This window comes from Ovis aries, chromosome 2 (genome assembly GCF_016772045.2).
Source record: "Ovis aries strain OAR_USU_Benz2616 breed Rambouillet chromosome 2, ARS-UI_Ramb_v3.0, whole genome shotgun sequence".
Lineage (NCBI taxonomy): Eukaryota > Metazoa > Chordata > Mammalia > Artiodactyla > Bovidae > Ovis > Ovis aries.
Genome location: NC_056055.1, coordinates 36,044,531 through 36,115,138, shown reverse-complemented (window position 1 = coordinate 36,115,138; position 70,608 = coordinate 36,044,531). Strand labels below are relative to the sequence as shown.

General features: G+C 37.7%; 1 protein-coding gene across 2 annotated transcripts; it reads right to left on the bottom strand.

The window, feature by feature from the left end:
- Window positions 1-9,865: 9,865 nt before the first annotated feature.
- On the bottom strand, window positions 9,866-63,576 carry UBQLN1 (ubiquilin 1). 2 transcript variants are annotated; one of them, NM_001161886.1, is given in 11 exon segments: window positions 11,712-11,864; window positions 13,254-13,422; window positions 13,672-13,787; window positions 15,001-15,084; window positions 18,012-18,154; window positions 24,793-25,027; window positions 25,197-25,355; window positions 25,939-26,201; window positions 31,354-31,469; window positions 33,055-33,206; window positions 63,123-63,302. In NM_001161886.1, coding segments are annotated over 11 exon segments (1,770 nt in total).
- Between the last annotated feature and the right edge of the window lie 7,032 nt (window positions 63,577-70,608).

Sequence of the window (70,608 nt, the reverse complement as noted above, 5' to 3'; positions counted from 1 at the left end):
ATTCCACTTGTTTGACTTAGTATGAACAGAATGCCAGATTCCTAATTCATATTCACTCAGAATTTTTATATTTTCATGTATTTTGGCATCTAGTATTACTGCCAAAGTCTAGAAAGTATTATCTTTGTGATTAAAAAAATTTAAATGAGGCTTGAAACTTCTAATCCAGTTGTGAGAATATAAAGAAATGTTGTTGTTAAAAAAAAAAACACAGGAAATTATGTGACAGTATTAACTAAAGTACAGATTTTCTTCAAATCTCACAAAATTTTATGCTAGTGTCATTTGTCTTCATACATTCAAGACTCCAATTTGTATTTAATTGAGCAGTTTCAGCTGCATGCAACAAATTCTGGTAAATTCTCTTTTCATTTTTATTCTATTACAAATATTTTCTTAATTTTCCTTGTAATGGCTTCTTAGATATACTCATTCAAAACCTGACATTTAATTTCCAAGTACATGAGCTTTTTTAAGGTATCCATGATATTAATTTCTCATTTAAATGCTTTCTTCTCTGTAACCATCCTCTGTTCTTTGTCTTCTGAATTTACTGAAACGTTTGATGGCTAAGCCTAAAATCTCCCTTGTTAAATGTCACACTGCACTGAAAATATGGGGTTATTTTCAAGTATCTTTTTTTTGGGGGGGGGGGGGTAATTTTAATTTTTTAGAAAAATTTTATTGAAGGATAATTGCTTTATAGGATTTTGTTGTTTTCTGTCAAACCTCAACATGAATCAGCCCTAGGTATATATATATCCCCTGTCAAGTATCTTTTGATATTGATCTCTAACATAATTTCACAGAAATAAGAGAACAGACTCTGTATGATTTCAATACCTTTGGACCATGAGATTTCTGCACCTGGTCTAATGTCTCTGTATATATTCCAGTGCCTCTTATAGTTTTTGGGAACTTGAACAGAATTTGTATCTTCTTCTTGTGTGAAAACTGTATAAATCTTAACTATGTTAAATTGGTTCGTAATGCTTTTCAGGTCTACTATATTCTTCTACTTCCTGTACATTCATTCTATTCATTTCTGAGAGTCTGATATTGAAATTTCAACTAAAAATCTTAATTTATCTACTTAACTGTAATAGACAATGCAACTATATGTAACTTCTGTATTTTCCAAGTCTCCTGTAAATGTATCATATTTTCATAATTTAAAAGATAGAAAAGGAAGAAAAATAAATATAAAATAAAAATTACATTTGAGCCTTATACATATGACAATTCCACTTAGTCTAGGGCAGGTTTATTTTTCAGTCTTCTTAGCTGACTCCAATGTGAAGCCAAGGCTGAGAATTACCACCTCCTCTTTGAAGATTAACATGTTCTACAGCTCCTTAATTATCTCCTAAAATTGTTGAGGATTTCCACAAAGCTATCCCCATCCACATGCCTCGCAGTCTAATCAATATTTCAAGTCTTTGTCACTTGAAAAGGAATCCTTAACAAAACACATGTGCTCTGACATTCAGTTGTATCCAACTCTTTGGACTGTAGTCCACCAGGGGGCTGTGGGGGTGGGAAAAGGGGATATTCCCCATCTAGGGATCAAACCAGTGTCTCCTGCATTGCAGGCAGATTCTTTACCTGCTATCAGGAAACCCTATCAGAAACATACTTTCTACTATAGATTTCACCCATATGCCATCTCCAGGCTGGTCTGCACCCACTGCCTGCTTAGTATTTTATGCTAGGCTTACAACAGTGCCACATTATGGCTGGGATCAGTGCTCACAGTTTGTACACGAGACTCTAAGTTTAGTGCCTGAGTATGAAACATATCACACTTTGATCCAGAAACTAGAAGATGGGAGGTCATATTGGGTAGTACTGGAAACAGGAATGAGAAGAGGAAAATGAAGAACTTGAAGACCGTTTTGGGAAAAACAAGACTGGCCAAGAGCATGGTCTACAACCAGCTACATTTTAATACCTATCATGTTCTCTTTGAGGCATACTTCTCTTTTTCTTAAAAGAGAGGGACTGAAATGGGGGGAGGGAACCCCACCTCCTGTGTACTGTTTGCAAATCCAGAACAATGGGACCAATTCAAATGGATCAATGAATGACCTGTACATAATAGCTAAATCCATAAAACTCTTGGAAGAAAATATAGAGGAAAACCTCCATGACCTTGGATCGGGAATGAATTCTTATATATGGCACCAAAATCAGGAGCAACAAAAGAAGAACAAAGGAAAAACTTGACTTTAAAAATTTAAAACTTTTGTACAAAGGGCATTATCAAGAAGTGAAAAGACAATCTGTAACTGAAAGGGTTTAATATCCAGAATATATTTTAAAAACTCCCACAACTCAACAACAAATATTTTCAAAAGGCAAAGGACTTGAAAAGACCTTTCTCTGAAGAAGATGTACAGACAATAAAGCACAAGAAAAGATGCTCATCATCATTAACTCATTAGCGAGATACAAACCAAACCACAATGAGATAATCATCCAACACTCAGTAGAATGGGTGAAGTCTGAAACAAAACCAAGAAAAACAGAAAATGGTAAGTGTTGCCAAGGAGGCAGAGAAAATCGGGAAACACACCTTGCTGATGGGAATGTAAAATGGTACAGCTGCTGTGGAAAATAGGAAGTTCCTCAAAAAGTTAAACAGACCCAACAATTCCACTCGAGGTAGATATCCAAATGAATTAAGACGACTCAAACAAATACTAGTGTTATAACAGCATTATTCATAATATCTAAGTGATGTGTCCATCAACAGACGAATGAATAAATGTGGTATGTCCATAAAATAGAGTATTATTCAGCCATTCAAGGGAATGAAGTGCTGACACATGCTATATGAATGAACCTTGAAAACTAAGAAACCTGACATAAAAGACCACAGAAAGGCACACCTCGTTTTACTGTATTTTACTTTATTGTCCTTTGAAAATACTTTTTTTAAAACAAAATGAAAATTTGTGGCAACTCTGTGTCAAGCAAGCCTTCCAGTGCCATTTTTCCAACAGCATTTGTTCATGTCTCTGTGTCACATTTTGGTAATTCTTGAAATGTTTCAATTTCTTCTGTTATTACTGTATTTGCTATGGTGATCTGTGATCAGTGGCCTTGGTAACTGCAGATGTGGTGGAAATGGCAAGAAAACTAGAACCGAAGCCTAAAGATGTGACCAAATGTCTGCTATCTCCCCATAAAACTTTAATGAATAAGTAGTTGCTTTTGATGGAGGAACAAAGAAAATGATTTTTTGAAATGAGACCTATGTAGTAGTCCTGGTGAAGAAACGGAGAAGATTGTTGAAATGACAACAAAGTGTTCAGTATATCATATATTAGTTGATAAAGCTGTGGCAGGATTTGAGAGGACTGATTCCAATTCTGAAAGAAGTTCAACTGTGAAAGGAAGTTCATCACTTGTGAAAGGGAGAGTCAATGCGTCAAACCTCATTGCTGCCTTGTTTTAAGAAATTTCCACAGCCACCCCACAACCTTCAGCAGCCACCACCCTAACCAATCAGCAGCCCCAACATCGAGAGAAGACCCTCCACCAGAAAAACGATTACGATTCACTGAAGGCACAGATAGTTAGCATTTTTAGCATATTTTAATTAAGGTATATACACTGTTTTTTAGACATTAACACTAGTGTGCATTTAATAGACTACAGTATAGTGTAAGCATGACTTTTATATGCATTGGAAAAACACACACTTTGTGTGACTCACTTTACTGTTATTAGTTTTATGAAGGTGGTCTGGAACTGAACCCATATAATCTCTGAGGTATTGCCTGTATTATATAATTACATTTCTATGAAACATCCAAAATAGGTAAATGCATAGAAGACAGAAAACAGACAAGTGGTTGCCAGGGGCTGGGCTAAGAGGGGAATACTGAGTGATTTCTTAATGGCTTTGGGGTTTCCTCTTAGGGTGATGAAGTTTTGGATGATTATGATGGTTGCACAACACTGTGAATGTACTTAAATACCATTGAACTATAGATTTTTAAATGGTTACAATAGTAAAATTTGTTTTATTTATATATATATTTATATATATATATATTTTTTTTTTTTAAAGGCAAAAATGAAAACCACAGGCATTCCCCACAAGAGCTTTCTCACTAACCTTACTACCACATGCTAAGACAGCCAATTACAATGCACGCTTCCTTTAGGAAGACTGCTTCCCAAAGAACAGGGGCTCAGTCAAGTGTATCCTGCTCCTTGTACAATATTCAGTAAGCAGTCAAGTCACCACTTCTCCTTTGGGAAACAGTGAATACTGAGAAACAAAAACGTGCTCCTCCAACATTTTCCCCCTTCTGGCATGATGGTGTGCTGCAGATTAAGATGATCACAAATTCTGTGATATTATACTTATCAAGCAGTTTGGGGCCTATGACCCTTAAATCTGGGCAAGTTAAGCTTGACCAGTAGAATACAAGAGAAATGACACTGGGCCAGTTTGGGGGCCGGGGGCGCACATCTTAAAAAACTGACCGCTTTCATTTTTCCTTGAAATACATGCCCTTGAAACCTAGCCACCATTTTGTGAGGAAGCACAAGTAGCTCTTGTAGGAAGGCCCAGGTGGAGAGGAACTGAGACCCCCAATTGCACTCCCAGATGAAAGTACATAGTAATTAAGACAGCTAAGGAATAAGTTCTCTTGAAAGTAAATTCTCCAGACCCAGTCAAGTTGCTCCAGCAGTATTCACCAATCCTTGCCAAAGTGCTCAATCATGAATAAAATTAATGACTGATTTTTGTTCTAAGCCCCTGTGCTGTGGGATAGTTTGTTATGAAGCATTAAATAACCATAACACACTGGAAATGTTCTTCCCTCTCTAGAAATTAGGAGTGGAGAATGGGTCTGAATAGCTTTAAGAAAAAGAAAAAATTAGTTTGAATATACAGCTACTATATATCTCATGAAAGAATTAGCCCCCACATTCAGCTTTGGCCTTCTGAGGGAAAATATACTGGGAACTCCCATAAATGCCTAGTTTATAGAGTCATAAGCAAGACAGATTGGATTGTGGCTCTGGGAGAGGTTACATCATAACTAAGGAGTTTGAGGCACAAATGTTAACAGCTTATAAACTGGAATTACAAACTGAGATGAGAATGTGCTTCATTACTACCTCAGCTCTGGAAAAAATCTCCACCTTATTCTATTCAATCTCATCAACACAAAGGTGTTGGAAAGAGATGCTTTTCCTCCATTTCCAAAAGGGCTGACCATAAATAGCAGTTCAGATGGGCTGGGAAGGTAGCACTCCTACTGACAAGGAAAGGCTGCTAGCTACCTAGCTAAGGAAAATGATGGTTTGAAGGACACAGAAGTCCTCTCCTTCGCACTTTAGCCCATGCAACAATTGTGTCTGGGTGCTTATCTAGAGCTATAGTCAAATTTATTCTAGGGATCAAAGGTGATGGTTAACTCCTTTTTCTTTATAGTTTTTAGTAGAAAACAATTACTCCATATTCTCCTCCAAAATAGAGTCCCCGTACACACACACACACACACACACACACACACACACACACCCCTTCCCATCTTAACAGAACACAAAAGGCAAACTTCCTCTACACTGCCACCACCTCCCTCACCACAGCTGCTGCTGCTGCCAAGTTGCTTCAGTCGTGTCCGACCCTGTGCAACCCCATAGACGGCAGCCCACCAGGCTCCCCAGTCCCTGGGATTCTCCAGGCAAGAACACTGAGTGGGTTGCCATTTCCCTCTCCAATGCATGAAAGTGAAAAGTGAAAGTGAAGTCGCCCAGTGGTGTCCAACTCTTAGCGATCCCAGCTACTGTTCCCCATTTCTCTTGGTTCTCTTTACTTCAAAATTCTGTGTATCCTGATATTTTCCAGGTTCATTCTAATCAGAATTTTACCCTAATCACACTTTAAAACCCCTATTATAGTCATAGAGGTTCTTCCCTTTACTAAATCCATAGGTTAATAGTCAATCCATGATGAGTACTTAATGGCAACAGCATTCAACACACTTCTTTACCATCTTTCTCCTTGTGAAAAAATTTTCCACGTGCTTTCAGCCTACCTGCCTGTTCATGTCCTTTGCTGGTTTACTCTCATCTCTCTAAGCTGAAGTTAACAGCAAACCAGGACTCAAATCTTCCCAAAGTGTGTTTATCAACACACTCTAAAATTCTTCTAGTCAGGATTTCTCAACCTTGGCACTATTCACATTTTGAGACCAGGTATCTTTGCTGTGGGAGGCTGCTCTGTGCATCAGAGAACATTCAGTGGCATCCTTAACCTCTACTCATTGCATGCCAACAGTAGCCTTAACTATGATATCAAAAAGGTCTCTCTTAGACATTGTCAAAAGCCCCCCTTTGTCGTTTCTGGTTGAGAACCACAGACCTCATCCTTGGCTTTAAATACTATCTATATACACTGGCGGCTGTATAACTTATCTGTAGCCTGAACCTCTCCTCATGCTGCCTTCTCATTATCTCCAATTATATATCTAATCAAGTACATCTCACTTAACACATCAAAACTAGACTTCTGACATACACCCCAAGCCATATGTACCCTGCTCACCCTGCTTGGCATCTCTCTTGTTCTCAACTCTCACACTTGTATTCATCAGCAAAATCTACTGGCTCTGCCTTCAAAAATACCCCAATTTCTTACTACATTTTTTTTAAATTAAATTTTTATTTTTACTTTATTTTACTTTATAATACTGCATTGGTTTTGCCATACATTGACATGAATCCACCACGGGTGTACATGCGATCCCAAACATGAACCCCCCTCCCACCTCCCTCCCCACAACATCCCTCTGGGTCATCCCCGTGCACCAGCCCCAAGCATGCTGTATCCTGCATCGGACATAGACTGCTGATTCGATTCTTACGTGATAGTATACATGTTTCAATGCCATTCTCCCAAATCATCCCACCCTCTCCCTCTCCCTCTGAATCCAAAAGTCCACTATACACACATGCTGTCTTGCATACAGGGTCATCATTGCCATCTTCCTAAATTCCATATATATGTGTTAGTATACTGTATTGGTGTTTTTCTTTCTGGCTTACTTCACTCTGTATATAATCAGCTCCAGTTTCATCCATCTCAGCAGAACTGATTCAAATGTATTCTTTTTAACGGCTGAGTAATACTCCATTGTGTATATGTACCACAGTTTTCTTATCCATTCATCTGCTGATGGACGTCTAGGTTGTTTCCATGTCCTGGCTATTATAAACAGTGCTGCGATGAACATTGGGGTACATGTGTCTCTTTCAATTCTGGTTTTCTCGGTGTGTATGCCCAGCAGTGGGATTGCTGGGTCATAAGGCAGTTCTATTTGCAATTTTTTAAGGAATCTCCACACTGTTTTCCATAGTGGCTGTACTAGTTTGCATTCTCACCAACAGTGTAGGAGGGTTCCCTTTTCTCCACACCCTCTCCAGCATTTATTGCTTGCAGGTTTTTGGATCGCAGCCATTCTGACTGGTGTGAAGTGGTACCTCATTGTGGTTTTGATTTGCATTTATCTAATAATAAGTGATGTTGAGCATCTTCTCATGTGTTTGTTAGCCATTCGTATGTCTTCCTTGGAGAAATGTCTATTTAGTTCTTTGGCCCATTTTTTGATTGGGTCATTTATTTTTCTGGAATTGAGCTGCATAAGTTGCTTGTATATTTTTGAGATTAGTTGTTTGTCGGTTGTTTCATTTGCTATTATTTTCTCCCATTCAGAAGGCTGTCTTTTCACCTTGCTTATATTTTCCTTTGTTGTGCAGAAGCTTTTAATTTTAATTAGATCCCATTTGTTTATTTTTGCTTTTATTTCCAGAATTCTGGGAGGTGGATCATAGAGGATCCTCTTACTACATTTTGGCTACAATTTCTTACTACCGCCATTGCTACCAGTCCAACCCAAGCTGGTATTAACTCTGAAATCCTAACAGTCTCTCTGCTTCCACCCTGGTTCAGTGGTTCTTACTTACCTGGGAACTTGTTAGAAATGAACATTCTCCTGCAAGCCTAGAACTAGCAAATCAGAAACTCTAGGGGTGGGCCATAAAAATTTTAGGGCATTAAGCTCTGCACATCAAACAGCTGCACCACTTACCTGTCCCCATCTCTCCAATCAATCTCTACACCACTTTCTCTGTAGCTCACTTTGACAGTCACACTGAACTGCCTGGGTTCTAGAAACACACTCAGAACATTCACATTACATCACATTTTCATTAGCTGCCTCTCTTCCTGAAAAGCTATTCACCCTTCCAGATATTCCTCAAGTCTCTAGTTAAATGTCATTTTTTCAGTGAGGCCTTTTCTGACTACCCTATATTAAATAAAATACCTTTTTCCTGAACTAGTCTCCTTAATCTTAGTTTTTCACCAGAGCACTTATCACTACCTAACTGGCCATATATGTGTTTTGTTTACTGTTTCCCTACGTTCCACTATGTAAACCCCATATGGACGGAACTTTATTTACTCCTATGCTTTGAGCAACTAGAAAAGAACCTGTTACTCAACAGATGTTCAATAAATGTTCACTTTCTGAAGCAAAATGGTTGCATATGGTTGACTAGAGGAAAGATAAAAAGAAGTTGAGGAGAACCACTTCATGTTACTTAAGTAACTGCCAAGAAGATTTCAAGAGCAGAAAAACAAACAAAAATCCTCCAAACTGTAAGTGAATGAGAGAAGCAGAATGCAGCAGTTAACATTGCAGAGTATATCAACTGGTTAGCCAAGTTTAGAAAACCTACAAAACTGACCCCAGAGGCGCACTAGGCTTTATATAAGCCAAAGACGACAGATGAAATTCCAAAGGAGAGAATACCATGTGCAATACTAGAGAAGCAGACATTTGCTAAGTATAATTTTCCCCAAGTGTGTTTTCTTTCACTGGATCTACCAAGAACAGTTAAGTGAAAAGGACAGTAGAGAATAGGACAAAGCTGTATTATAAAGGTTTCCTTAATGCAGGACTTACTGACTTAATTAACATGTTTAATGTTAAGAGAGGAAGTATAATATGCATGTTATTTCTCTGCCTTAACAATATAAATTTGTTTTGCACAAGGACACAGACACGTGCTCCAGCTTCACTTTTATCACTAATGATAGTAACATTTTTATCGGTCCTATTTTGTTGTAATTTGTCTACTAAATTAACATGGCAATAATGTTTCTCAAACAAAAAACTCCTTTCATGACTACATTTAGGCCAAGTCTGAAACACTAATTCTGAATACACAGAGGCCAGTTGTCATTTATCTCATTTGCTAAAATTTGTGTAGGATCACAAGTATTCCACTTGGGAAATAAAATCCTGAAATGTTATTTTCACCACTCAACCCAATATGAGAACAATTTAAGTCTACAGTATTTTAGGAGGGTTTTTTGGTTTGTTTTTAAGGCTTTGGAGAATTTTAAGTATCTTAAACTCCTTAAAAGATATTTCAATCTAAGATGAATGTATCAGAAACAAACAGCAACAAAAAAAATCACACCAGGGCGACAACTAAAATGTTCTTTAGAATCACCTAGGTGGGTGTGTCAAACAGGCCTCACCACTACTTTCAGTCATGATGCCCTGACTCCAAATAACTAGTCAAGAACCAAAAAGAGCAAGCAAAAGCCCAAGTTACCTGATGTCCCAGTTGGTTCTCTTTCTAACACACAATATAGTATATACACACAGAATTTAACTGAGGAAACAAAAAAGTTAATGAAAAATAATCTCAAGTGTAGGAAAATCTGGGGGGTCAATCAATTCCAGTAGTCTTTAAAAGACATGATTACCGAAAGTAAATTGAAGACATCTTTTTCTTTCTACAAAAAAGGCAAGACAAACAAGTGTAAAAGCTAGAGATTTATTGTTATTTTGTGATTAATAAATTGTCAAACTGGTTATGACACTACCCCACACTGTATACCACCAATTGCCAGTACAGAAGTTTTAAAACCATACTGAGGCATAAGGCAGAGAGAGCAGAGACGCACAAATATCATCCTTAACGAGTTCCTTTTAGTCATGCCTCCATCTTCATTAACCTTTGTACCTGTTTTATTCCAGGGGTCAGTGTCAAAACAGTGCACGAAATGGTGGGCAACCTGCCTCTTCACCTTTTTTAATAGCAAGCAACTTACAGAAGTAATGGAATTCAACTTGTATTTCCCTTGATTTTACTGGTCTGAATTAATTTTAGTTACTTTAACATTTTAATTTCCCTTAACTGTACATGAGAGAATATAATGACCTAAGAGAATACTGAACCAGAGTCAACCAAATATATTACTGACCCCAAAGTTAGGTTTTAATTGGTCCTAAAGGAATGTACCACCCCAATAGTTTGAGTTAGGCAAACAGAATTTCCTTGGGGAGGGAACAAAAAAGCTGTAGAACAGCCAAATGTACTCAACATTGTTAAAACGGCTCTTTGTTTTCACCCCTGAATGATACTTCTTTACTACACTATATGCACAGAAATCCTAACAGAATCTTGGTTGCCAGTATTATTTAGGCTGGCCCAATCCAGGACAGAACCCCACCCCACCCCCAAAATTCCCCTTCTCTCAGGCTCTGAAAAGCACAATATTTAACTATTTCTTAATAGAACTACCAAAACACTTCAGAAACAAGTGGCTCACAAATCATTTTAAATTCGTGTATTGCCTGTGCATGAGAAAACTGATAAACCCCGAAGATAGTTCTATTTTTATATGGTGATTAAAAATAACTGAAACATCAAGACACTTTCAGTGAAAGCAACATTTCAATTACAAATTGTAATGCCTGTTAAAACTACCTATGGGAGAAGCTGAAAGTCCTAGGCAAATGCACTTTGGGGTTATACTACAGTGCTCCTTCAGTCTGCACAAAGATTAAGGTAATTTACAGTCAATCTGTGAATGCTGAGACAATGTTACATCATCTTGTCTGTACAATTAATACGTCCTTAAAGAGACAACCAGAATCAGTTTTTCTACTGTATTTTCAACAAGCCTCACTAACCAGTACTTTTGCTGAGATGTTCATCAAAGATGCTGTAAGATTCTACACAATTAAGAAATACTCTGCTTTGAAGTATTTTCTTATCTTTATTTTTTCCATTACAGATGTTTTGCTCAGATGATCTACTGTAGTATGTTTCTAGAGATGCTGTCCCAAATGTGCATACATACGTTGTATACAAATAAAGCAAAAACTGTCAGTAGTATAAATCTTACAGCATTTTTGTTTGCAAAAATACATGCCAAAGTCACAATAAGCAATGTTGTATCACAAATTATAAAGCGCAAATGATTTGCTTCTTTTTAATGCTTTTATTCTACATAAATTACTACCAGAGACTAATGTTTAAAAAGCAAATAAACTGGACAGATGCAGGACAAAAATCTGTTCACCCAACTATAAAAGGTGATATGTTTTTTAAAAATTACAATAAATGCAGAAGTGTTTGACGCATGCAGTAGCCTTAAATGAAAAAGCATTGATTCCCACTGTTCCAGGAAAACAAAAAACAAACAAACACAGTGAAACCCACACATCTTACTGCACTCCACCTTAAAATGTATCATATATTGGGTTTGTTTATAACAGCACAGAATTCCAAGAGTCAAAATGAAATAAAGCAGGTATTTTAAAGATTTAAGAGCCGTTATCAAAAATAAATTACATTTTTTTCAAGATACAGAAATGCTGCTATGATGGCTGAGAGCCCAGTAACCTTTCAATAGCCGCATTGATATCACCTCCTGTGGCTATTAGCGCTTGCAAGTTTGCTTCACGGTTCAAAAATCCCATTGCACTGAGCTGTTCCAGTTGCTGCTGAAATCTAACTTCTGGATTCTGTAGCTATTAAACAAAAACAAACAAACCAAAGCTCTAAGGAAAATCAGTCCATGTCACACCTAAATAATCTTTTAAAATTTTAATTGCTTTTCAACATTTGCTAATCTATCAAGCGATATAAAACCACTGGCCTCTCTTGAAACATATTCAACATATTTAAAAGTCTAATCAGTACTTTATTTACAGAGGGAACCCAGCCTGGTGCTCTGTTACAACTTAAGACAGGTGGGAGGCAGGCTCAAGAGAGGGGATACACATACAATTATCACTGGTTCGTATTGTTATACAACAGAAACCAACACAACACTGTAAAGCAATTATCATCTGATTAAAAAATTCAAGAAACTAAAAATATATAAATAATGGAAAAATAAAATACTCTTATTATTAAAAAAATAATTTTTTAAAAAGTTTTGGAGCTATCAACCAGTTGGGTAATTGTAAAAGCCAGTGTTCTCATGTACAAAATTCTAAAGTTCTAATCTAATGAGGCTTAGAATGTCTTTAATTTCTGTATCAGCCAGTAAAGTCTTCAGAAAAAAGTTCCAGTTTCAGATGTACATACTATACTCCTCATTTTTTCAGCTGCATCTCCTTTTCAGAAATGATGTACTACAGAAATACATAAATGATCACTCAATTCTGGGCAACATGATAATGGTGAAGTCTATAGATTGTTTAACTTAGATAACAATTCTGCCCAATACCTGAAATTGCTTTTTCGTATTAATTCGAAGAACATTTACTGAGCCAGCAAGCCATGCTAGTTATCAGGAATACAAATCCTCATGTAAGATAAAACTCTGACCTGTTTATTGTATTGAATAAGGCTTAAAATAAAAAACTATGCTGTATTTTCACCATGTAGTAGTTTGAGCACAATCTACTGTAACAGGTTTGAATTTGCAATCATCTGTAAAAATGGCATATTCTTAGTAAATAAATGATTCTAGATGCAAGAACATTAGTAGTTCACATTTTTTAGCCATATTTGTGAGGTGTATATATGTAACACAAGTTACCATAGGAAGCAGTAGCAGGTGGGGTGAAGTACTTACAACTTTTAAGCCAAAATACAAAGAGCAGATAGAATATAGTTGTTGGAATAATCAGTTTCTATTCCTCCCTGACAAACTTTTATAAAATATAATCTATTTCAGTTTTCTAACACGGACTCCAAAAAAGAATGCATTTTAAAAAGCAGTTTACAACTATAACAACATTTCCTTTAATGTCTAATATAGTACTAAGGTTAATCATTATAATGCCTATTTTTTAGAATCAATATAATTAAGAACAAACTTTTCATTACAAGCTAAGCCCCTAAAGATGACCACTTTCTTTACTTTTTTGAAATTTCTACCATTAAGAAGAGCAGAAAAGAATCATTACCTGAGGATTCACTCCAGCAAGAGCCTGCAGCATTTGCTGAATAAACTGCTGGTGTCCAGGTTCGGTGGTTCCTACTGTGGGACTTGGGTTTTCGCTAGATGTAGAAGTAGAGCCATTGGTTCCTGAAGAGCCTCCAGTACTTCCTAATGCCCCCAGGCCAGGAGTAAACCTAGAGAAAGCACCAACTGTTGGTAAATCTAAACTCCTAAAAATAAGAGGCCAGACCAGGCTGGCTAATAGCAAATCAGTTATAATTTAATATAATGTTAGCTAAGTTATTTTCTTAAAAGAAGCATTTTTAACTTTGAAAACTCTCTTACCAACAATCTAAACCCAAAAAAAGAATGGCCATTAAATCTGAAATTCTCAGAGAAAGTAACCACTGTGCACTTTCACAATCTTTTCCAAATAAGCCTACCCTGGGATGAGGCCGGGGGCTTCAGTTGCTAAGGTCTGTAAACCCTGCTGAATCTGTAATAAGGCCTGCATTGCTCTAGGGTTTGACATTGCAGATAACGTATCAGGATTCTGCATCTAAGGAAGAAAGAAAACCAGGGGTTACAAGGGAATTAAAATTAGTGAAGGTAAAATGGAAATGTTTTCTTTGCTATGCTTCTTGAGAAAATCTAAAACCTTACTCCTAGACACTGGTAATCTGTAATTTCTTTCCCAATATAAACACAAGCACCTCCCTTTTGACAGCAATCTCATGTGCGAATCATCACTTGACCTCCCAAGTCCATTGTGAAAACCATTTTTCATAATGAAACACAATCAGGAGCTCCTCTGGAAGCCATAGTTGTTCCTCGTTTTCCAACAGATAAAAATTGTTGTTTCTAAGAGACGACCTCCAAATGCACAGTTTATATCACATAGTAATATGGTGAAAGTCACATATTCCTCCTTGACCAAGTGTTAATCTGTTGCTGATGGAACAATTTTACCAATCAGATACACTCTAAGACAATAGTTCCAAAATTGAAGTAACACATGCGGTGGTTCAGCTTCGCTACTTCCAAATATACACCACCTGACTAACCAAAAAAGATAGGCCTACATCATTACAATAAACCAAAGACACTGACTAACCTTAGACAATGGTTTATAGGTCAGAGGATCATTTGGATAATATTTAAAAGCCCTCCCTAGAACTACCAGTTTCAAAACACCAAGACTGACTCTTCTTTTCTTTTTAAATAGTAACATACCATGGCAATCTCAAGTACTTTTTAATTAAAATAACTTCCTTATTATGACAAGACTGACAATTTTAATCTTGCTAATTCCAAGTCTGAGGAATGAGATCTACCCCTTGGAAAACAGGCATTCTATTAATTTGGAGGAATTAAAACATTACAGAGAAACCAAACAAGTAAAGGGTAGCTCTCTTCCTGTTACTCGAGATTAGTTAAACCATAAAGCATAACATGACACAATGAAGCACTTCAAAGTTAGTAAAGTGAAAGGAAATGGTTTATGATATTAACAAAGCATTCTAAATCCTCAAAATCCTCAAAAGCAAAAACCAAATGGTCCTTTCCTCAGAATTTATATTTTTAAAAATAGAAGCAAAAGGTCAGCAGTGAAATGGGGCTCAGTTAAAAATCAAGCTGAATTCTCTGCAAATTGACAGCAGACTCTATTCTACATTTTGCTATCAGCCAGAGAAAAAGCAAGGAAAATGTTTACCATCAAACTTTTTCAAGCAAATCATTACCGAAGACAGCTAGCATCTTTTCTTACTCACTTGTTGAAGGAAAGTTGGGAGCTGTTGTCTCATTTGTTCTTGAAGCTGAGGATTTCCAGCAAATAGGGGATTATTCAGCATCATCTATGGGGCAAGTGTTCAAACAATTTTAACTGGAAATATCTGAAACAAGTAATGTACCTTGTTTAATAGTCTATCTTCCCCTCCAGTGCCTAAACTGGCACTTAACAGGGAGGAAGGTAGAACATGAATAAAAAAGGGAAGATATTGTCCATAAGAGGGATCTCCAGAAAAAACAAAAATGAGGCATCTTCTCTCTCAATGAGTATGGTGATTATGATAATGTCATGTGATATCCTAAAAAATAAAAGCAATCATTTTCTTAGGCTTTTCCTTGAGTAAAGGTGAATATTTGCCCTTGAAAGAAAAATGGGAGTAACTGAAATTCATGAAGATACATTTTCTGCTACACTCACAGAATAAACGTAAGCGTCAATACATGGAACTATACATGGCTTGCACAGACACCTCAACACCCAAGTGGCAAGCACAGAGAAAATCCAGATCTGGAACAACTTATCTACCTGCCTACTGCAAAAGAGCTAATATTAGGTCCAGAAAAATAACACTGCAGAACAGCAACCAACTTGCCAGAGAAATGGAGCTGCCAGGTGAAAATCAGCCTAGGAATAGAACCGATAGATCTCTGGGGATAAAGTATTAAAATGCTTTAATAAGACCTAAACGATGTAAATCATTTGAGAACACCAAAATTAGCCTCTGTATTTCACCTCACTACTACCAGAGATGGAAAAAATGGCATGGCTAACCTTCAAATGGGTGAGTTAAATGAGTTAAAAAGTCAGAGTCAGGGCCAATATTAATGGGCCAATTAATACTAAAAATAAGATTACAATACACAATAGCATAACCAGAAACTAGTAAATTCTCATAGCTTCAAAAAAGACTAATTTTATATCAGTTTCCCCAAACAGTGAAAAGTCAACTAACAATGATTTACTGATAGCCTATTTACCAGTCCACATCCAAAGTCTGGTGGGGAAGCGGTGTGGAGGATGATCCCTGCCCTCAAGTATTAATAATTAACTACTGTGAGAGTAATTACATGTTAATTGCTAAAAGTAGAGAGAATTCCTCCCTCCCTCCCTCAGTTTATCTACTGTTGCAAAGTAGATTTAGTTAATTTCAACAAAATAAGACAGGAAGAAGTCAGACAAGTTTTATGAATATACAGCATTTATTTTGAAGTGACCAGTAAGTTCACAGTAAATAAAGTAAAATCTACTTGAGACCAACAAACCTGCTTTTTTAATGGCTCCAGTCAATAAAGTTATCACATTTATCTTTTAGGATTCATGTTATTTGAAAAAGTGTGTCAACTTAAGCTGATTCATACTTTTTCAGAAAATTGTTATCACATTTGATTCAGATTTTTCTCCTAACTTACCTGACTGTATAAACAGTTTTTACAATCAGACCTTTTTGAATACCTAAAAATGAAAATTAGAATAGAGAAACTACAAACTTTAATACACTGGTAACCAAAATACATTGTAAATGTTTCTAACAATTATCTATCAATATTGTAAAAGCCAACTCACATCTAGCTTACTTTTGTTTCAACCTTTTGCTTTAAAGTAAAAAAAGCAACATACAAAAGTGCTCAAGTCACTTTACAAATGTAAAATTGTTAGTTTAAATGGCTGGGAATGTGCTTGTTAGAGTCAAAATTTTAAAGCAAGATGCACATTTAATGATTAATAAATAGGCAAATATGTATTTAAAACCATACAAACAGGAACACTCTGATACATATTTTCCACATTTATTTTAAAGTGCTATCATCACAGTAAGCTGAAGCATTTAATACTAATAACTCAATTTTCTAATGAATAAAACAATATTTTATAAAGTATACCTACAATACACAAATTAAAAATATATAAAAATGTACCTAAAAAAATCTTTATTTCCAATTTTACAAATTTTAAGAGAACAGAAGTTATTACTGAGGGTTGTTAACTCAAACATATCTGCTATATACTTGAATCAACCTGGTTCCAGATTTTAGAAATGTAAAAACTAGCTCATTTGATATAATGAAGAAAGTGATTTAACTTTAAGAGCTTTTAAAATCTTGGAAATGGAGAGAGATTACAGGAAACTATTTTAAATTCCCAACATTCCACAGAAACCATTTTTAATAAACAGCAAATATAAATTATAGACGATCAAGGTTTAGTTCATATTCTCTAAGGTTTTTCAAGCCCAATGGTTCTTAACTTATGGGTACATCAGAATCACTTAGGGAACTTGGAAAAAAAAAAAATCCAATACAGTTATATCAAACTGTCTGAGAGTGGGGCTAAAAAACAGTTTTTTTATCTTAAAATTTCTGAAGTTATCCTAAACATTCAGCTAGGGTTGAGATTCACTTATTTTTTTAGTTACGTCTCTTCTGAACAAGTTAGAAAATAATTACTTGATGAAGGACCAGTGTACTAACTTTGGATGGAGATCTATAGTAGAAAGAATGAGAATACTGATCCCACAAATCTCTCTGCCCACACTGAACAATTTCAGGCTATTTTATAACTGCTATTTTGAACATAACTAACACTCAGAATCTGTGTGATCTAATAAATAAAAGTCTTTCAAATGTATTAACACTTCTTAATCACTTTCAAGATCTACATTATGCTAAAGAGTACTAATTCTGAAGCACTATTTTGAAGAATAGGCTTCAAAAGGGAGAGCAATCAGAAACTTTTCTATTCATCTCCTACATGAACGTATGTAGATATAAAGTAAACCTGAACTTCTTTCTACCCAGTGGACAGAGGAAATGAAGCTGTTTTAATTATACTATGAAGTATTAATTTACTGTAAAGAAACAAACTGTCCAAAAAATTGGGAGATGCAATTTGCTTCTCTAGTGTATTAAGGCAGCACACACAAAACAAATGTGCCAAAATCACAATGATTGGTTAGGCCATTTCGATACACAGTGCTCACAATTATAAACTCACCTGTGCAGCAAGGTCAGGGTTCTGGCTTAGTGACTGCATCATGCTTCTCATGTAGGGGGCAGACAACATGTTTTGCATAAGTTGTGGGTTTTCAGTTATTTGCTGCAACAAGCTCTGCATTCCTGGTGTGTTGAACATACTAGCTGGAAGTTTTTTAAAAAAGAAGACATTTTATCAAGGGAAAGATAAATAAACAAAACAAAGTTTTAAAACACAATAATTTTGGCAATTTTAGACAAACATACCTATTAGTTATCAACTGAATTAAAGAATTTTTTAAACTAAGATCTCTAAAACTACGTACTCAAAGTATACCAATTAAGGAGGGTTTACTGACTTTAAAGATTCTAGTTGCATTTACATGAAAATCACATCTTATGGAAAGGCTAAGTTCTAAAAAATCAATTTAAGGCAAAATTTACTACTGAAAAATCTCATTAAGTGAAAATGTCTGAGCCAACTTTTCCTCCAGAATCGCTTAACTAGAATCATATTCAGCACTCAGTATGTTCCCACCTAAAAGAGAAGGGAGCCTTCTCACCCAGGCCTCTATGACATTTTCACTGAATCCTGGCACTCAATGAATTCAACCCCAAATTAAGGGGCCTTCTTCATACTTCAGTTTCCCCATCTGCAAAATGTAGATACTTGCTACTATTATTATTATTTTTTTTTGTAGAGAGCTATAGCTAAATTTATGTGAATTCCATATTCTCTGGAAATTAATCTGTTCAACGTATATCCACTTGCCAACTAGATAAACTCAAATATATCCTCAAACTTTTTCACTCCCCTTGTTCTTATTCTATTCAGTGCAGTTTAACAGGCTCAAAGCATTTGACTCTTCCCACTTAACTTTCTAGTTTTTAATAATTCTGCAGTTTTTCTGTAGTAATTTTTGCTTGTCCTATTCTCTCACATTATTTCAATTTACGTTACTCCCCCACCCCCGCCACATTCCAGAGACTAAGGATATTCTAAGACAGCGGATGAACCTAGTTTGCAGGGCAAACACGGCACATGACCTGTTTTTGTACAGCCCATGAGCTAAAAATGGTTTTTATACTTTTAAATGGTTAAAAAATTTTTTGTGTGTGAAATGTGAAAACTATGAGGTTCAAACTTCAAGTTCCATAAATAACATTTTATTGGGACACAGTCATGCTCCCTTATTTATTATCTATCTATAGCAGACAAAAAGTCTGGACAGAGGCACCATGTGGCACTGTCATACCCTACACAGCTGTTGGATGAACCACAAATCAGTGACTCAGTTATACCTTATGCCCCATGAATTACTATAGCAAAAAAAAAAAAAAAAATTTTTCCACACACACAAATTTTTTTTTTGAAACGTGAAAACCATATGAAATTCAAACTTCAAGTTCCATAAATAACATTTTGTTGGGACACAGTTATGTTCCCTTATTTATTCTTTATAGTAGACGAGAAGTTTGGACAGAGGCCCATGTGGCACTATCATACTCTACTCAGCTGTTGGGTGAACCACTAATCAGTAACTCAGTTATACCTTATGCCCCATGAATCACTGTAGCATACTGCTATTTCTATTCTCATTATCAGTGTATACTATTTATGTCAGAACAAGAAGAAAAGGGGGAGAACCGGGACTATGCGTGCCTCCTTTTAAGGCACAGTAGAAGATGAATTATTTTATCAAATGAGGTGGCAAAACATATTACTATGCAATGATACTAAAATAATAAAATACACTTCAACATTGTTAGACAAAGCACTACCACAGCAAAGCAAGTCAAAAAAATACAATTACTGAGGCTTCCCTGGTGGTCCAATAGTTAAGAGTCCCCTTACAATGCAGGGGACACTGGTTTGATCCTTGATCTGAGAAGACCCCGCATGCTGCAGAGCAACTAAGCCCCTGCACCACAACTGCTGAGCCCACATGCTGCAACTACTGAAGATCATGTACCCTAAAGCCCACACTCTGCAATAAGGGAAGCCACCGCACCACTACTAGAGAGTAGCCCCTACTTGTCGCAATTAGAGGAAGCCTGAGTGCAGCAACAAAGACCCAGCACAGCCAAAAGTAACTAAGTTAAAAAATAAAATATAATTATCTCATCAGAGCCAAATTTCTTCACAAAAATAAAAAATGAAAATAAAGCTGCAACCAAAGTTAGGTTCCTAAATGGTTTACTTGTTAGCCAAGCAAGGAAAACAGCATACTAGTTATGATTAATTAGTATGGTTATTTAAATCTTGACTGCAGCACCCAGGGAAATGTGTGCTGGGAAAATAAACTTGTTTGAGGCTACTCGCCTTTCAAGGAGGACAATTTCTCAAAAGTGAGGGACACTGAGCTGTTAACTGATAATTTAAAAACACAAATTATTTTGAGTAGTATTCCTGTTTCCTAATGAATAGATAGATAAATGTTACTGATACTGCTTAGTTCTTTTGTGGGGCAACAATGTCAAGATGGAAGTAACTAAAATTAGCTTCTATAAATAGTCTGCATGAAATAACAACAAGCAAAACTATTTTCAAAGTTAAGAGAACATTCATTTGGTACAACCTGAAGCAGAATCTGCTAAGATGTGCTACATCTCATGATGATAAAAACACGTTAAGTATTAAAAGGATTAGTGGGACAAAGACATACTGCTTATAAAAATATAAGGTATTTAGACAATAGCTGATCCACTGATTCATCAGCAGGTACTCTGGAAAATATTTTGAACTGTAACATTACTCAATTGATAAAAGTTATCAATAATAAATTTCATTTCACTCTTGTGAACTTAGCTATAGTCAATTTCATGAACTTTTGTCAGAAATATCCTGACTTGCCCAAACACATGGCAGTTTGATGGCTTAAGAGTAGTAGTTTTCTAGTTTTGTTTTTAAAAAGATACCATTTTATTGCAATTTTTTTTTAAGCTCAGAGCTAAGACTGAAATTCTTCTGAACCACACAATCACCATTATCAAACACTAAATGACTTTGGAAATTGTCTTTTGCTAGAACCTGGTAATGTTTCTCAATGAATTCCCTAAATTAGAAAACAAAACAATATTTACATGTCAAACCCATACTGTGAAGTGCATTCAGACAAGTGAAACTGTTTGAATCACAAACAATGAAATGTCAAGCTGCTTTATACATTCTTGTGCTGTCAAGCTAAAATAACTAACAAGATCTCTTTTCACAGACTTGCAGTAAATATAGTTTTGAGCTTATATTATTGTTCCAGCAGCATTTTTTGGACCTTAGTGCAAGTACAAAGAAATTTCCATACTTTAAAATTCATTTCACTGTTTAAGTGAGGCACTATGACCTAATCTTCAACTGGAATTGATTAATCTGCAATGACATGTTAAAAAACCAAGAAGACTCTAACAGAATCCTACAAATGCTTTCCAACTAATGAATATGCTATAGTCATATTTTGGAATCAATACATAATTGAAATGAAAAAGAGTAAAATCTCATTACTTATCAGTATTAATAGATGAACATTTACAAATGATTCACAGCTGACGAAAGGAAACACTGTGAACTGTAATTACGCAAAATGTTATCCCTAAAAAGAATTTCACTCCTATGATTAGGGAATGTGTAAAACAATATAATCCATCACCGATTCAGTGGACCTGAGTTTGAGCAAACCCGAGGAGTTGGTGAAGGACAGGGAAGCTTGGTGTGCTGCAGTCCATGGGGTTTCAAAGAGTCAGACATGCCTGGGTGACTGAACAACAAAAATAGTATTATACCCAATTATTATATTTTTAATTCCATCAATAACAGAACTTGTGGAGATTGGTCTTCTAATACTTTTTTTTTTTTTTTTGGCTATGCCGCATGGCCAGTTTTCTGACCAGGGATCAAACTCGTGCCCTATGCAATGAAAGCAAGGAGTTATAATCACTGGGCTCACCAGGGAATTCCCTTCTCTTCTTAATAAAATAGTCTTGATTTTGTTCTTTTGGTTCTTGGACTGCAAAGCCTAAAGTATTATTATCCCTTTGCAAGAAAAATTTGCTGACTCTTGCAAACAATTTCCTCAGTTTCCAGCGTGAGTGCTTACAGGGCAAAAGAAGAGTAAAGAATTTCACCTTTCGGGTATATGTGTGATTAACTTCAAATAGCTGAGTAAAGGTCCTAATAGTATAAAAATATGCTAATAATGTTAGGCCATCATGGTACAATCACTATTCTGTTTCTTGTTTTGCTTTGATGGAAATATTAACATGAAATCTTCAATAGCATATAAAGCCATTAAATTAAAAAGTTGAGTAAAAAGTTATAAGACCATTTTGTTTGTAAGACAAATTTGTTACTATAGACACCACGCTACAATTAAAAATAATTTGTCTATCAGCTGGGAAACCTTATTAAACCTTTGTCTCTGCTCTTAGACCTCTAAAATGTGAAGGAAGCATCTCTCTCAAAAGTTTATCAGTAAAAATCAAATAAGCATTTGATAAAATCAGAATAGGATAGTATTTTCCTTGTTTTAAACATGGTTTATTTGGATTTTTAGACTTAACTTTGGATAAGTTGACCTGTATGCAGGTCAAGAAGCAACAGTTAGAACTGGACACAGGAGTACATTAAGGCTGTATACTGTCACCCTGCTTATTTAACTTATATGCAGAGTATATTATGCAAAATGCCAGGCTGGATGAAGCACAAGCTGGAATCAACATTGCTGGGAGGAATATCAATAACCTCAGACACACAGATGATACCACCCTTATGGCAGAAAGCAAAGAACTAAAGAACCTCTTGATGAAAGTGAAAGAGGAGAGTGAAAAAGTTGGCTTAAAACTCAACGTTCAGAAAATGAAGATCATGGCATCTGTTCCCAACACTTCATGGCAAATAGATGGGGAAACAATGGAAACAGTGACAGACTTTATTTTGGAGGGCTCCAAAATCACTGCAGATGGTGACTGCAGCCATGAAATTAAAAGACACTTGCTCCTTGGAAGAAAAGCTATGACCAACCTAGACAGCATGTTAAAAAGCAGAGACATTACTTTGCCAACAAAGATCCATTTAGTCAAAGCTATGGTTTTTCCAGCAGTCATGTATGGACGTGAAAGCTGGACTATAAAAAAAGCTGAGTGCCAAAGAACTGATGCTTTTGAACTGTGGTGTTGGAGAAGACTCTTGAGTGCCTTGGACTGCAAGGAGATCCATCCAGTCAATCCTAAAGGAAGTCAGCCCTGAATATTCACTGGAAGAACTGATGCCGAACCTGAAACTCCAATACTTTGGCCACCTGATGCGTAGAACTGACTCACTGGAAAAGACCCTGATGCTGGGAAAGATTGAAGGCAGAAGAAGGGGACAACAGAGGATGAGATGGCTGGATGGCATCACCGACTGGATGGACATGAGTTTGAGCAGGCTTTAGGAACTGGTGATGGACAGGGAAGCCTGGTGTGCTGCAGTCCATGGGGGTCACAAAGAGTCGGACACAACTGAGTGACTGAACTAAGACTTACCCCAGTAGTCATTTTGCAATACAAATACTGTATCATTTCACTTTACACCTGACACCTGAAGCTAATATAATGTTTTATGTCAATAATACCTCAATTTTTAAAAATGGCATTATTTAAATTTTTACAAAACTACTTTGTAGGTAGTTTTGTAAAAATTTGTAGGTAGGGCTACCTAGTGGCTCAGTTGGTAAAGAATCTGTCTACAATGCAGGGGACCCAGGTTTGATCCTTGGATCAGGAAGATCCCCTGGAGGAGGAAATGGCAACCCACTCCAGTATTCCTGCCTGGAGAATTCCATGAACAGAAGAGTCAAGCAAGTTACAGTTGATGGGATCACAAACAGTCAGACACGACTGTGCAACTTTCACTTTCACTTTATATTTTATCAAAAAACGGCATTATACTCACTGTATTCTATAAAAGAATATACACTTCTGGGACCATTCTGATTATTGACTTTCAGTAAAGAATTTTTTTTAATTCCTTATACAGCATCTCATCTTTCCAGTTTCACTGCCAAAACACAGTTATCTTTTAAAATATACCCAATCACTCTCATCTGAGGGAAGGGCCTCATGCTTTCATTTCTTCTCATTTAAATGCTAAGTATTAAGACTAAAATAATCACTCTAGCTACTGATTTTGGACCTAATGCTTAGCATGTAAATATCTGAATAACTGAAAAGGATAGCCACTTATTGAACCTAGTCTACAAAAAAATGACTGAAGGTAAATTCCTAACCTGTTTACAGATCAGAATCTCTAGCATTGTTACACACACACATCTTAAACTCCACTGTGGCAGATTCTGAATCACAGGTCTGAGGTTAAGACTTAGAAAGCTAACTTTTAAAACAAAGCCAGCAGGTGCTCTGATGCTACTAAGTTTAGCCCTGGTGTCAGGACTGGATACCCACTGAGTCCTGTAAGAGAACACAAAACTGGACTAAAGCCAAGGAAAATGTGCCCACTAATTGAGTAATAGCTAACTGTGCTGCCCCTACAGTTCACTTTCCCTAAGCTGTTGAAAGGAGAAGACAATCCACTTCTCCCAAGCCATCTTATGAGAAGACAAAACCACAAAACTGCCTCTGGAAATCTTTGGTAACCTCTTGAACTACAATGCACACAAGTTAATACTCATCATTACATATTTAAAGCATCCTTAAGAAAAAAAAAAAAGCATCTTACAACATGAAAAGGTAGTTCATAAAAGTTGTTCCTCGAACACACACAAAAGCATACAGAATAAGGAGAGAAGAGGCATCAGTTGTTGCGAGCATACCTCCTACTCCAGGCCCCGAGCTTGGCGCAGCAGAACTCGGCCCCGCAGTACCACTGGCAGCACTGCCACTAGTGCCCCCCACTGTGCTGCTGGTGCCACTGGAACCTGATGAACTCTGAGCAGCCTGGGGAGCCCAAGGATTGGGTAATGGATCTCTATTTTCTGTACGGGAAGGCTGACTACCTTCACCTGACGATGTATTGCTCACTAATGAAGCAAATGGATTACCACCAAACTGTAATAAAAGACAAAAAATCATAAAGAACAAGTTTTTGTCTTAAATAACAGATTAGAAATCTTTGTTAATGAAAACTGCATTTTTGTATACAAAAACAACACTCAATCATAGATGTATTTGTGTTAAAACAGGAGCCTTGCCCTGAAGCACAGAGCAGTGGCATTACCTGTTCTTGTGCAGCACTCAGCATGGGTTCCTGAATATCTGTGTACATGCGCCGCAAAGCATTATATCCCCCTGGGATGCTTTCCAGGTTGCTCAAGGCTCGGTCCTGGTTTCTCATCATTTCCTGCATCATTGCTGGATTTCTAGCAAGTTCCAATGTCTAAGAAAAAGATTTCCAGAGGGAGGTAAAAGATGCTGAGATTAACTGTCAGAGCTAATTTTCTAAGTTTTCTAATTCTCTGAATTAGCAATCTTCAATACTTAAATCAGAAAAGTACTGTGAATTGGGGAAAAGGGATATACGTATATGTATGGCTGAGTCCTTTTGCTGTTCACCTAAAACCATCACAACATTGTAAATTAACTATACTCCAAAACAAAATGTTTTTGGTGTTAAAAAAATTAAAATTTTTTTTTTAAAAAAGAAAATGATTGTGAATAGTTCCTGCTGAAAAGCACCTCAAACACCAAGCTAACATTCAAATAACATGAAGACAGAAACACTGTGCTCTGCAGGAATGTCCATCTCTTGAACTGGACTCTTTGTTCCTTAGACCTGCAAAATAACTATTTATAAAAAAAATCTTTAAAATACAGCTCAAAATTCAAAGTTCAGTTGTGTTTTCCTGAACAAGGATTAGGGTTTATTTTTTTTAGCTTATGTATTTGGCAAGCTCTTTAAATACAGAAAATAAGAAAAAATAAGTATATAATTTCTTAACTAAATGAAACTATTCACATACTTGTCTCATAATATCTGGATTATTCAGCATATGGCTAATTTCTGGATTTCTCTGTATCAACTGTTGCATTTGTGGATTGGCCATAATTAACTGCCTCATCAGGTCAGGATTTGAAAGCATGCTCTGGACAAAGGGATTCTCCATGATCTGGACCATCATTTCAGGATTGGACATAAGTTGCCGCTGCATCTGGCTCTGTAGTTCAGAGAAGTTGGTAGTATTCAAACCCAAGCTACTCAGACCTGCAAGTCCTCCAAGTCCACCTAAGAGGATAAAGGGAAAAAACACAAATGAAATTTTATCATTAATATGACTGTGCTAAAATATGAAGATGAAGCAAAAATATTAACTGAATCAATAGCCTATTAACAGAAAACCATTCAGCTTAAGGCAAAATTAGATTTCCTATTACTTTCGTAAGTACATGTTTAATTTCTATAATTGAGACTAGTAATAAACGTGTTCACTATGATATTTAAATAATAAAACCAAATAAACATATATTTCCTATGCACAGTATAATACAAAAACATTATTTGGTTGTTTGTTGCACCTGGTTCCAGGCACAAAGCTCTTAAAACCCTTAGAATTTCCTGACAGAAGGGAATGTCTTTTGTTATCTGTAACAAATCCCTCTAGATCATACCTCATTTATGTTAATGATATTACTTAGGATGGGGCCCCCAGATAGCCTCAGAATGTGGTGGTCGCCAGAAAGATCATGTGATTTTTTTGAGAGTTGGAACATTCAGCCCATTCACCAACTTCCAGGGCTAGAATAGGATCTAGAGATGGAATTCTGTGAAACTCTTGTGCAAAGAGATTCACAAACTTCTGAGTTGGTGAACAAATTTACATTGTATGAGGGTGACATGCCCAGAGAGGGCAAAGAAGCTCTAAACTCTCCCCCCACACCCATACCTTGCCCTACGCTTCTCTCCCTCTTTCACTTATCTATTTCTGAGGTCTATCCTTTATAAAAAACTGGTAAATTTACGTGCAGTGTTTTCCTGAGTTCAGTGAGTCATCTGAGTAAATCATCAAACCTGATAAGGGGTTGTGGAAACCCCCAATTTACCACCTGTCAGTCAGAAGTACAGGTAGCCTGGGACTAGACTGGTATCTGAAGTAGGGGCAGTCACAGGGGACCAAGTCCTTTAACTTGCAAGATCTAACACTAACTCCAGGTGTTAGTGTCAGAACTGAACTACTGGATAGCCACCCAGGCAGTGTTTGGAGAACGGGCTGGTATCAGAAAGAAAAAAAATCCCAGAATATGCCCACTAAAAGAAATGAAAAATATACAGTAGACTATATTTCTAATAATCTCTTTCCAGAAGACCAGTGACTAGTTTAACAAGTAGAATTCACCGATGACTGGTTGGAACAGAGCTGCTGCCCATCATGGAAACAGATGTCTCTCTGAAGGAATTAAATCATAGAGAAACCTAACAGATTCAGGAGGGTGACTGTTTATTATAAAACTTTGTATATAACCAACCAAATGCATTCATTTCTCACTTACTGAGTACTGTGCTATATGTTGGGAATAAGGCGACAAGAAAGACAAGCATACCCTCAGAACTCAATCTGGTAGGAAAGACAAAATAAATGCAGAATAAGTATTTCAACAGAGACTGTCACAGAATATCATGATAATATATTAACAGTACCTTAATATATTAATAGATAATATATTAAAAGCAAAATGGCTACTTTTCCACAAAACGCCATTTAACGAATTTGGAAAATGAGTAAGTTGGCAAGAAGTAGGGAGAGCTGGGAGGATGATTTAATACTAGGCACAACAGACATTATCTATAAAAGCACAGATATCAATGTGAGAACTGATGCATTCTTAAACCACAAAAAATTCACTATGACCAAAAGAGCAGACAACAGTGCTCACCAAACATCTCCTGTGCAGTCTCCTTTCCTTTTGGCAGTTGGACAGACTGCCATGTGACTAGTTAAGGCCAGAAGACTGTAAGAAATCGTTATGTGGCACTTCTGGCCCAAGTTTAGAACATAAGGCTCAGCTTAAAACACTTTAGCTCTATCTTCTGCCATATTCCAAATGGTACAGCTTCAAGATAGTAGAATTCCATTAGTTTGAGTCCCTGAGGACTATGTAGATGGAGGCCTCACTGACCACTGACACGAAGCATGAGCAAACTACTACATTTAGAATGGATAAACAAGGTCCTAATGTACAGCAGAGGAAACTATATTGAACATCTTGTGGAAAATCATAATGCAAAAGGATTTTCTTGAAATGTATATATGTGTATAACTGAGTCACTTTGCGGTACAGCAGATTGTCACACTGTAAAATCAACTATACTTCAGTAAAAAAAAAAAAGTCATGAAGAAAAGGCAACCCACTCCAGTATATTCTTGCCTGGAGAAGTCCCATGGACAAAGGAGCCTGGTAGCCTACAGGCCATGGGGTCACAAAGAGGCGGATATGACTGAGCAACTAAGCAGACACATTACCACAGGACAGCCTATCCTAGTGTAACTTGTACAGAATGTTAAATGAAAATGGAGAGGCTACATCACAAAATCTTGATATATTTCAAATGCAAGATAGTCACTTAAGATATTTATAGTAACAGTGTGGAAATGACAGAGTAATAAACATTTTTAAAAGTTGAGGAGCTACATCAAGGAAGTAGCAACAGAATAGAATCATTACATGGGGTGGGAGAGGAAAGATGTTTATGGACCAAGAGACTTGGCTAGAGAGAGGTTGTAGTCTGAGACAAGATGATGAATTTATTTATTTGTTTTGTTCTTTGCTTTCTAAGAAGGAACATACAGGCTAAGTACTCTTTAAGTACTCTAAGTACTTTAAGAGTAACATCAGGTAATATCATAGAGCTGAATACAAGGCATGGAGTTCAGAATTGATGTGGGTTTAGGTAAAGATTCGAGAGTCAACAATTTACAGTTAGGATATTGTCACTGGGGAAAACAGAATAAAAGAACAGAAAAAGAGAAGGCAGATGGCGGAACAATACTAATTAAAGGAATAGGAAGAAGAGACCCACAAATGAGAGAGGAAAAAACTGGTCAGAAAATTAACCAGGGAAAAAGCATATCAAGAATTAAAGAAAAAAATTTTCAAGGAAAGACTGATAAGCATTAGAAGACAGCAATTTAGATTTTAAAACACTTTCAATCTAAGTATCTAAAAATCTAAAAAGGTGTCCATTAAATTTGGCAAGCTAAGAGGTCAATGGTGACTTTATCAAGGGAACTGATGGGGGCAAGAAATAGAGCACAGCAAACTTAAGTGAAAGAGAAATACAGACAGAAAACAGAATACATCTTTTCCAAAAATAGCTGAGAAAGAAAAAGAAAGGTGGTAGTGGGATTCTGTTGCTTTTAAACATGCTGCAGATGCTGCTGCTACTGCTACTGCTGCTAAGTCGCTTCAATTATGTCCGATTCTGTGCGACCCCATAGACGGCAGGCCACCAGGCTCTCCCGTCTCTGGGATTCTCCAGGCAAGAACACTGGAGTGGGTTGCCATTTCCTTCTCCAATGCATGAAAGTGAAAAGTGAAAGTGAAGTCGCTCAGTCGTGTCTGACTCTTAGCGACCCCATGGACTGCAGCCTACCAGGCTCCTCCATCCATGGGATTTTCCAGGCAAGAGTACTGGAGTGGGCTGCCACTGCCTTCTTCATTTAAACATGGGACAGACCTTAAGGAAAACACACAGCAAAAAAAAAAGCCAAATAGACAGGGTAAACTGAGTAACTGATGCAGAAAAGTAACTAAGATAGGAGGGGATGGGAATGAAATAAGCAGCAAAGGGACAAATTAACTAAAGGCTTCTGCGGGTTTTAATTTCTTTGCCTATAAAATGAGAGAAGAGGGACTTCCCTAGTGGTCCAGTGGTTAAAACTCCATGTTTCCAATGCAGGGGCCCCAGGTTCACTCCCTGGTCAGGGAACTAGATCCCACATGTCCCAACTACCAGTTAACATGCCACATCTAAGACCCAGCACAGCCAAATAAATAATATTTAAAAAAAAAAAAAAATTGAGGGAAGAGACTTACCTCAATAATACACTAAATAATTTCATCCTAATCTTTCTAGATTGTTCCTATTAATCAATTTTCCATCTAAAACTCAAATTTAGCCCAAGATGTGTTTAAATCAAACATTTAAAAAAGAGAGAGAGAGAATGTGAATCAATGCCATGCCCTAAATGTTGTTTCCAACATAACTGGTATCAATAAATTATTAAAAAACTTTTCTGGAAGTGAAAGAAAATATGAGCCTCGATACATGAAAACTGTATAAGGATTCATTACACAACTTATGATGTCATTATTCACATTTTGCTCTGTCAAGTTTTTATTCCAACCTCGTGTATATTACAGACTCACATTTATTATCGTAAAATTTTTTAACGACGCATCATGAAATTCTGAGTGAAGAATTAATAGCTGAATTTTACACAGATACTTTCTCTGAATGTCCAAGTGATATACATGCTACCGTCTCAGATGATGACAGTTCTTTAGAATACAGTTCTGATTCAGAAGATGTGAATATTAGACCAACAAAAAGAAAACTTTAGTGACTGGTTCTGATACAGAAAGTGAAAATAAAACTCACGGTGCTAGAAAAGGCTTCACAGGTGTGTCAGGTGTAACTACTCAATGCAATAAACTGCAAAGTATTAGTAAAATAACAGAACTAAGTTTTGGCTACCCAAAATAAAAATTGCTGGTCACAGGTGTTAGTTTCTGCCAAAAGTCCCTCAGTCAATAATGAGATAAAATGTCATTTCAAGGTATTATACTTGTCATACAACTTAGGAACTAAAAGCAGCACTAAGCCATTTATCTATCTAGTTCAACTTCTGTTAGCTTCAGATCACTCCATTCCCCAACTAAACCTTCCTAAGAACCTCAGTGTAAAAACTAATGTAAGAAAAGTAGTTTTGGCTGATGCAGAAGATCCTTAACCACCAGGCTTGCATCAGGCCTTTCTGTGTGAGTTTAGAACAGTTAGAAAATCACTAATGCAATCTGATCCTTTCATTTTACAAAGGAGAAAACTATTCAAGGGGTTAGCTTATGATCAACAACTAGCTAATCTTTTCCAGAGTCAATTATGTGGTGGTCAAATCAGGTACACATACAGTATATCTCTTTCATTATTAAAAAGAAATGTGCCACTTACTGATCACTTATTATATATTAATGTAACCTAAGCATGCACATCTGCATCTTCAAATATCCCCTTAATAACTACAATTATAGAAATAACCTAGACAAGTTTTTGTCATTGCTAAAGTGACTTAATGTTTAACTGTCATCTTACTTAAAACTATCCTGGGAAAAAGGAAATTTGCTTATTTTTATCCTTATGCAAAATGACTAAAAATACTTACCTAAACCAAAAGGGTTGCTAGTGGCAGAACCAGATGTGGAGTTACTACTAGGAGCTGATGATGTGGTGGCACTGGTTCCACTGGCATTTGTTTGTTGAGCTGAATGATCCTGAGGCCTATGAAAAATAATTTACACCATAATATAAACATTTGAGCAAATTATTTTCAAAAGGAGCTCTGAAATTCCAATAGGTACAAATAAAGATTTTAAACCAACTCAAATTATCATAAAGTACATATGCTGAGATAATTAAGCACAAGGAACATGAAATATAAACAAATATAGTAAAATCCCATGAAATCCAAACTATACTTCAATTGCCCCTCAAGTACTGCGGCTGCTGCTGCTAAGTCACTTCAGTCGTGTCCAACTCTGTGTGACCCCATAGACGGCAGCCCACCAGGCTCCTCGTCCCTGGGATTCTCCAGGCAGGAACACTGGAGTGGGTTGCCATTTCCTTCTCCAATGCATGAAAGTGAAAAGTAAAACTGAGGTCACTCAGTTGTATCCGACTCTTAGCGACCCCATGGACTGCAGCCCACCAGGCTCCTCCGTCCATGGGATTTGCCAGGCAAGAGTGCTGGAGAGGGCTGCCATTGCCTTCTCCACCTCAAGTACACTTGTAAATATTTCATAAAAAATTCATCAACATAAAAAACGTCATAAACATTTCAATCATATTGATTGATTAAGAGAGGGAGATAGATCACCTCACAGAAAAGAATGACTGATCACAATCACAGAGCCTGATTATATAAGCAATTTTTTTAAATTTATTTATTTATTTATTTTTTAAATTTTAAAATCTTTAATTCTTACCTGCGTTCCCAAACATGACCCCCTCTCCCACCTCCCTCCCCACAACTTCTCTCTGGGTCATCCCCATGCACCAGCCCCAAACATGCTGCACCGTACGTCAGACATGGACTGGCGATTCAATTCTTACATGATAGTATACATGTTAGAATTCCCATTCTCCCAAATCATCCCACCCTCTCCCTCTCCCTCTGAGTCCAAAAGCAATTTTTAATCTATCTCCTAAGTTCTTAAGGACTAGGGAGCAGTTTTACTCAGAACTAAAAATGTTGAAAGTAAAAAAAGAGACTTGACCAAAGAAGGCTGCAAAATCAATACAAATAATAACTCATTATTACTTAATATCAAGCAAAAAAATAAGGAGTTTAATAGAAACCCTTTCCGTCTGACACCAGTTAAGAGTTCTGAATCTCACTTAATCTGAATGATGATAAAATACCATATCCAAGTAAGTCTAAGGAAGCTCTAGGAGCGCTTTCACTAAGTAGAAAATAATTCTAAATGAAAGGAAAATATACCAATTTAATGGGTTATATTTTTTCTTATTGGTACACAAATAAAAGTATCTCTTAAGAACTGAATAGTGCCTTAGATTTAATGAAATATGGTTACTAATTTGTGGTTTGCAAAGAAGATGAGTCACACTTCTAACCTTTGTCCAAAAATCCGAGACCAAAAAACACAGCTCAAAACATTAATGTTCTTATTCTGTAATTCAAGTAATATAATGATGATGATGAACACGTTAAAATATCAAATGTTTAAGTATTAGCATTACTGAATCATACTGGCTTTTTTAAAAACATCTGGTAACAGCAGCATTTTAAAAGGGAATTATAAACATTTATTCATGGTTTACAGCTAAAATGTTTCTAAAAACTTACCTGTTTTGTGTTTTGATGACAAGGTGAACAGTAAGTCCATCGTGAATTCCATGCTGACTCAAAGTATCTTGATCTTTTAAAATTTTTCCAGCAAATATCAACACAAGTTGGTCGGTATGTGATTTGAAACGTTTAGAGATTTCTTCCTTGAACTAAGTAAGAATAAAATTAATATGTATTACAGATGTTTACATAGCATCATCTAGTCTAGTTTCTAGAAGAAGTACTTCAAAAAGCCCCCAATTACAGATACTACAATAACTCAAACAATATGAAGACATATCCTTTCTGTGTCCGTATCTTGATCTTAGTGGGAAATGAGTATTACCATTTCACTCATCTCTAATGCAAACGTTTTATTACAGATGCAGATATCCTATATTCAAGGCCTAAATCCACTTCTTTGTCATAGCCTTATTCAATTTTACATCAATGGTACTAAATGTAGTTCAAGCTACACATAGCTCTTACCAAGTTTACAATATTCCTTTCCTCAGATTTCCATCTCAAATTCTGCTCCTTTCTACTTCAATATTGAGAAAGCCAACCTCTTATTATTGGCCTATTATACTGACTTTGGAGTCTTCCCTGGTGGCTCAGATGGTAAAGCGTCCGCCTGCAATGTGGGAGACCTGGGTTCGATTCCTGGGTCAGGAAGATTCCCCTGGAGAAGGAAATGGCAATCCACTCCAGCACTCTTGCCTGGAAAATCCCATGGACGGAGGAGCCTGACAGGCTACAGTCCATGGGGTCACAAGGAGTCGGACACTACTGAGCGACTTCACTCACTCACTTATACTGACTTTATTCCCCACCTCTTTCATTCAACATCTATTAACAAGCAGTATCATGCAGATACAGGCTTGCCCTATAGCTCAGTGGTAAAAAGTACACCTGCCAATGCAGGAGATGTGTGTTCGAGTCTTGGTCCGCAAAGATCCCTGGAGAAGGAAATGGCAACCCACTGCAGTATTCTTGCTGGGAAATCTCATCGACAGAGGAGCCTGGCGGGCTACAATCAACAGGGTCACAAAGGGTCAGACACAACTGAGCAACTGAACACAAGAACACACACATGATGCAGAAACAGAAAGTAAAAATTCCTCCCGAAAGGCGAGCAGTCAAGTAAACCACAAAGTACAGAGGAAACACAAAGGCTAGTTAGAGAAAGTTTTCGTAAAACGTAATTAGGAAGAAGCCAAGAAAACCTCAAGAAAGGCTTCCCAGGGAGGGGAATAAAATGCAGAAACATACAACAGAAGAGTGTCATACTATTGGACTTTTGAGTTCATTTGAGTTTTTCCATAATATCCTGCAGAAAAGCCAGAACAAACTTTCTGGCCAAACCAAAATAAGAAAAGTTTACTTATTCTATGCTAGGTTAAGTTTCTCACACTTTCACCAAAATCACCTATACACTTAGGTTTTACTCCACTGTTGAAGTCAGAAAATCTCAGGATGGGTGAAGAAATTAAAAGAATCCCATCATATTACAATGCCCTACAGAAATGGGTCTCAATAGACAATAACACTATCATCAAGGCCATGTTTTGGAAATATAAGGGGTATTTCGGGTTGTCACAATAAGTGGAAAGACACATTAAATAATATCTAACATTTTCTTTCAGGAGTAGGAGGGGAGATGTAGAGGAATACAAACATAAAGCAAGATAGATCATATGTCAATCACTGTCAAAGAGAGTTGAACCAAAATTCATCACATTCTACCTTTGTGTATAAATGAAATTTTCTATAACTAAGTTGTAACACTCAACGTAACTTTTATTTAAAAATCATAAATATAATGTGAAATTATACTGCAGTAAATATTTCAGACCTGTACCATCTGAACTATCCTTCCTTTGAAAATATATGATATATAACCCTTTTATATGGGATAAGCAATTTTAAAATAGGAAAATCTTTGCTAAAGCACCAGTAGCACAATATTCTATATAAAAAGATTAAGTCCAATCATGAATTAACCATTCTCATATTATTAAGCATTTCATTTCTCTCTCTGGCAGCTGTTAGAAAAAATAATAAGGTAATATGCACAGCACACAGTTTTACAAGAACAGAATGAGAATGTATGTAAAAGTCAAGCATCAGGTATCTAAGGTGGTTTAATAAACAGTAGCTACTACAAGGCCAGCTCTTTAAACCTCACTAACTGAAGATGACTTTTAATCCTATTTCAGATACAGAAACAGAGGGGGGTTCAATATGCTCCTCTCACAGTGACAGCTAATCAACTGTCAAGTTAAGCTTGAAATTGGAGCCCCTGGTGGCTCAGATGCTAAAGAGTCTGCCTACAGTGCGGAGACCCAGGTTCGACCCCTGTGTTGCAAAGATCCCCTGGAGAAGGAATGGGCAACCCACTCCAGTATTCTTTCCTGGAGAATCCCATGGATGGAGGAGCCTAGCAGGCTACAGTCCATGGGGTCGGAAAGAGTCAGATACGACTGAGCAACTTCACTTTCACTTTTCTTTTTCAAGCTTGAAATCTAGGTCTGACTTTAAGAACCAACCTACTCAGATTAAAGCAAAAGAGAAAAGGAAAGATATACCCATTTGAATGCAGAGTTCCAAAGAATAGCAAGGAGAGATAAGAAAGCCTTCCTCAGCAATCAATGCAAAGAAATAGAGGAAAATAGAATGGGAAAGACTAGAGATCTCTTCAAGAAAATCAGAGATACCAAGGGAACATTTCACGCAAAGACAGGCTCAATAAAGGACAGAAATGGTAGGGACCTAAAGGACGTAGAAGATATTAAAAAAGAGGTGGCAAGAATATACAGAACTGTACAAAAAAGATCTTCATGACCTAGATAATCACAATGGTGTGATCACTCACCTAGAGCCAGACACCCTGGAATGTGAAGTCAAGTGGGCCTTAGAAAGCATCACTAAGAACAAAGCTAGTGGAGGTGATGGAATTCCAGTTATTTCAAATCCTGAAAGATGATGCTGTGAAAGTGCTGCACTCAATATGCCAACAAATTTGGAAAACTCGGCAGTGGCCACAAGACTGCAAAAGGTCAGTTTCATTCCAACCCCAAAGAAAGGCAATGCCAAAGAATGCTCAAACTGCTGCACAACTGCACTCATCTCACACGCTAGTGAAGTGATGCTTAAAATTCTCCAAGCCAGGCTTCAGCAATACAAGAACTATGAACTTCTAGATCTTCAAGCTGGTTTTAGAAAAAGTAGAGGAACCAGAGATCAAACTGCCAACATCCACTGATCATCGGAAAAGCAAGAGAGTTCCAGAAAAACATCTATTTCTGTTTTACTGACTATGCCAAAGCCTTTGACTGTGTGGATCACAATAAACTGTGGAAAATTCTGAAAGAGATGGGAATACCAGACCACCTGACCTGCCTCTTGAGAAACCTGTATGCAGGTCAGGAAGCAACAGTTAGAACTGGACATGGAACAACAGACTGGTTCCAAATAGGAAAAGGAGTACGTCAAGGTTGTATATTGTCACCCTGCTTATTTAACTTACATGCAGAGTACATCATGAGAAATGCTGGGCTAGAGGAAGCACAAGCTGGAATCAAGATTGCTGAGAGAAATATCAATAACCTCAAATATGCAGATGACACCACCCTTATGGCAGAAAGTAAAGAAGAACTAAAGAGCCTCCTGATGAAAGTGAAAGAGGAGAGTGAAAAAGTTGGCGTAAAGCTCAACATTCAGAAAACTAAATTCATGGCATCCTGTCACATCACTTCATGGCAAACAGATGGGGAAACAGTGACTGATTTTATTTTTCTGGGCTCCAAAATCACTGCAGATGGTGACTGCAGCCATGAAATTAAAAGACACTTACTCCTTGGAAGGAAAGTTATGACCAATCTAGACAGCATATTAAAAAGCAGAGATGTTACTTTGCCAACAAAGGTCCATCTAGTCAAGGCTATGGTTTTTCCAGTAGTTATATATGGATGTGAGAGTTGGACTATAAAGAAAGCTGAGTGCAGAGGAATTGATGCTTTTGAACTGTGGTGTTGGAGAAGACTCTTGAGAGTCCCTTGGAGCGCAAGGAGATCCGATCAGTCCATCCTAAAGGAAGGACTGATGTTGAAGCTGAAACTGCAATACTTTGGCCACTTCATGCGAAGAGCTGACTCATCTGAAAAGACCTTGATGCTGGGAAAGACTGAAGACAGGAGGAGAAGGGGACAACAGAGGATGAGATGGTTGGATGGCATCACTGACTCAATGGACATGGGTTTGGGTGGACTCCAGGAGTTGGTGATGGACAGGGAGGCCTGGCATGCTGTGGTTCATGGGGTCAAAAAGAGTCAGACACGACTGGGCGACTGAACTCAGATTAACTATACTCTGTGCTAAGTCACTTCAGTAACCCATTTCTGGTGTACAGTGGCTTTTTAGTATATTCACAGATTTCATTCAACCATCACCATGGTCAATTTTGAAATTTTCATGTTCTCAAAAAGAAACCAATACCTTTTAGTTATGACCTCCCTATCCCCTCATCACTCCAAACCATAAGAAACGATTAATTGGGGAATTCCCTGGCGGCCCAGTGGTTAGCACTTGGCGATTTCACTTAACATGTTTGAAGGGTGCATTCATGTTGTGGTATGTATCAATACTTCATCCCTTTTTATGGCTAAACATTCTATTGTATGAATATACAACATTTTGTTTATCCATCAATTGATGGGCACTTGGGCTGTTTCCACCTTTGGGCTCTTATGAATAATGTTGCTATAAACTGAGTGGGGAAGATCCCCTGGGGAAAGAAAACAGCAATCCACTCCAATATTCTTGCCTGGGAAATCTCATGGACAGAGAAGGCTGGCAGGCTACAATCCATGGGGTCCTGAGTCAGACATGACGTAGTGACTAAACAACAACAAGCGTTTATGTACAAGTTTTTCTGTGGACATATAATTGCATTTCTCTTGGGTATACACTCAGATGCAGAATTAAATTACTGTTAATTCTTCATCACTTGAGAAACCATCAGACTGTTATCCTAAGTATTTAATGGCTATTACTACTGTACAATCCTACCAGCAGTGTATAAGGTTCTAATCTCTCCACACTGTCACCAATATTTATTACCTAATTTGTTTTTAATAGCCACCCTAGTAGATGTGCTGTAGTTTTTATTTGCATTCCCCTGATAACTAATGACATTGAGCATCTTTTCATGTGCTTATATTTATATCTTTGGAGAACTTTATTCACATCCTTTGCCCATTTTTTAACTGGGTTATTTGCCTTCCTATTACTGAGCTATAAAAATTCTTTATATATTCTAGATATGTCTCTTAATCAGAATACGATCTGGAGGAAGAAATATTTCAAGGCAGAAACTCATAAAATAGAAGAAATTGAGACCTCTTGGTTTTGACTAGAACAAAGTTTTGATCCTAAACATCCAATGGACCCAGGAGAACTGAATCCTCAACTGGCAATACAGAAAACCAAGCTAATACAATCCCCATAATCTATCCCCACAATCTACAGAATTCCTAGAAGACTCAATATGGTACCACCAGGGGCTGAGAACAGGGTATAAGGTGACAGATGCTGAAGGACTAAAATAGGGGATTTGAAAGACAAAGCAGACACATCTTCACTGCATGCTAAGCAAGCAATCGTTCCTCCCCAAACCCAACAAAAAGAAGGAAGGATTTTTTTTTCCTCTGGAAGGAGAACAGGGTCTCTAGACTAAAGAACATACTAGACACACCGAGAACAGGAGTACAACACTAAAACAAGAAGATTAAGTCAACAGAGACATACTAGATGCTTAGCCTTTCCCCATTCCCCTCACAGCTGTCAAAGGGAATAGTGGCGTCTGGACTTTAAACATCCAAGCATAAAGATAATAATATACAATGTCTCCAAGGAAAATCTAACTAGGCTAAAACAAAAGAACTTAGAGATAAGGACTTAAGGGTTTTCACTAGATAGTTATCCAAGGCAGTGGTTCCCAAAGTGAGTGGAGGCCTCTATCTGCCCTGGGGAGCATCTGGCAATATTTGAGGACATTTTTGGTTGTCACAACATGGGTTAAGGACCACTAGTGGGTAGAGACGGAAGATGCTAAATAACCTACAACACACAGCTCAGCCTCAACAACAGAGGATTTTAAAACCCCAAATGTCAACAATAACAAGATTGAGAAACTGTTCTAGAGCTATACTTCTCAAAGTGCTGTCTCCCAGATGAGCAACTTTCACCATTACCAGGTTAATTTGATAGAAATGCAAATTCTCAGGACCCAGTCAAATCAGAAACTCTGGGGATGAGGCCCAGCAAGCTATGGGTTTTTGTTTTTTTTTTTTTTAAATCTATGGTTTAACAAGCTTCCCAGGTGATCAGATGGTTCTGATGGACAGTGCTCTAGGTCTAATAAATTTCCCCCAAATTTGCAGGCAATTAATGAACATAGTAAGTTACACTAAAAGGAAACAGTCACTAAAATCAACAACAAAAAAGGTGTCCTTAACAAATAACTTGCTAACAGGAAAAAGCAGAGAGGAACCTATAGATGAAAATGAAACCTTTAAGTAAACATGGGACACTCAACCAAGATAAAATCATAAACTGGGTCTTAAAACAAACCTTGGAAATGTTAATAATTGTAAGTTTGAAACCATGTAAGTATATTCTTTGACACTAATGGAATAACAGTAGAAATCGGTAACAGAGAGATACCTGAAACATTTCCACATTAAACAAAACACTTCCAAATAAGTCATGGGTCAAAAAGAAAGTCTTGAAGAACAATTAAAAAAATATTTACAACTGAACAAAAATGAAGCTATAATGTCAAAATTTGTAAGATGCAGCTACAGCAAGACCTAGAAAAATTTATAGTGTTAAAGACATAAATTTAAGAAAGGTCACAAATCAGCAACCTCAAGTTTCAACCTTTAGAAAACAGAACAACAACAAATGAAACCCCCCCCCCCCAAAAAACTGCAGAAATCAAAAACAGAAAAATAAGAAAAACATCTCTCAAAAATCAGTAAAATTGATTAGAATCTAGATACAAAGGCCAAAAAAAGAGCCAGAAGATATAAATTAGCAATATCAGAAACAAGAAAAGGAAATGACTACAGACCTCACAATCAAAAGGATAATGAGGAAAATTGCTTATTCCTTATTGTTGTTTAGCTGCTAAATTGTGTCCAACTCTTTTACGATCCCATGAACCATTTCCTTCTCCAAGGGATCTTCCCGATCCAAGGATGGAACTCAACTCTCCTGCACAGGCAGGCAGATTCTTTATGACTGAGCCACCAGGAAAGCTCAAGAAAAACTCTGCATGCAAGGTGTTTGACAACTTGGATGGACCGGTATCTTGAAAGATTCAAGCTACTAGAACTCATACACTCTCTTCTGAAAATAGAAAAGGAAACAATTTCAATTAATTTCATGAGGGCAATATTACCCTGATACCAAAACTAGAAAAGAAAAACCACAGACCAATATCCCTCATGAACACAGACAGAAATGCTCCATAATATACTACCAAGTTAAATCCAGCAATATAGAACAAGAATAACTCTTAATGACCAAGTGAGGTTTACCATAGAAATTTCAACATTTGAAAAACCAATATAATTCACCATATTGATACAAGGAAAAGAAAATCCACACCATCTTAACAATCAATAACAAAAAAGCATTAGAAAGCATTCATTTCTAAGAAAATTCCCAGGAAATCAGGAATAAAAGGAAACTACTTAGACCTGATAAAGTACATCTACAAAATATTTACTCTTTGGAATAATAATGGTGACCAATTGAATGTTTTCCTTCTAAGACCAGTAACAAAGCAAGGATGTCTGCTCTCCAAATAATAATTGATTCCACTTATACAAGATACCTAGAACAGACAATTATCAGAGTCAGAAAATTAACTGCTAGATGCCAGGGGCCAGGAAGCATGGAGGGGCAATGGGGAGTTAGAGCTTAATGGAGACAGAGTTTCAGTTTAGGAAGGTGAAAAATTGGGGGGATGGATGATGGTGACAGTTGTCCAACAATGTGAATGTACTTAGTGCCACTGAACTGTACCATTAAACATGGTTAAAATGCTATGTTTTACATCATGTGACTTTTACCACAATAAAAACAAACTTTAGTAAAAGGGGGGATGTCTGCTCTCTATTCAACATCATATTGAAAATTCCTGCCAATGCAACAAAGCAGGAAAAACAAATGCATAATTAGTACAAAAGAGGAAAAAATAGGAAACTTATCAGTTCCTTGCAATATATGAGCTTTATCTGCATCTCACTTGAAACAGAAATCTTTTGCAAGGGAATGGGAAAAGCCAGACTGGGAGAAAACACTTAGAAATGATCCTCTGATAAAGGACTGTTATTTAAAGTAATTCTCTGGTGATCCAGTGGTTGAGAGTCTGTCAATGCGGGGTTCACAGGTTTGATCCCTGATCTGGGAGGATCCCACATGCCAAGGGGCAGCTGGGCTCGTGTGCCACAACTACTGAGACCACCATCTAGAGCCTGTGGGCCGCAACTACTGAGGCTAGGCACCACAAAGACTGAAGCCCCTGCACCTACAGCCTGTTCTCCACAACAAGAGAAGTCACTACAAGAAGCCTGTGCACCACAATTGACAAGTAGCCCAAGCTCAACTCAACTAGAGAAAGCCCATGCGCAGCAACAAAGGCCCAGTGCAGACAAAAATAAATAAATAAAGGTTTAAAAAAAAAAAAAAACTGAACACAACTTAAAAAACAGGCAAAAATTTTAACAGATATCTCACCAAAGAAGATACACAGATGGCAAAGAAGCATATTTGTATCATAGGCCATTAGGAAACTGCCAATTAAAACAAGAAGAGAGCACTATATAACTATTAGGATGGCTAAACTAAAACAGAAACATCATCAAATACTGGCAAGGAAATGAAACAGGAACTCTCATTCATTGCTAATGGGAATACAAAATGGTATAGCCACTTGGCAAGAGTTTAGCAATTTATTACAAAACTAAACATAAGTCTTACCATTTGGTCCAGCAAGGACCCTCTCCATGGTATTTACCCAAAGGAGTTGAGAACTTATGGACAAACAAAACCTGCTCACAGGTGTATATGACAGCTTTATTCATTAATGTCAAAGGTTGGAAGCAACCAAGAAATTGTTCCACAGGTGAATAAATAAACCATGGTACACCCAGACAAAGGGATATTATTTAGCAATAGAAAGAAATAAGCCATAAAACCATCAAAAGAACCATGGAGGAACCTTAAATGCATACTAAGTCAAATAAGCCAATCTAAAAGGCTACATACTGTATAATTCCAACTAGACAATATTCTGGAAAGGACAAAACTATGGAGACAGTAAATGGATCAGTGGTTACCAGGAGTTAGGGTAGAGGCAGAGCACATACACTATATACACTTGTCAAAACACCAATAGTGAGTCTTAAACTATGAATTTTGAATGACAAGGATGTGTCAATGTAGGTCCATCAATTGTAACAAATGTACCATCCCAGGGTGGGATGTTGATGGGGAGATTCAAGTGTGTGTGTGGGGTAGGGGGAGCCCCAAGGAGTATGGGAACTCCGTATTTCCTGCTCAAGTTACTATAAACCTGAAACTGCTCTAAAAAGTCTTTTTTTAAAAAGGCAAAAATATATAATAAATTCATGCTATCATTACACTTAAAAAGTCATTTTGAGACAATGGGGAAATTCTGGATTGGTGCAATTTAGCCAGTATTAATTGGTAAGGCAGGATAATGTACTCTGTTTTTTAAAAGAGGGTCCTTATCTTTTAGAGATACATGCTAAAATATTAAAGGATGAAGAGATATAATCCATGAGAGATGAGTCAGATAATGGAACTGAGAGGAGCCTTAAGGCTAAGTACACTTAAAACAAGGCTGGCTCTAAGATTAATTGTCAAACCTGGGTGAAGGATTCATGGGGAGTCAACTTACTATTATCTCTACTTCTTTAAGTATTTAAAATTACCCATGACTTTAAAATTCAGAAAAATTTTAAAGCAGGGAGAGTAACTGGCAATCTAAAATTTCATATCCAGTGCAAATTCCCCCAAAATGAAATCAAAATAGACATTTTCTGACACACAAAAACAGAGAATTTGTTACCCGGCATATACAGACTACAGGAAATGTTAATGAGTTCCTCAGACAGATGAAAATGATCCTCTCCTAAGTGAAGGAATAAAACAATGGAAAGAATAAATCAAAATAAAAACTGACTGTATAAAGTATTAACAACGTCTTGTGTTAGAAGGAGGAAAAGAGGACAAAGGAGGAAGGAAGGAGGGGGGTTCAAATATAGTCTGCAGGCAGATATAAACCGTGCTCAATTGTTCTAAGGTTCTTGTAATAACAGCAAAGAAGTACAACTACTTACTGATTTAGACATTTCATAAGATGCATATGGTATTCTCTGGGACAACTACTAAACAATATAAACAGCATACATCTACCAACCTAATAAAAGGGGCAACTGGAAAAGGGGGAGGGCGAATAGCTGGAATAATACAAATCAAAAGAGAAAAAAGCAACATAGAAGAGACAGGAAAAACAGAAATCAATGGTAAAATGGGAAATGTAAAGCAAATGTATCAATAATTACATAACAGACAACATGTTACAAAGACAAAATTGCCAGACTGTATCTAAAAACCCAATTTCATGTCGCTTAAAAAAAGATACACATAAATTACTGAGAAGAAAAAAAAAAAGAATGGGTAAAAATAGGCTATGCAAAAACTAACCAAATAAAGTTAATGCGGCTACTTGACAAATTTTTTTTTTACAATTGAAGTGTAGTTGATTTACAATGTTGTGTTAATTACTGCTGTTCAGCAAAGAGACTCAATTATACCTACTGTGTGTAAATATATAAATATATACACACATTCTTTTTCAAATTCTTTTCTATTATGGTCTATCACAGGACACTGAATAGTTCCCAGAACAAAGCAAACTTTAATACAATACAAAAGCTACTAGGACATTTCAACATTAGGAAGTGTTCAATTCACAACAAAACTTTAAATGTACATGTATATCATAATACAGCTTCAAAGTACATAAAGCAAAAATAAAATAGAACTACAGAGAAAATTAAACTAATCCAAAAGTACAGAAACATATTATATAGCACATTTACCTCAGTAACTGATAGAATAAAACAGACAAAAAGAAAAAAAAAGATTTGAACAACTTAATTAACTGATGACTCAACTGGCATGTATAAAACACTGTATCCAACAACCACAGAATAAGTGTTCTTTTCTAGTACATTTACAAACTTACATACTGGGTTACTGGCCTCCCTGGTGGCTCAGAGGTAAAGAATCCTCTGCCAATACAGAAGACACAGGTTCAATCCCTGGGTCAGGAAGATTCCCTGGAGAAGGAAATGGCCACTCACTCCAGTATTTAGAGGAACTTGCTGCTAAGTTGCTACTGCTAAGTCGCTTCCATCGTGCCCAACTCTTAGCGACCCCATGGACTGCAGCCTACCAGGCTCCTCGGTCCATGGGACTTTTCCAGGTAAGAGTACTGGAGTGGGATGCCATTGACTGAGGAGACTGGTAGGTTACAGTCCATGGGGTCACAAAGAGTCGGACACAACTGAGCAATTTCACTTTTCCTTTTCAGCAACTAAACAACAATAATAATAGTGGACCATAAAGCATGTCAACATATTTCAATAAGTTTAAATCTTTTAAAGCATGCACTCCACACACAAAGTAAACAGAACCATGGAGGAGTTGTTATTTAGTCACTAAGTCATGTCTGACTCTTTTGCAACCCCGAGGACTACCACCCACCAGGTTCCTCTGTCCATGGGATTTTCCAAACAAGAATACTGGAATGGGTTGCCATACCCTTCTCCAGGGGAAGATCCTGAAACAAACTGAGTCCATATCTCCTGTTTGGCAGGCAGATTCTATACCACTGAGCCACAAAGTAAGCCCTACCATGCAATTAAACAGCATCAAAAAGGTAAATCAGTAAAACACTAGTTCAACTGGAAACGATTTCCCAGACAGGACACAAAAAAATTTAGCCATAAAAAAGCCACAATAAATTAAACTATCATTAACAGAGTAAAATGTTAAGCAACAGACTGAAAATATCTACAATACCAAAAACCAACAGAGATCTTGAAACCCAGATTTTATACAGATAGCCTGCCAACCAGTAAAATACAACCCAACTGAAAACCAGTCAATAGACTGAAATAAGAACTTCACAAAAATGAAATCTAAATGGCCAATAAACAAAGGAAGGGGACTAATCCTAAAATAATTGGGTAACTTTAAAACCTCTGACATGAAAAATAAATAAATAAATAAATAAAACCTCTGACATGGGACTTCCCTGGCGGTCCAGTGGTTAAGAATCTGTCTTCCAATGCAGGGGATGTGGGTTCAATCCCTGGTTGGGGAACTAAAATCCCACATGCCACAGGGCAACCAAACCTGCACACTGCAAATAAAGAAGTCTGTGCTGCAATCAGTGAACACGCACACTCTATAGAGTCCATGATTCACAACAAGAGAAGTCCCATGCACCACAATGAAGACCCAGAGCAGCAAAATGTAAAAAATAAAAAAGTAAAAATACTGTAATAGATTCAGGCACACAGCAGAGGGATTCAGCCATACACACACGTATCCATTCTCCCCCAAACTTCCATCCATTAATCAACCATATATACCCCAATACAAAATGGCTTAAAAAAATAAATAAGTAAAAAGCAAAGTAGAACTAGTGACATATCCACTGAATAGTCCAATATTAAAACTGTTACAGGGCTTCCCTGTTGACTTAGTGGTAAAGAATCTACCTCCCAATGCAGAAGACATGGGTTCAATCCCTGGTCCAAGAAGATCTCACATGCCATGGAGCAACTCAGCCTATGTGTCACAATACTGCGCCTGTGCTCTAGAGCCCAGGAACTGCCAACTACTGAAGCTTGCACGCCCTAAGGCCCAAGAGTCACAACTACTAAGCCTATATGGCTCCACCACTGAAGCCAACACAGTGAGAAGCCTACACATCATAACTAGAGACAAGGCCCCACTGGCTGCAACTAGAGAATAAAGCCTGCACAGCAATAAAGACTCAGCACAACCAAAAATAAATAAATACAATTATTGAAATAAAAATCTACTGAACAGCACAGGGAACTCTGCTCAATACTCTGTAATGACCTATATGGACTTAAAAAACTAAAAAAAGAATGTGTGTATATATATATGTATAGCTCATTCACTTTGCTGTACACCTGAAATTAACACAACATTGTAAATCAACTATGCTTCAATAAAAACCTTAAAAATAAAGTTTGTCTAAAAATTCTAGTTTTAGGTAGCAGACCAGAGTGGCTATGAGACACAGAAATCACAACACAGATGATCACCCAAGAATAAGAGACAGTCATCCATGAGCATAATTAAGCAGAGACAGTTAAGACCTGGTATCCCAAAACAGCCACAACCTTAAAAGCTTCTATCATAGAATGGTAGTGAATGCTTTAGTTGAGCCCTTAGTAACATTTAAGGGCTAGAATCCTACTAACCATGAATTGTCAATGTTGGGAAGGATAGTTTGGCGCTCTGGACATACTAGGGGCTTCTCTGATATCCTAGATGCAAAGGGCTAAGATCTTAGTGGCACACAGTTCAAAATGCACTCATACTCATCATTATTTTACTAAGCAGCTACATCATGCCTCGAACCACTTCCCCACATCGTCTCATTCAATCTTCACAAAAATCTCAAGAAACCAAAGTCCTTATAGACTCAAAGAAATCACTTTCTCCTAAAGAATTACAGCATTGTTGAAAATTAACATCACTGATACTAGAATCCTCTAGCTTCATGAAACTCTTGGTTCTGAGGGGCACCTAAGGCAATTCAAAATAAGAATTTATAGCACTTCATGTTGAAGATCGGAAAGCATTATGAAAGAGATAAGGTACAAAGAGAAATTGTGTAACCCAATTCTTATAAAAATAAATTTTAAATTTCAAATAACTGATGTCAAACAATTTAGGTAATTAGAACTACTCCCAAACAGACTAACATTGGTTTACTCTGAGCAAATTATTCAAAGCTTGGAACAAACTTTACAGAAACAAAGTATAACAATAACTCTCAGCTGCCTGCCACTCCACTGAAAACAAAAATTAGTAAATCTTAATTTTAATTATACCAAATCAGATATGCTCTAGTTTCCCAAATAAGCTACATTTCAGAAAATTTTAATCCAAATATGATGCTATATTTTTACAGAAGAGCCAAAAATCCTGCATGTACTTCATACATCCTTAAACTTCTATTCTGCACTCTACAAAAGGTAGAGGAAATAGTTTACAGTGGCTTCAAATTTTCCAATTTGATCTCTAATATTTGAACTTATCTCTTTTATCTATTATACTTTTATTGAACACAAGGGAAAAAATCAGCAACTAAGTAGTACTGACTTAGGGAAAAAAAATTAGCAATGTTTTTTTTAGAATAATGCAATGCTGTATTTATCGACATGGAATGATCAAAATTTTGCATTAAGTGAAAAATTTAACTTTAAATCAAGAGCATCAAGTTTGATTTTTTAGATTTATTTTTTAATTGGAAGAAAACTGCCTTACTATGTTGTGTTTTCTGCAGTACAACAGCGAAAATCAGTCATAATTATACATTGGCTTCCCAGGTGGCTCTAGTGGTAAAAAACCCACCTGCCAATGTAGGAGACATAAGGGAGGCAGATTCAATCCCTGGGTCAGGACGATCCCCTGGAGAAGGAAATGGCAACCCACTCCAGTATTCTTGCCTGGAGAATCCCACGGACAGAGGAGCTGGCCAGCTATAGTCCATGGAGCAGCAAAGAGTCAGACACCAGACAGACAGACAGACAGACAGACAGACAGACAGACAGACACACACACACACACACACTTCCATTAGCTATCTATTTGACACATGATAGTGTATACATCCCACCCTCTCCTTCCTCTGCCATGTCCACAAGCCCATTGTATGTATGTACCACAACTTTTTATCCATTCATCTGTCTATGGACATCTAGGTTGTATCCATGTCCTGGCTATTGTAAATATTGTTGCAATGAACAGTGGGGTACATGTGTCTTATACAACTGTGGTTTTCTCAGGGTGTATGCCCAGTAGCAGGATTACTGGGTCATATGGTAGATCTATTCCAGGTTTTTAAAGGAATCTTCACATTGTTCTCCATAATTGCTGTATCAGTTTACATTCCCACCAACACCACATCCTCTCCAGCATTTACTGTTTGTAGATTTTATGATGATGGCCATTCTGATTGGTGCAGGGTGATGCCTCATAGTAGTTTTGATTTGCACTTCCCTAGTAATTAGCAGTGTGGAGCATCTTTTCATGTTTATTGGCCATCTGTATGTCTTCTTTAGAGAAATGTCCATTTAGGTGTTCTGCCCATTTTTTGATGGGCTGTTTTTTCTGATATTGAGCTGTATGAGCTGCTTAAATATCTTTGGAAACGAATCCTTTGATTAGCATTCTTAAAAATTCTCAAAGCAGCTTTAGATAGGAGGCAGCCCAGACAATATTCTTCTGTAGAAACAAAATTTATTGCAACAAATTATATAAAATGCTTCCATATACCTAGGGAAGAACCCTAACCAAAAAGGATTTTCATAATTTCCTTTAGTTACTTCTATACTACCTTGATAGATATGCTTATTTTTGTCCTTCCGCTCATGTGGCCACCACCAGTTCAAAATGAACATACTGGAATGAGTTTCTAAGGATACGTATTTCTTATAAATGTAAGTTTCCTACTCTGGTCTTGCTCTTGACAACCTACAGAAACTTCCAACAGGCTAGAAAGGTTGAAAAGTATCTCAAGAATCAAAATTTCAACATACTTCAAAGTAAGTTATTTAATGATCTGAATCAACTCAGCCATCTACAAAACATTCAGTAGCCTTCTCATTTTCTCAACATCATCCAAAGTAAGGTGTTTCACATCAGTGGATTATCCAGCTAATGTTCACACCTGTGTGAAAACCAAAACTGCTCCCCATTCTACCCAATACAATTTAATTTCCTGACAATACTGAGTTAGTTACTGGTACAGTATCAGCTGCTGTCCTACAATATAGAAATACTGTTCCAGACTCTCAAACTGTCTTATATTTGCTTTTTATCTTCCAGTACATTCTTATCTTTACAGCATACTCTCTTCCCCCTAAATTTGCTATTTTTAATCTGAGGACGAAGAGGCAAATAAATAATCAAGAATTAGAAGGCTACATAAAATAGAATGCTGTATGAAATGAAAAAATCTAAGATTTAACATAGTATCAACTTTTATGACACAAATCTCATCTGTTCAGGGTCTATTTCATTTATTCCCTGTTCCTGATTTGTTTAGGGGAAGAAAATGAGAAACACAAACATGGTGGGGTAGGGTGGAGACAAAGCATTACCATATTAGGAAAGAATGTTTATGAGACAAGTTAGACCTAAATTCAAACCTTATTTTTGCCACTTACTAGTTGTATGACTTCTAAGATGTTACCTGTCTCTGAGCCTCAGTTTTCTATCACTAAAATGGAGATTATAATTATTCTGCAGGACTAATGGGACAATTAAGTGATGAATATAATATACCTGCGCATAGTACACTCAGGCAAACACTTAAATATTTCTAACCTAACTGTGGGAGGATAAACTCTGAACTATAAACTCTTTAAAATACTGAGTTAATATGCTTTTATGAAAGTCATCCCTTACCAATATCCCACAATCCAAATTTACTTTTGAATAGCCAGTCTCTGCTTATATTAAATATCCTTACCAAAAAAAAAAAAACCAAAAAACAGAAAAATCTTGCAAGCTCAAAATAAAATCCCCAAAACTAAAGATTAAAACACTGTAATTTCATTTCCTGCAGAACCACATATTAACAGCATTTAACAATAATTTTCTGAATAGTTGTGTGAATAACATACTGCATTCAAATATTTGCTATTTCAGTATTTTTAAGTCACAGTTCCTTTGAGAGTCTCTACTTTTTAATTGGTTTTTTATTCAGTACTGCTTATATCTCTCAAAAAAAAATGTAAAAAATACATTTAAGGTTACTCAGACCTCAGGCATTATTCTCCAAATGCCTGAGGTCTGAGTAACCTTAAAGTACCCTCATTAAAAAACAGTGCATAAATCTTACATTAACATGTTGGGCATAAGATAAACTACAGAAACATAAGCAGCTATATGAGAAAAGGGCACCTTCTTATAATTATAAATCTGAACAGTCGAAAATGTTACAGTGCATTATCAATGGAAACTCTTAAAAACTGTATGTTTAAATACATACAGTTTACAAATAACTACAAACTAAATGTTTCACTTTCACATGCTAGCAAACTAAGCTTTTTTCTAGAAGCCAATTCAAGTGAAGTATATAAACTCTGAGTTAGGTACTTTTACATATTGTTTCATGAAATCCTTCAAATAATCTAGTACAGCAGGTATTTAATCACATGTTAAGAATATGGCCAGTGAGGCTCAGAGGTGTAAAGTCGTATTCCAAGGTTAATGCTTTCTCCAAAATGCAGACCACAATATTCCTAATGACAATACCCTTTCCCCTTCTTCAAAAATATTAATATTATGCATTAGGCTGGTGCAAAAATAACTGTGGCTTTGCATCAAACTTTGCCATTTGATTCTGGAATACATTCTTAAATGTGGTTATGTTATACATCACTTAAATGTGCATTTCTCACTTTGCTTTTTGCTAGCAATATTACCTACTATGTACTTTAGACTATGGAAATGACAAAAAGCAAATCCGAGCAATTTTATGAGTTCAAAATGAATTGCAAAGCAGCACAGACAACTCGCAACAACAATGCATTTGGCCCAGGAACTGCTAACGAATGTACAGTGCAGTGGTGGTTCAAGAAGACAAGAGCCTTGAAGATGAGAGGAGTGGCCAGCCATCAGTTGGTCTCAGTTGACTACAACCAATTGAGAGCAATCATCAAAGCTGGTCCTCTAACAACTACATGAGAAATTGTCGAAGAACTCAACTTTGACCATTCTATGGTCTTGGGCATTTGAAGCAAATTGGAAAGGTGAAAAATCTCAGTAAATGGGTGCCTCATGAGCTGACCGTAAATCAAAAAAATCGTCGTTTTGAAGTGTCATCATCTTTTATTGTATGCAGCAATGAAGAGCAATTTCTCAATTAGATTGTTTGACATGTGACAAAAAGTGGATTTTATACAATAACCAGCAATGACCAGCTCAGAGCTTGGACTAAGAAGCTCCAAAGCACTTCCAAAGCCAAACTTGCACCAAAACAAGGTCATGCTCACTGTTTGGTGGTCTGTTGCTGGTCTGATCCACTAGTTTTCTGAATTCCAGCGAAACCATTACATCTGAGAAGTATGTATGCTCAGCAAATTAATGAGATGCACTGAAAACTGCAACGCCTGCAGCCAGCACTGATCAACAGAAAGGACCCAATTCTTCTCCATGACAATGCCTGACAGCCCACTGCACAATCAATGCTTCAAAAGTTGAATAAATTGGGCTATGAAGTTTTGTTTCACTAGCTACATTTACCTGACCTCTTGCTAACTGACTACCACTTCAAGTACCGACAATTTTTTTGCGGGCAAAATGCTTCCACAACCAACAGGAGGCAGAAAATGCTTTTCAAAAGTTTATCAAATCCTAAAGCACAGATTTTTACACTACAAGAAAAAACAAACTTACTTCTCGTTGGCAAAAATGTATTGACTGTAATGTTTCCAATTTTGATTAATAAAGATGTGCTTGAACCTAGTTATAATGATTAAAATTAATGGTCCAAAACCACAATTACATTTGCACCAACCTAATAAATACAAATAATCAATAAATAACAGTGGAATGAGTTAGCTCTTCATATGCCAACATAGAAAGACTGTGAAGACACAAATAAAGAGTAAGGTAAAAGTGTGGGTAATGATCCATCTGCTTAACAGGAATAAGTAGAAAATTACATATGGGTAAATATATCAGTATTTTTCTGAACAGAATTAGATACACACTTAAGAATGGGTTTCCCTTTAAAAAAATTTTTTTTGAGTTTTGTATTAGGGTACAGTCAGTTAACAATTTTGTGACTGTTTCAGATGAACATCAAAGGGACTCAGCCATACACATATATGTTTATTTCACACTTTTCTCATTTGAAATTTCCTAAACGGAATGCATGATGTATTTCATTTTCCTTGCAGTCTGTATTTTTAAAACTAATAAAGCCATACTCTTTATAAAAACTAGAGAGAGTCTTAAAGGCTATTAAAAAAAAAAATCTAATGAAAGACCTCGTACCAGTCTAGAAATCTACACATTAGTTGCTTAATCCATAAATCAAGCAGTCTCAAACTCACTCAGAACGGCATAAATTTACCTGGAACAAACCAGAGCTCTTATGTTCTGGTGATGAAAATTATTTGCAAAATAGATGCACATATATCTATATTGTTCATACCTATAATAAACGGAATCTGATATGCTAACTCACTAAGTTTTGCATCAAGTAGATTTGGAGATAGCAACATTAGTCTCTTGAAAAACCTCCCAATTCTAATTTAATGGGATTTTCTTTTTTTTTACAGTGGAAGTTGCTCAGATAAGAGAAACAACTAAAATAATGCCATTGGGACTTCCTTGGTGATACAATGGCTAAGAATCCACTTGCCAATGCAGGGAATGTGTTGGAGTCCTGATCTGGGAAGATTCCACATGCTGCTGTGAAGCATCTAAGCCCGTACATCACAACTAGAGCCCAAATTCTGCAACTATTAAAGCCCTTAAGCCTCAAACCTATGCTCCACAGGAGAAGCCACCACAATGAGAAGCCCTGCACACCACAAATAGAGAGCAGGCCTCGCTCTCTGCAGCTAGAGAAAGCCCAAGTGCACCACTGAAGACCAAGCACAACCAAAAATTAAGATAAATATTTTTTTAAATAAATAATGCTATTGGACACTTGATTAAAGTAAGACTAAACATCACATTTTTCTAAGCAAATCACAGTTAAAATATTCCCAACTAAGCACAAAACACTGCAAAAAAAAATCTTTAACACACTATTTGCTCATTCACTCTATAAATATTTGCATTACTCAATGTGTGCCAAGTACAATACTAGGCAGGTATCATGGGATTAAGAGGTAAGCAAAATAGCCCCTATCTTTGTAAATTATTACAGTATGGGGAGGGAAGGATAAGCCCATTTAATCACAAAATGGTATCAGAGATTATAGTCACTGATCTAATTTACAGTGGCAAGTTCAAGCAAACTTCAATGAACTAATACTTATATAAACCTAAATGCTGAAAAGCCAACCAGAGAAAAGTCAAGGCATCTTGAAGGTGTGGACTCCAGAGTCAGTCACTGGATTTCAATCTAGGCTAACTATATAACAAGTGTATACATTTAACCACTTTTCTAACCTGAGTCTTGGTTTCTTTATTTTTAAACAACAGGTAACAATAGTACTTTCACCATGAAGTTGTGAAACTTTAAAAAGTATTAAGGCAATATGCCTTAGTATAATAAGTCTGTAGTAAATATTATGTTACTGTCATTAGCAGCATTGGCAAAAGCTCAAAAGGACAAAGAGCTAGTGATAGTTGGAGGAAAAGACTTAAAAACAGCTGAAATGCAGTGAATGACCAGGGACAGGTAAGTAGGAAACAAAGCATGAAGACCTTATTAGCTATGCTATCGAATTATGAAGTCTCTAACTAAAGTGGCTACTGAACACTTGAAATGTGGCTAGTTCAAATTAAGATATGCTGTGCGTGTAAAATACACACCACATCCTGAACACCTAGTATGAAACAGAAAAGTATCTTAATTTTTAAAATAGCAGTTACATGTTGAAATGATACTTAAGATATACTAGGTTAAAAAATATATATTACAATTACAAACCCAAAAGACAGAAACAACCCAAGTGACACTGACAGCTGAATGGATAGACAAAATGGGATATATACATACCATAGTATACACAGACAATGGAGTATCCTTCAGGCTTAAAGAAAAAGGAAGTTCTGTCACATGCTGAAACATGAATGAAACTTAAGGACACTATGCTAAGTGAAATTAGGCAGTCACAAAAGGACCAATATTATGATTCCACTCTTATGAGAAACCTAAGTAGTCAAATTCATAGAGACAAAAAACAGAATGGTTCTTGCCAGAGGCTGGCAGGATGGGATAATGGAGAACTATTGTTTATAGGTACAGGGTTTCGGTTTAAGATGAAAAGAATTCTAGAGATGGATGGTGGTGATGGCTGCACAACAATATGAATGTATTTAATGTCACTGAACTAATTGTACACTCAAAAATGGTTAGGATGGTAAATTTTATGTTCTAAGTATTCTAATAAAAAATTAATTTTTTAAGTGGCTACGAGAAAAATTATATATGCAGCTTGCATTGTATCTCTACCAGTCACGCTGTTAAACTTAAGTCATGGCAAAATTTTCCAATAAGAAAGGTTTTGAGGAACCGTGTGACAAAATCTGGATCTAGTGAGACCTAATGCCCTATAGTAGGAGTCAGCAAATTTCCGGTAAAGGGACAGACAGTAAATATTTTCAGCTCTATGGGCTGTTCTGATAGTACAGATAACATAGAGATGAATGGGCATGGTGAATTTGGCTCACTCTAGTTGGCTGCTACTGCTACGTCACGTCAGTCGTGTCTGACTCTGTGTGACCCCATAGACAGCAGCCCACCAGGCTCCTCTGTCCCTGGGATTCTCCAGGCAAGAGTACTGGCGTGGGGTGCCATTGCCTTCTCCGCTAGTTGGCTGACACCTGCCTTAAGACATTCACTGTAAGGAACAGCTCCTACCAGCTCAGTCTTAATTTTCAGGAATCGAATAAACCAGTTTTATAGTCATAGCCTAAAATCTTCCATAAGGAGAGGTATTTACTACAAATTAGTGCTGTTTTCCCCCCAAAGAACTAGCTGATAAACATCTACTAGCACACCACTTAGCTTAGGTAAAGAATTAACTTCTCTCCTATGCATTTAAAAGCATATTGGCTGGAAAAACAGTCATTCAAAACATTTTTTTTTGTCAGCAACTGACACACAACTGAGTGATTGAAATGAACTGATTAACATCTTTCTGGGTTCTGTGGTTGAGATGAAGCTTCTCAGTTAAGGTTGCTCTAAAAAAGAAAGAAAGAAAGAAAGAAAGAAAGGCTCTTCTAGAAAAATTGTTTCAGTAACTAGAAGCGAGAATGAACACCCTGTGGCAGTCAAGAGTGTTGAGCTGAAGGGAGAGCAGCTTCAAATGAAGCCATGAGAGGAGGGCAGAAAACAATGAGATTATGTATAGCCAGCTGTCCAAATTCACAAACACAGAGGGAGACTTTGGGACTTGAGCATTTGCAGATTTTGGTATCCACAGTGGGTCCTGGAACCAATCCCTGGCAACACCGAGGGACAACTGTACTGCACTCAGTAAACACTAAGTAACTGGTGGTGGTTCAGTCACTAAGTCATGTCTGACTCTTGCAACCCCATGGACTGTAGCCCACCAAGCTCCTCTGTTCGTGGAATTTTCCAGGCAAGAATACTAGAGTGGGTTGCCATTTCCTTTCCAGCATATCTTCCCGACTCAGGGATCAAACCTGTCTCTCCCACTTTGCTGGCAGATTCTTTCCAGCTGAGCCACCAGGGAAGCACGTCTTTCCAAACCAGGGATCAAACCCAGGTCTCCCTCATTGCAGGCAGATTCTTTAGCAGACTGAGCCACCAGGGAAGCCCAAGAACACTGAAATGGGTAGCCTGTCCCTTCTCCGGGATCTTCCCAACCCAGGAATTGAACCGGGGTTTCCGGCATCGCAGGCAGATTCCTTACCAGGTGAGATACCAGGGAAGTCCTAAGTAATATTATCATGCATATGGTCTAGATTCAGTTATAAACAAATATTTACTTAGCCCATACCATGTACTGCTGCTGCCAAGTCGCATCAGTCGTGTCCGACTCTGTGTGACGCCATAGACGGCAGCCCACCAGGCTCCGCCGTCCCTGGGATTCTCCAGGCAAGAACACTGGAGTGGGTTGCCATTTCCTTCTCCAATGCATGAAAGTGAAAAGTGAAAGTGAAGTCGCTCAGTCCTGTCCGACTCTCGGCGACACCATGGACTGCAGCCCACCCAGCTCCTCCGTCCATGGGATTTTCCAGGCAAGAGTACTGGAGTGGGGTGCCATTGCCTTCTCCGTACAGTATCCTGGTTTGGGTCATAGTTTATTACAACTTAAAAAGCCTATAATCATGTGATTATTTGATTAATTTTGTGTGTGTGTGCTAGAGAAGATCTGTGGTGGTTCCCAATAGTGTTACCAAAGGGAACCACCACAGATCTTCTCTAGTGCACACACAAAAAATTAATCAAATAATCACATGATTACAGGCTTTAAGTTGTAATAAACTATGACCCAAACCAGGATACTATGAGAAAGTACAATGGGGAATCTCAACCTACTCTGGAAAATCAAGGATACTTCTTTGACAAAGTGACCTTTGCACTGAGTGGGAATAGCCAAAGAGTGAGAGGCATTCTGGGTAGCAACAACAAACTGCACAAAAATCCTCAGGCAAGGGGCAAAAAAAAGTGATTAACAGACCAAGGAACTAAACAGTCAGTAAGGCAAGAGCCAAGTGACCAAGGAGGAAAGACGGCATCAGACTGGAGGGGCAGAAAGGAACCTTATCACACAAGGCCTCATGGCCCCATTAAAGTCAAAGATCAGTGGGGAGTTGTTAGTTTATGTAGAGGGTAACATGATCTGATTAATATTTTTTAGAGACTGCTCTAGGAGTTAATGGGGGTGCAGGGAGGGAACTGACCAGTAGGCTACCATAGTTTATAGGTAAGCAATAATGGCAACTTAGTGAAGTCAATCCTCAATCTTAAAACTACCTACATAATCTATTAAATACCCCATTGCAGCAATTTTTGTCCTCAGGACACTACTATTACAAATTTGAAACCCCACAGAGCTTTTGAAACTCCATGGAGCTTTTAAGCAGGTTAAAGCCACTGATATACTAGAAATTAAAGCTAAGAAATCTTTAAAAATATTAATTCACAATAATAAACTCATTACATTAATAGAAGCATTTTTTTTTTAACCAAACGTAACCATTTTCCTAGTGTGAATAACCTTTAAATTTTTGTAAATAACTTCAGTCTCATACTGGAAGACAACTGGAATTTTACATCTGTCTTGGTATCCCACATCTTGCAGATTCTCAAAAAGTATGTAGTTTGTTTTTGAGAAAATTAGAGTGAAAAAAATATCTCGGGAAATTATGAAAGCGGTGTTGACCTTATGATCCTCCTAGGAGGGCTATGGGGACCCCCAGACCGTATTAAGAACTGCTGCTTGAGTAATAGAAAGTCAAGTAAGCACAACAAAATGCTCCATAGCAGGAAAGCTACAAAGACAGGCAGTAACAAGCGCTACAGACAATGGCAAGTAACTGGAATCCTCATGTATTGTTGGCAGAAATAAAAACTGGTACAACCACTTTGGAAAACAGTTTGGCAGTCCCAAGAGCAGGTCAATAGACAGCTATCACATGACCCAATAATTCAACTCAAAAGGCATATGCTCAAGAATATGTCCTCAAAAAACTTGTGTAAGTATTCACCTTGGCATTATTCATAATAGTCAAAAAGCAGAGACACTCTAAATGTCCATCAATTGATGAATGAATCAACTGGAGAAATAAAATGTGACATACGCTAGAATATTATTCAGCAGTAAAATACATGCTACAACACAGATAAATCTTGGAAACATTGTGCTTCTAAAGAAACCAGGCACAAGTTTTCAAAATCTGGTGTGTATTTTACCCCTTCAGCACATTTCAAATCAGTCCAACCACATTTTAAGGGCTCAACAGTTAGACATGGCTTGAGGCATGCCTGTGGACTGAAGTTCTAGATCTACACTATAAAGTCTTTGTTTTAAATGATGTTTGTGATAATGACCCTGAGTCAGTGTAATTTCCCCTATCAAGGAAAAGTTCAATTCTATTCAGTACAATATGTACCTTATATCTAAGTACGTTAATAACATGTACATTATGTTAATATTTTTCTAAAAGACTCAAGTGATGAAGATATTTCCCCAAACTACAATACACTGCCTGATTACTTCAGATGACTGTAGTTCAAAATCTTAAGACTATAGTCTAGAGAACTATAAAAATCCCAGAGCAACCTAGTTAGGAGCTAGTATATAGAAGTCCCGTCCTTTCTCTGCACTAATTTTAACCACAACATTCTTCTGGACTTCATCTTGCTTGCTGACACTTAGAAATCCTCAAACTGTTTCCAATAGCAAATAATGAATAAGTAAGAGAAAACATAATCTCATACACAGGGATTTTGCCATTACACATTTAAAAAAATCTATTTACTTATATCATGAAAACCCTTACTAATGAAACCACCTTGGAAAGACATAGTAAAAGTTTATATTCCAACAACCTTTAGGTAGAAATTTAAACATTACCCCATTGAGCACTCAATGAAAAAATAAATTTCACATTAATTTCAAAAACTATAAGCTTTATCATCAACCTGGAATGAGTTTAAATTGAATACAAACTGTATTAAAGTATCCTGTTTCCCCCTGTTACAAACAGAAACAGAGGGAAAAATAAGAAACTTAGTAACCACCTTACAACTTGTTTATACCTTATCCAAGAAATGTAATATAATTTCATTCAATCAATTAGAACACTCATATACATACTACAGAATACTAGAGTGGGTAGCCTTTCCCTTCTCCAGTGGATCTTCCAGACCCAGGAATTGAACCAGGGTCTCCTGCAATGCAGGCGGGTTCTTTACCAATTGAGCTATCACAGAAGCCCTAATACTATTTTGGCACAGTGTAGTAAAAGAATTTGCATTACACAGAAAACAGATTTTTAAACTGTAGAAAATGGGATGTGTTTAATAGAAAGCCTAAGCCTTCAATATTATTTTTTGTAGGTCTTCTGCTTATCCTTTTTACCTTTAAAATTAGATAAGAACTTTCAGGACCAAATACTTGTCAATTTTTTTTACAAAAAATTTTCAGTGAAATCTCAACGTCATTAAACTTATTTTATTGACAAATTTTAATCTGTAGTAAACAGTTTAAATCTGTGAAACCCTTAGAGAAAACCTTAAAATTATAGATGATAGAACTTCTCTTGTGTTCAAGTAGAATTTTTCAAACCACGTGAAAACTACTTTTCTTATTCTTGTACATTTTTGCAAATGTACTTCCCCTAACAGAGCCCACAGGTAGTTCAATTTGTCTTCAGGTTCTTAATGCAATGAATGATAAGCTTAAATTTTTATCACATTTTCTACTTCAAAAGAAAGTATTTATCAAAATAAAAATTCAACTACCATGAGAAAAAATTGCTGCAGAAAGACTTTACCTGTTAAAATTTTACTTTGGTTACAGAGGAGTAAAACTAAAACTTGCACAGAATTTGAAATTCTAGTTTCACCATCAAAAAAGTTTAAAAATCCTCACAGATAATAGTATAATAAACTGATCTAAATGAATTTTTCTATTTACAAAATATTCACTTTCTTTCTAATCTTTTACAGTAAAATGCTTAAACACGGCTGCTTTAAGCAGCCAGAATAATGGAGACCTGAACTTGAAATCCTAGAAACAACTACGGTCTTCAAAAGTTAACATGGCTACACACTCACTAGAGTAACAAAAATAAAAAAGACTGATATTATCAAATGTTTGTAGGAATGTGGAGCAACAGGAATTCCCATGCACTGTCAGTGGGATTGTAAAGTACAAGCACTTAAAAAAAAACCCACAGTTCCTTATGAAACTAAACATTCAGCTTCCCTGTTACACACTAAGCATTATTCCACTTCTAAGCATTAACAAGAGAGATAAAAGCATTCATCCAACAAAAAGTTGTACAGAAGTGTTCAGAGCAACTAACTGGAAAAGAGTCCAGGTGACTTTCAATATGAAAATGGATAAATTATGGTGGTATATTCATTCAATGGAAGACAAAAAGCAATAAAAAAGAAAGAACTACTGATGACACTTAATCAGTTCAGTTGCTCAGTCGTGTCCGACTCTTTGCCACCCCATGAATCGCAGCACGCCAGGCCTCCCTGTCCATCACCAACTCCTGGAGTTTACCCAGACTCACGTCCATCGAGTCGGCGATGCCATCCAGCCATCTCATCCTCGGTCATCCCCTTCTCCTCCTGCCCCCAATCCCTCCCAGCATCAGAGTCTTTTCCAGTGAGTCAACTCTTCACATGAGGTGGCCAAAGTAATGGAGTTTCAGCTTTAGCATCATTCCTTCCAAAGAACACCCAAGACTGATCTCCTTGCGGTCCAAGGGACTCTCAGGAGTCTTCTCCAACACCACAGTTCAAAAGCATCAATTCTTCCGTGCTCAGCTTTCTTCACAGTCCAACTCTCACATCTATACATGACCACTGGAAAAACCATAGCCTTGACTAGACGGACCTTTGTTGGCAAAGCAATGTCTCTGCCTTTCAATATGCTATCTAGGTTGGTCATAACTTTTCTTTCAAGGAGTAACATAATAATGAGTCTCAAAACCTAAGCTGAATGAAAAAGCCTTACCCAACAGAGTGTATACCGTATACCATTTATGTGAAACTCTATATTTAACTTATATGCAGAGTACATCATGAGAAACGCTGGGCTGGAAGAAGCACAGGCTGGAATCAAGATTGCTGGTAGAAATATCAATAACCTCAGATATGCAGATGACACCACCCTTATGGCAGAAAGTGAAGAAGAACTAAAAAGCCTCTTGATGAAAGTGAAAGAGGAGAGTGAAAAGGCTGGCTTAAAGCTCAGCATTCGGAAAACTAAGATCATGGCATCTGGTCCCATCACTTCATGGGAAATAGATGGGGAAACAGCGGAAACAGTGTCAGACTTTATTTTTGGGGGCTCCAAAATCACTGCAGATGGTGACTGCAGCCATGAAATTAAAAGACGCTTGCTTACTCCTTGGAAGGAAAGTTATGACCAACCTAGATAGCACATTCAGAAGCAGACACCAGAAGACTTCGGATTACACAGGTGTATGTATTTGTGTAAACTCCTGGAATGGCAACCGACTGCATTTCACTGCAAGTCAAATTTACCTTCAAAAATTTTAAGTTGAAAACCTGAACTCAATGGTTCAGTTCAGTTGCTCGGTTGTACCCAACTCTTCGCGATCCCATGGACTGCAGCACGCTAGGCTTCTCTGTCCATCACCAACTCCCAAAGCTTACTCAAACATGTCCATTGAGTCCGAGATGCCATCCAACCATCTCATCCTCTTTCGTCCCCTTCTCCTCCCGCCCTAAATGTTTCCCAGCATGAGGGTCTTTTCAAATGAGTCAGTTCTTCGCGTCAGGTGTCTAAAGTATTGGAGTTTCAGCTTCAGCATCAGTCCTTCCAATGAATATTCAGGACTGATTTCCTTTAGGATGCACTGGTTGATCTCCTTGCTGTCCAAGGGACTCTAAAGAGTCTTCTCCAACACCACAGTTTAAAAGCGTAACATGTACTACTACTTGCAACTTGCTTTGAATTGCATCCAAAAAATAAAATTGACCAATAAATGATTAATTGTTTGATAAAGCAAATAAAGCAAGATGCTAAATGTAGGTGATGGACACATGATAGTTCACTGCACAATTATTCCAACTTTCCTGTATGCTGGAAAATACTTTAAAAATTAAGGGAGAATTTTATAGGAAAATTGAGAGACCAAAAAAATAGGGATTCAAAAGGTGGTCAAAGTTTCTACACATTCTTACTACTTGACAGAACACACCACCGTTCATAATCATATAAACAAATATCGCAATTATTTATTGTTCCTTCAGGGAAACTTACAGGTACGTTTCATTTTTGCTTCTTCATAAACTGTTCACACTGTCTTGGTATCTGCTGACCAACTGTCTGAGATCAATTCAGTAATTACGGAAATATTCTGGGACGTATATTTAACAAAAACTAAAATGATTTAAGTTCCTCAAGATCATTAATTAACGGCAATAACTGTATTCCTAAATAGATTTTAAGCGGTAAATTACTTTTAAATTTCCTCCATTAACTCCAGGTTCGTGCTCTTTCATCTGACTGCAATTGCTAACATGTGAATAACGTTGCTATTCCTCTAAAATCAAACAAAAACCTCCCCAACGACCGGCATCTAAAGAATGACAAATACACTTAGAAAAAAAAAAAAAAAACAGAACCAGCATGTCGTCAACGAAAGTCATCCACCTTTCTCCTTAAGCCTAGTTCTATTAAGATTTGGCTGAAAGCAATTTCTACGTCATAGCTCATTTTTTTCTTTAAAGACTGGAAGGTGGGAAAGATTTCAGCGGTCAAAACGCAGAACTAAATGCACACGTGCTCCTCATCCCAAAAATCTACTTTAATCCCCAGGCAGGTAAAACAATGAGCACCCCCTTTTTTTCTCCCCCCCTTCAAGAGACAAAACCGCAGACCGGGCTAAGCCAAACCCTCGCCCAGCCTCCACTCCGCCCGAGCCAGGCGGCGGGTCTCTTTCCTTTGTGCAGAGTCAGAGGGAGGCGGCTCGAGGCGGGGAGCTGAGGGAGGAGGCTGGGGTCGGCGGACGCCGGAGCAAGAGGAAGGCGCCGAGGAGAGCGGCATCGGCGAGCCCCATAAACAGGCCAAGAGGCCACGCCACAAACCTCTGCGGTGTCCCCAGGAGCAAACCCACAAACCTGGGTGTGATCTAATTTGGGATCAGACCCCGGAGAATGGCCGAGGGCACCTCCGGAGACGACCCCTTACCCTCAAGCCCCTGCAAAACAGTCTCCTCCTGCCGCTGGCGGAGGTCCTGCCGCCATCCCCACCCCGCCCCGAGCCTAGCGCGGCCCTCACCTGCTGGACGGAGCTGTTCTCGGGCACTGCGAACTCCTCCTTCTCCTTCGGGGTCTTCACGGTGACTTTCATGATCTTGGGTTCCGTGGAGGCGGTGGCGGCGGGGGCGCCGGCACCTTCGGCCGCGGCGGCGTTGTCCTGGGAACTTGGAGGGCCGCCGCTTTCACCATTCTCGGCCATGGCGGCGGCGGTGACTCAGGCGCAAAGGAGGGAGCGGGTGAGGGAGCGGGAGCCAGGCAACGCCAGAGCCGGCCTGGCCGGGCAGCGGAGAATGTGGGGCACGCTACCTCAGTGACAACTGGCTCAGGGCCGCCCTGGCGGGCGAGGAGCCGCGGAGCTTGGCGTGGGCTCCGGCGCAGGCCCGAGTCGGGCGCTCAGCAGCCGCTGTGTGTTCAGACGGCGATGAGTCGCAGCGACATCCGCAGCAGCCACTGCCACCGCCGCTTCCTCCTCCCCGCCCCTCCCCCTACGCCGCTCTGCCCGCGCCGCGCGGGGCACGCCGGGTAAGGCGGCTGGCGACGTCGCCGAGTCATGCCTGGCCGGCGCGGTTTGGTTCTCTGAGTGCTTTTCTTTCCCTCTCCTGCTCCATTGCTCAAAGCGTAGGTGCGTCCAGAGTGAAGGACTAAAAACAAAGTGGGGTGGAAGAGGTCAGTTCATTCCTTCTTATCTCTTTAACCAAAAAATAAATTGGGGGGGTTCTGGGAGGCACCGTTAAGGGCGCACGAGGATGACGTCACGGCTAGCGAAATTACTGGAAAGGAAGCTAGACCACCGGGCTCTGCGGCCGGAATTGCGCCTGCGCGATGGCAGGCCCGCTAGTTCCCCACCCTCTCACCTCACTCTGGCGGTTACGGTGCGCATCCCCTAGGAGCCTGAGCTTGCTTCACGGTGTACCCCACGGGGAGGAGGGTCTGGAACAAATGCCCGCGAGGGTTTTTTGTAGTTGATATTTAAATGTGCTTAAATTTCGCGTACTTTAAAAATTTTAAACGCTTGCTTTTACTACACGGTGCGCATGGACGGAGTACGCCCCTATCGCCCACCCTGCTCTATTCCGAGTAGTCAGTGCTCCGGGGCCAGAGCTTCCCATCCTGGTCAGCCAGGTTTGGTCAGGTGATCAGGCCTCCTATGTTGGCAATGGCGCGCTAGCCCACCTGTGATTCTCTGTGAATACTGTCCCGTGAGATGTTTAGGGCAGAAACATAGTATCCAAGGCATGCCCTCCCGGCTGGGACAGCACAGTGTAGCTGAGGTGTTCATTTTATATTCTATCAAATTAACTTACTGCTCTTTCAGCCTTTAGGTGACACAAAAGGTTCAAAAATTATTTTCAGTGTAATACATGTGTAAATAAGAAACAGGAAGTTAATTTTCCCCTAGAGAATATTAAACTGGAAATGACCTCATCACTTGCCTTTAAAGATGGCTTGCAAGAAATGTACAACACTGGGCATAAACTTTATAAACCAGTATTGCGCAAATGTAAACTTTGACACCACACCGTGACCCAGATGTGCAAAGATACACTTTATATTTCTGTTCTTAAACCGTCCAACTCTGTCCTGGCTCTTTTAAGTACTCTTTTATGAAGTCCACTTCTTAGCAAAGCCACTCTGAAATCTGGGTCTAAAGTTCTGAACGTGTAAATTGCTATAGCGACGTCATTTCATATCAGCGAAATTTCTGGCAGCATTTTTCAACAACATGAAGAAATTACACAGAGCTTTCTGCTAAAGAATGGCTGTTTACATATGTTTAGATGTGAAGTAATCATTACTCGTCAAGGTAGAAAGTTCCACCGTTGGAAACCGTTTAACTCTGCACTTATGATACTGCTCTGTGATTATCTGTGTCTTACATTAATTTCTAAAAAGTTTTGATGTCTGTGCACGATTTATGAAGTAATATAATTTATCTGTAAACATATACAGTATAGTAATTCATTATGGACCTTTTTAGAAACAGCCCTATCCTGTAAGAAATTTTTGAGGCATGGGTTTAGATCAGGGATTAGCAAACTTTCAGAGACTAGATCCTAGGTATGTTGGGCTTTGTGAGCCATGCGTTCTGTCTCAAATGCTCAGCTCTGCCCTCATATCACGAAGCAGCCATAGACAATACATACAAGACTGAGCCTCACTGTGTCCTGGTGAAACTACAAAAAAACCCCAATTTGGTCCAGGAGGTCTAAATGTCTATTTGAGGCATTTTCTGTTTAATATCTTTTGTTTTTTAATAGTCTAGAAAAAAATTACAAGAGCATACTTCATTCATTATAAACACTGAGTACATTAATGTTGAAGATACAGAGGAATAAGATTCAGTCTCTGCCCTCAAAAAACTTAGAAGCAAGTTGGATGTGGGGTAAAAAATGGAAGGGGGGAGATAAGCAGTGTCATGCTGATATGTGTTAAAAACCAACTCATCAGAAAATAAGCTTTGATATTTTTTTTAGCATTTCCCAATCCCCTTGATGTAAATGCTTGCAAAATGGCCAATCTCAAGCTACCAACTTGAGGTCCTTGCTCACAAAATTCCTGACATTTTATCATTAAGTTTTCATAAGTGAATATGAGCCATCTGTAAGTGGATAGATCCCATTTTTTAAATCTCAGTATTCAAAATTCAACTATAATAAGAGGTTATTATTCACATGGTAGAAGAATTTTTCCTTGATAAAATGAGTCAATGGATTCAATCAGTCAACAAGAATTTATTGAGCAAACTTTAATCCTGTGTCCAGGAACTTACATAGTAACACAAGATGGTACCTATGTCCAAAAGTGGTATAAATAACAGGCATTGATCATGCTTCCATTGTCTCAAAAATGAAGCCCAAGCTTCTTAAGTAGGTACAAGGCCTTCCGCAACTTAACTCCTAGTCTCTCAAGCTTCACTCCCATTACTCTATAGAAATGATCTGCTGCAGTCAAACAAGTTTATTCTCATCTGTAGAAATACTTGTACATTGTATTTTTCTCACCTAGGATCACTCCTTCAAGTCAATACACCTCCCCCACGTGCCCATTATTACTGCTGCTTCCCTAATAGAAAACACCCAAGCAGAATCATTTTTTTCTCTGACCTCCACCATAATTATTTGTACACGTCATCTGACAATTCATCACTTGTAACATACCTTCTATTATCTAAAGCTATTTCTCCTGTTACCAGTCTAGTTCACACCCTCATTAATTCTGGCCTAGATTGCAACAGTAACCTCCTCCAGATTCCCTTGCTTCCAGGTTGAAGTCACCATCCTCAAAACTATTTATTATTGGTGCCATATGTTATCCCTGTAGAACTAAACTTTGATTATGACACCCAGATAATTGTCACTATTAGCTCTCCACAGAGTTTTAAAATAATATCTCATTCCTATCTTAACCCTAAATCAAGTGAGTCCACTAAGCATTCCAAGCTTGTTTGCGCTTTCCTGCCTCTAGGCTTCAACACAACATTTTCCCTGCAAATTGAAATTCTTATCTCTCATTTTTACTTCATTGTTTTACCCATCCATCAAGACTTACCTGAAATGAGACCTTCCCTATCAGTTTTTCCCCTGATAATGTTTTTTGGTCAGACATGTTCTCTAAATACTGTATATTCCCATATGACTTTATTACCTTTCTGGTGTCACTTACCCATTTGGCCTTGTGTTATACTTAGTTGTGTGCACATTTGTTTTATTAGACAAGGTCCTTGAAAACAGGGTCAAGTCTTGATTGTCATATGTACCACACAATGCCTAAGCTAATTTCTTGGCATGATAGCATTTTCTGCTAAAGTTAATGGATTATTGAACTGTCCCTTTTACCACTAGAGAAGAAATTCATTTAAATCAGTAAATCATATTTTATTCTCCTTTGTCTCCTGCAAGGTTTATGTCGCAGTGATAGATATCGATACATACATATAGTACTTAACTGGAACCTTATTTGCTTTACAATAGTTTCAGAGGAAGGAAATGTTATTTCACCTCTTGCTTGGTGCAGGGGAAGGAAGGAAAGTCAGAGAAGGATTTTAAAGTGAAGTGAAGGAATTTGAGTCACATGTAAAGGAATGGATGTGATTTGGTTAAGTGTGTTGAAAGGGGCAACTTCATGAGAAAGAGGCAGTGGTGAGAAATAGAAACTCTGCTAGGACACTGATCTTAAACTGTGGTCCACAGCCTAGGAACAGTCCATTAGTATCTCTAGGGCTACTTCCAAATCAAAGGGAAAAGGGTGAAATGTTCATTAAGTTTCTGAGCCTTAATCCTTGTGAAGTGTTTGTGATGAGGAGGGTTGTTTATTAATTTGTCAACTAAAACTCTAGACCACTGGGTAGGATTTACAAATAGATCTACGGCCCCTATACACTTTGAATACAAGCTGCTCAGTTGGTTCCCACAGCTGTGCCAGCCACCAGTGGCACGAGAGGAGTTATATAGCAAGCCTCTCTGAAGAAAACACCTGTGGTTCTTATTTTGTTACAGTCTCATCTTTTTTTTTTTTTTTTTACTTTTTATTTTGAAATAATTATAGACTCACGTGGAAGCAGCAAAAACTGTACTCCAAAGAGTCCTGTGTACCCATCACCTAATTTTCCTCTATGGTGACATCTTAAATTTTTGCTGCACAATATTAAACTAGGAAATTGACATGTTAACTGGGCTATAAGGCTTATTCAGTTTTTATCATATTTTTAAATCTTCATTGATTTGTGCATGTGTGTGTATCTGTCCGATTTTATCCTGTGTAACCATAACTAGATGCCAAGGTACAGAACTATTCCATCATCAGTCTCACCATTTTTTGTCATTCCTATACAGCAGGGGTTCCCAATCTTGACGCTACTGACATTTGAGACCACAGCATTCTTTGTTTAAAGCAGTGGGGAGGTGCTGTGCATTATAGGAGTTTTAGCAACATCCTTGACCTCTGCTCAGTAGATGCGGGTAGCACAAACAACAACCAGTAGAAATACTGGTGGTGGTTTAGTAGCTAAGTCGTGTCCAACTCTTGTGACCTCATAGACTGTAGCCTGCCAGTTTCCTCTGTCCTTGGGATTTCCTAGCCAAGAACACTGGAGTGGGTTCTTATTTCCGTCTCCAGAGGAACTTCCCAACCCAGGGCTTGAACCCAAGTCTCCTGCATTGCAGGCGGATTCTTTACCATCTGAACCACCAGAGAAGCTGACCTCTACTTAGTAGATTCTGGTTAGTACTATCACCCCACCACTATTACGACAATCACAACTGTTTCTCAAAATTGCCAAATGTCCCTTGGGAAACAAGCTATACAGAGAGCTGATGGGTCATCCCTACCACCTACATTTTTCCTCTTTCTCTATCACAAATTGGAATAGCAAGTGTTATCAGTTATCAAAGAATCATATTTTACTACCAAGTTTATTTAATTCTGAATTGATTATATTACTCATGATGAACCTTACTGTGGGTTTTCTCCAGTATAGGTAAGTATTGCCAGGATTCCATTATAAACTTGCTTTTAATCTGTTATTACGTTTCATCTGCTCATTTCTTAACAGAAGTCTGAATTTATTCAGGCCTTAAGAGAATGCCTAAAAATATTCATAGGCTATACTCTTTTGACCTCTCCTATGAACAGGTTACTACAGATAATGTGAGATACAGTCCCTAGGGCAAGCACTGAATATCTTACATAAGTGGTAAGACTGGTTCTCCTGGAAACATACAGATGCAAAGATAAATATTTTTATAATTAGACTCAAGCTTGGTTTTATGCTGTGTAAAACTCCAAGCCTTATGATTTCTTTTCAGAGGAGAAATTTATTCAGAACACATAATATTTGGAATGTGCTTCCTGACCTTAGAAGAGGTTAGCTTATGTGAAGAGTCTGCCATCTTGTATAACTAACCAAATGAGCCATGGGGAAATTTTAGGTGTTCTCTGAAGGCAGAGAGAAGGAAGTTAAAGGGTACAAAATCTATAAAGCAAGTCATCTAAGAATCTCAGAGAATAATAATGCTTCTGGGAGGAAAAATTGTTTCCGGCTGCTGAGGAACTTTGTAACACACAAAAAGGCAATTTAAAGGGATTTCCCTGGCAGTCCATGATTAGGACTCTATGCTTTCACTGCCAAGGGCCACGTTTCAGTCCCTGGTTAGGGAACTAAGATCCCACAAGAAGCACAGCACAGTCCAAAAAGAAAAGGCAATTTATTGATGTATTTTACAAAGGAAGCTGAGACATGTTAAAGAAAAATTAGTCATCTAGTCCTTTCATTTCATCCAAATAATTCTTAAAACTTTCATTTCATCCAAATAATTCTTAAAGCTTTGGTTCTCAAATGACCTGAAAGGTCGATGATAATATGATAGCTTATCTGAGTTCTATAATCTAATGAGAATTGTGAAAGGTTTGAGATTTTCCCCTACTTACAAGCTAAGAGCTTCATGGAATACTGGGAGAAGACACATGACTGTGTTAGCATTTTCTTGCACCTGTACATGCAGTGGGTTGCATTATAAGAGTAATCTCAAGTGTAGGGAGCCCAGATCTTTTAAATGTGCAGTAAACTTGTATCCCTTTGCTCTGGAGGGAGATACTATGTTTTCAAAAACCACTATACAAATATCCTTGAAAAAATAGGACAAATACATTGTATAAATTTCCTATTGCTGCCATAACAATCATACTTTAGTGCTTAAAGCAACACAAATTTTGCTTAACACAGATTTATCTTGCAACTCTGGAGGTCAAAAGTCCAAAATGGATCTTAAAGGGCTAAGCATGAAAGGCTATGTTCCTCTGGAGACTTTAGGGGATAATTCATTTCTTGCTTTTCCCAGCTTTTAAAGAGGGCCCCTGAGATAGTGGAGGCTGGAGCCTGGCATGCTATAGTCCATGGGCTCACAAAGATTTGGATACAACTTAGCAACTGAACAACAACAGACTGCCCACATTCCTGGCTTGTGGCCAAATCACTTGACCATCTGCTTCCATTATCAATTTCCTGTGACTTTTCTGCCTGCCTCTTTCCCTTATAAAGATTTTATAAAGATGATGTTGGTCCCTCCCAGATAGTAGGATCCTTAATCACATCTACAGAGTCCCTGTGGCATGTACGGTGACAGATAGGTTCTGGAAATTAAGATATGGACACCTTTGGGGAGCCATGATTCTGCCCATCAGAGGTGGTCAGTGCCCATATTTATATGATGTGCAGAATTATGAGAGGCCATAAAAGAATTTTCTCCCAATAATATCCACTTCTTGTTTCTACTGTTGTTTGTCATTCTGATTAATCTGACCACCAGAGGCTGGGGCCAAATCCACAAAAATTTTTTTATATAACATTTAATAAACTACTATCAATAGACTCAAGCAGAATGAGGCCAACCTGCAGTATTACTAACCGTGCTCCCCAGGGGTTCAGACCCAATCAGCTGAACAAATCCCATAAACCATCAGAATCTACTTTGGCTGCTTCCTAGATATTGCTTCTGTATTGACTTTTC

What these genes read in the sequence shown, in the direction of transcription:
- UBQLN1 (XM_012110487.4), bottom strand. Translation starts at nt 63,302, where the DNA reads ATGGCCGAGAATGGTGAAAGCGGCGGCCCTCCAAGTTCCCAGGACAAC. An exon ending in CTCGGGGCCTGGAGTAGGAG is followed by an intron (nt 18,155 to 24,792) that starts GTATGCTCGCAA and finishes AAAAACTTCCAG; the next exon opens with CTAGTATGTTCAACACACCA. An exon ending in GCCCCCGGCCTCATCCCAGG is followed by an intron (nt 13,423 to 13,671) that starts GTAGGCTTATTT and finishes TGCTTTCTCTAG; the next exon opens with GTTTACTCCTGGCCTGGGGG.